General features: G+C 41.9%; 5 protein-coding genes across 5 annotated transcripts; all 5 read right to left on the minus strand.

Moving 5' to 3' along the window:
- Window positions 1–1,061: 1,061 nt before the first annotated feature.
- On the minus strand, window positions 1,062–4,804 carry isg20 (interferon stimulated exonuclease gene). Its single transcript, XM_070907724.1, has 4 exons — window positions 4,780–4,804; window positions 3,035–3,721; window positions 2,291–2,491; window positions 1,062–2,016 (listed from the first exon to the last, which is right to left on the minus strand). Exons 2-4 carry the CDS (start codon window positions 3,686–3,688, stop codon window positions 1,816–1,818), a joined length of 1,056 nt encoding a protein of 351 aa, XP_070763825.1. The 5' UTR covers window positions 3,689–3,721; window positions 4,780–4,804; the 3' UTR covers window positions 1,062–1,815.
- Window positions 4,805–5,466: 662 nt separating this feature from the next.
- pdia3 (protein disulfide isomerase family A, member 3) lies at window positions 5,467–12,389 on the minus strand. Its single transcript, XM_070906843.1, has 13 exons — window positions 12,108–12,389; window positions 10,868–10,946; window positions 10,635–10,752; window positions 10,363–10,470; window positions 9,984–10,113; window positions 9,777–9,893; window positions 8,414–8,539; window positions 8,024–8,206; window positions 7,344–7,452; window positions 6,886–7,014; window positions 6,593–6,672; window positions 6,195–6,252; window positions 5,467–6,108 (listed from the first exon to the last, which is right to left on the minus strand). Exons 1-13 carry the CDS (start codon window positions 12,239–12,241, stop codon window positions 5,980–5,982), a joined length of 1,500 nt encoding a protein of 499 aa, XP_070762944.1. The 5' UTR covers window positions 12,242–12,389; the 3' UTR covers window positions 5,467–5,979.
- Window positions 12,390–17,816: 5,427 nt separating this feature from the next.
- Window positions 17,817–30,140, minus strand: ckmt1 (creatine kinase, mitochondrial 1). The gene is made up of 9 exons (XM_070907954.1): window positions 29,925–30,140; window positions 27,886–28,084; window positions 27,152–27,247; window positions 24,880–25,101; window positions 24,417–24,502; window positions 21,303–21,426; window positions 20,390–20,524; window positions 19,640–19,765; window positions 17,817–17,985 (listed from the first exon to the last, which is right to left on the minus strand). Exons 1-9 carry the CDS (start codon window positions 30,068–30,070, stop codon window positions 17,872–17,874), a joined length of 1,248 nt encoding a protein of 415 aa, XP_070764055.1. The 5' UTR covers window positions 30,071–30,140; the 3' UTR covers window positions 17,817–17,871.
- Window positions 30,141–33,263: 3,123 nt separating this feature from the next.
- ticrr (TopBP1-interacting, checkpoint, and replication regulator) lies at window positions 33,264–45,728 on the minus strand. The gene is made up of 22 exons (XM_070906940.1): window positions 45,048–45,728; window positions 44,218–44,455; window positions 43,680–43,912; window positions 42,803–43,030; window positions 42,359–42,492; window positions 42,081–42,208; window positions 41,682–41,885; window positions 41,402–41,547; window positions 40,958–41,058; window positions 40,664–40,757; window positions 40,278–40,360; window positions 39,638–39,868; window positions 39,322–39,409; window positions 38,957–39,029; window positions 38,471–38,602; window positions 38,193–38,283; window positions 37,995–38,053; window positions 37,496–37,773; window positions 36,237–36,797; window positions 34,613–35,768; window positions 34,210–34,338; window positions 33,264–33,382 (listed from the first exon to the last, which is right to left on the minus strand). Exons 1-22 carry the CDS (start codon window positions 45,726–45,728, stop codon window positions 33,264–33,266), a joined length of 5,187 nt encoding a protein of 1,728 aa, XP_070763041.1.
- Window positions 45,729–52,080: 6,352 nt separating this feature from the next.
- On the minus strand, window positions 52,081–53,565 carry c6h11orf96 (chromosome 6 C11orf96 homolog). Its single transcript, XM_070907672.1, has one exon. The coding sequence runs from the start codon at window positions 53,225–53,227 to the stop codon at window positions 52,847–52,849; it is 381 nt and encodes a 126-aa protein (XP_070763773.1). The 5' UTR covers window positions 53,228–53,565; the 3' UTR covers window positions 52,081–52,846.
- Between the last annotated feature and the right edge of the window lie 10,279 nt (window positions 53,566–63,844).

Genomic DNA, 63,844 nt, shown 5'->3' on the forward strand with positions numbered 1-63,844 from the left:
AGCACCACAGCACAGCTCCACCTGCAGCTCGCTCTGTTTAGTTAATGTTAGTGAAATGATAGAATGCAATGCAGCATAATCTGCTGTCACGCTCACATGCAAACTACCGGAAAACAACCACATAAAGCTGTGCAGCATTTCAGCTCAGTGACTCACATGATGTATTTCAGTCACTGGGATTTAACTGGGAATGCTGGGAGAGAAGAAAAACAACCGTAACTGTTTAAAGTGAACGAGGTGCTTTTAAAACAAAAGTTTAATAATGATTACGTTCAGAAATATATTGAAGTTAGAGGAAAAACAGAAGCACTCTGCACAGAAATCTGGATCTCAACACCCTCCTATAAAAGGTTAGCTAGATTTTCAGAAGACAATAATTAGAACATATAGAGAACTGAAGTTTGCTGCCCATGGCGGTTTCTTTGCGTTGCCTAATAATACACTAATAATTGGAGTTGGACGTTATTCCTCTGCAATTAGCTCGACCCTCAACGTAATGATCCAGTCCAAAAAGATACATAAGAAAACATATCTGATAAAATAGCAGCTGACATTATATAAGAAGCTTCCCAGTTTATTGTGTTCTGTCTAAAAGACACTGAAACATAAACTGTATTAGTCATTTAAATGCAAATTTACATGATCAATTCAATGGAGTTCATCACTACAAGCAACATCTTTCACTTCTAAATAGTAATTACAGCCTTTGTTATTATAAAAGATATAGCTGCTTTAAACATAAACCAACATATAATGATTCCAGCGGCACACAGGGACACAAACACTCTTCAGTCTCAGTAACATCAAGTCGGATGTCTAAAAGCCTCCGTTATCATTTTCATGAGGGAGGAAATCAACTTCATTACTACAAAGTTTGAGATCTTCTGTACAAAAGAATGAAGCTCCGAGCCGAGTGGAAGATTTACAGCCCTGATCTCATCGTACGAGCCTCTCGGCGGCGTTACACCACAAACTGTCAGACCGCAGCACAAGACTGAAGGAAAACTTCTCTTAGTGTCGTCAGATTCTCTCACTGAAAGCAAACAAAGGGAGCGTTTCACTTTAACATGATGCCTTTTTAATGGGACATTTTCAGAGCAGCTTACAATGAGAGGTAATGAGACACCACAACACAATGCTCCAATATAAAACACTTAAGGCCACATGAACAGCTGCAGTTTAAATATGAAAACACATCAGTTCAAACTGGTTTTTATCTTGTAAACAGTGAAAAACATTTGAAAAAGCTGCAACTGGTGCCGCTTTTCAGAATCCTCATAACAGCCACTTGTGCATTTTCATGTTTTCATTTTAAAAAACAGCCACATGATAAGTCTTATGTCCTATTAAAATCTCAAGGTTACCTTTCAAGTAAGAGCAGAAACAGTTAGAGAACTCCAAACTCTGCATGTCACAAGTTAATAACCCCAAACGTTCAGAGCACCAACACTTGTCACACTATAAACATCATCAAGTCTGTGACAACCAACAACTCAGCGGGTAAATATCTGATAGCACAGCAACAAACACGCTGTTAGGAACTCCAAACATGTTTAACATGTCTGAAAGTAATAAGTTAAGTGTTTTCATTCAAGCAATAAAGTCATTTTCCCCAAAGTGATACAGAACATCTTCTCTGAGGGGAAAACGCAGATAATACGATCAGAAATGTCCCATTTTATATTTACTTCTTAAATTACTTTTCATCTAGACGTCATGTACTGTCGACATGTTTTTCATTCACATTATTCATAATGATCTGATCTGTTGAGGTATTTCCAACTCAGAGTGTCACATGTCATGAATACTCTTCTCTCATTGGCTGTCAGCTATGACATCATCTGGCCAGTACTCGTCCTGCATGTAGTGGTTTGAGGAGGAAGAGCTTTGCTGGTCTGGAGGTTTGTTGTCCCTCGGCTTGTTCTGCAGGTCCTGCTCCCACTCGCCCTCCACCAGCTTGTAGAGGTCGAGGGCGGCCTGAGAGTCCTCCACCGAGCAGTGACCCCTCCGCCCCACCTGGACAGGTGAGAACCAATATCTCTTAGTTAGAAATATTTCCTTTACAACTTGGATCATAATGTTCAAGAAGGCAAGCAAAGAAATCTTAATGCACATTTGAGATAACTGAACAGTTTTAATGAGAACCTTATTTATGATTAAGTATTTAATATGTGAGATAATATGGGGATATGCAACTTTAACAGGACAGACAAATTATAAAAAACTATTTTTGCATCTCTTGTAGAAATAAATCTCACACGTTGTTCATGTATGAAGTCTGAAGTCTCACCTGTATCCTCCTGTTCAGCAGCTTACAGGCCAAGATTTTGAGGGAGAAGCAGCGTTTGCGGGGGAAACCGGCCAACCGTCTGAGCAGACGCGTCGAGCAGGTGTCCCTGACCATGTGACCGGGGTGGAGCATATTCAACGCCTCAAAGTCGTTGTAGACGGCGTGGCCGACGACCACTTTGCCCTCAAGTATACTGAGGATCTACAGGAGAGTACATGTACCCGTTTTACTGATCATGGAGGATTTGGAGCGTCAGCTGGGTTAAACGGCACAGTTCAATCCACCTCGACCTGCATGTAACAGAGCCTCGTGTATGATGTGAAATGTAGAGACAGCACAGAAGGTGCAGGAGGAGCTGGATTTGTGCTTTGATGTGCCAACACATTTCTACACCCTTATTTCCCCCGAGGGAATGTGTGCCGCTTGAAACTCAACATGGAGCCAAGTGACAACTCCTGCTCGGGAATCAGAGAAATACATGTACATACTGTAGCTTTACTTTTTTTTAGCTACTAATTTTAAAATAACTCTTTAGTGAAAGGTTAGATTTGTTTTTAACACAAGCCGATCGAACACACAGGAGGTGACGTCTCATGTTGCGTTTTATCAGAGGTTAAAATGAAATTATTTCTAGTGATGCAGGCGTTTTTATGTTAACAAAAAGCTGAAAAGGGCTCATAGGTTTTGTGAAGAATACAACTTCTGGTTAACAACGAATAAAAACAAGATTTAGAGAGGCCTCACCTCCTCCCTGGCCTGAGCGAAGGGGGTGGCACTGTGCAGGTGATGCCTCCGGATGCCACTCCAGCGAGTCCTGTAGTCTGTGACGGGCTGACACGGTTGGACATATTTATCATACAATACGTTGCCATGATAGTCCAGGATGCTGCAGCGTGCCAGCTCGCTGCAGCGCCCGCCAGGCCCCGTCCCCACCATCTCACAGTCCAACGCCACCACTGAGGACGGGCACGAGCTGAGGCACGGCGAACTCCGACCACTGGCCGGAGGACTGGCCTCAGAGGAGAAACCACTGTCCACCTCCCAGCTGTCTCTGAGGGCTGCGACTAAACTGTGGGGGTCAGAGGGTTTAGGCTCAGACACAGAGAGTCCAGGTTTGGATACATCAGAGCTCATGTTTTCAGAGTTCAGAGTGCTTTGACCCCCCTGGTCTGCATCGCTCCATTTAGCTCTTTTGACCAGTTTATTTGTATCCAGTGGTTCGCGGTGGTTGTCCGTTCTTTTCCTCTTCATGTCGGCGAAGTTTATCTTCTGCTGGAGTTTCTTCCTGGCTCTTATGTTCTCCATGGTGCGAAGCATTGTGGCTTTTTTGCACAAATACCGGTAGTTGTTGAGAAGCCCCCACGAGGAGGCTTTATTCCTTTTTGATGGCTGTACCATCAGCAATCAACGAAACCGGCCTTGCAGTCATTTCTGAGGACATAAAGCACAAAATCACCCTGATTATAATTAGAAAACAAATTCAGCAGGTGATCTCTACTATTCAATTGCTATTATTTTTACATCCACACATTTGCTCTGGTAGCATTGTACCTTTTGTCACTATGGCTGTTGCATAACCTCGGTTCTTATCTCACTGTGTGTTCATGCATCGTGAAGGTAACATACCAAAAAACATTTGGCAAATAAAACAGACTGACTCTGACTTTAGGTGCAATCTAAAGAGGTGCTTTCATTTTATAAACTTATTTATTTCAGATTTCACGAACGTGGCCATGCAGAAACATCACATCACATCATGATTGACAGCAACACGCCAGTTCTGTGGCAACAAACAGACTGTGACGTTTACGTGATTCATACAGTCTATTGAGCTAATGACTAGTTATTAAATACAATTAATCCGTTAAGACCGGGAAATGTCAGAGGAACATGATTCCAAGATATTCCGCGTACGATATGGATTACAAACGCCGGGTTGTCCACCAAACTCCCTTCAAAATCTCGGCACTTTAATGTTAAAGCCTGCCTGAAAATGTATTTGATTTGATCATTGCTAGAATTCAGTGGTAATCCCAGCATACTATAAATCTAAGTTAGCATAGCTGTACGTCCGATCACAGCAAACGTGGTGCCTGCCTCGCCAAGCAGGCCGTGACGTGTGACCTAACTAACCGTTATGAAAAGCTTACACTCATTTACAAAGACGTGACTGACGAGTTGTACTCAAGCCGCGTTGAACACTGGCCCTTAAGAGTTCAGAAAAGCGGGGACACGTGCTTTATGTAGTGTTTAATTTGGCCAGAAGCAAAGTCCAACTGTAACAGCAAGATATTTCAATGGAGTTTGGCGTTCCGTTCCGTCCCACTAACATTTAGCTAGCTAGCTGAAGAAAGCCACGTCAATTAAGACACAGAAGATCATTCCTCGAAGAAGAATATTCCGCGGGACTAATGCGAAGATACAAACTTGTTGACAAAACACAAGAAAGCAGCTCAACTATAAAGAAGATTCAACCATTTCTACATTACCTCCTGCTGCACGTGTACAGGCTGAACACGCCCGGACAAGTCCCCTCAGCTCTACATCTGATTGGCTCTTTCACTTCTTCGTGTGTTGCTTGACAGGAAGCGTTCATCCGCCAAATAATTGCGGAGTCGCCGCCTACTGGTTTAATGCGCTATTGCCCAAAATAATTATGTTTGACAAGTGCAACATTTCAGTTTAACCAATTCAGATGGAGGCCACGGACACGAACAAGTAAACACACATTGTTTGTGTAATTATTTAGAACAATTATGACAGGTGAATGTGCTGAAAGTGCTAAAACAATTAATTGATTTGACTGACAAAAACATTAATTATTATTATTATTATTAATTATAATTTAAGGGAGGAAAAGCTTCTAAAACTTGAGGATTTTCTTTCCACCTTTCTGTTCTGTATGATTTTAAGTTGAATATCTTTAGGTTTTGGACGGTTGGTAGAACAGAGCAAGATGTTTGAAGACCTTGGACATTTTTTACCATTCTGACATCATATAGACCCAACTATTAAAAATAATTAACCATGATAGAAAATATTAATTAGTTGCGTCCCTATACATTTCTCAATCAGTAAATGACTTAATACAATATTGGGAATTACAAGAAAGGTTTCAACAAAGGCTAAAATGTTTCCTGCCAAGCCAGTGTGATAAAACATTTACATACATGAGATCAGTTCGTTTTGGTTTTGTGGGCCTTTTTATTTCACAATCCTTCCAAATGTACAAAAACAAAGACGTGTTACAAAAACAAAACAAAAAAAAAAGAAAAGAAAATGAAAAAGGAATTCACCATTACCATTATCCCCTGTGACGACGACAACAACAAAAACCAAAGCGACAGATGACTGGAGTCAAACCAAAGTGCATCAGCCTGAGGTGTGGTACACAGACCAGGGGAAATAAAAATTTTCAAAAGCTGTCCCCTCTTCCCTAAAAATTTGTTTTTGTTTTTAAACATCGGGCAGACCCTGGCCACCACCTCTCCACCTTCCACAGTTTCCCCAGCAGCGGAGGACCTAAAGGGGGGCGCCGCGTCTTTTCGACTTGGCTTCAGAGCATTCGGTAGTTCACTAAGAGAGTGGAATATAATTTAGTTCTTTCTTTGCATGGATTTCCCCAATCCTCCTCTTCCTCCTGTTGATGGGCGGGGGGGTGGGGGTTGTTGAGTTTCTGTTAGGAGCTTTTATAGCTCTATCTTGTCGTCGTCGTCGTCCTTCTTCTTCTTCTTCTTCTTGGACTCCTCCTGCATCACCAGGGGGTTGGTGGCCTCCCTCTTCAGGTAGGAGATGAAGTCGCTCACCTCGCGGCCCCCCTGCAACATGAGAGGCCATAATTAGCAGAGTGGAGACAAACGTGAATTCACTTTGTTTTAAAACGACCACTCAAGACGACGCTCACCTCGTATTTCTTTGGGCTCATCTTGCGTCCAGCGGGGGCAAAGTACATCGTGGGGAAACTGGAAAAGGCAAAAGGTTGAGGAGATAAGAATTATTAACACGTCACAGTGTAGCATCAGATAGCGTCGCTCTTCAGACCCTTTTATTCAACATCTGTAATCACAGAGACCAAAAGTCTTATCCGGAGTTCCCACAGGCTCAAAACACGACACGTCCGACGGATATTTGAGGCAGACACCGATAAATATTTGAGATCTTAGATCAGCTTACAGAAACTCAACTATGTCAGTGCACCAACTATGTGATGGTGTCACTGTTTCTAAATGACTTCAAACCTAGTCTGGCATGTCTGAACAGCCGACATAAACACAGATACCAGTGAAGTGACTCATAACTCACCCGCTGACTTCATATGGAGACGGCACATCGTTGGCGGTGGCATCCATCTTGGCGATGACAACGTTGGGATCATCAGCGAGCTTCAAGAGCAGAGGAGAGAAACTGTTTAAAACTGACTCAATGCTCGTACCACAGCACTAGCATAAAGTGGTTTATGCTAACTATTGTTTATATTCTTTTACATACAATACAGAACTGAACGTGCCCTCCAGCATTCCACCTCAAACTGCGTCTTTCTTTTGTTTAATCTGGTCTCTTATAGCACGTTTGTGTTTGGGAGTCCGTCCCCTCACCTTCTCTCCCAGCTCGTTGAATTTGGGCTCCAGGTTCTTGCAGTGTCCGCACCACGGAGCGTAGAACTCGATCAGCACGTCTTTGCTGTCGTCGTTGACGATGGAGTCGAAGTTCTCAGCCACCACGACCTGAACACAAACAGGCGTCACAGGTTTACTCACTGTGGATTGATGAGAAGCTTCTTCTTAACTTTGAGTATTTTAGGTGGTGACTGCTGACTGTAGAGTCGTATTTTGCTAAATGTTCAATCACATCTATTGTGAAGCACAATGTTCGTAGACTCAATGAGCCTGAATATTAAAATGTTAAATGCTTGAATGTATAGATGATAGTTGCTACACCAACCAGTTAATATACACACGGCTTTAGACAGCCTGATTTTTCCCTTAAAACTATTAAGTCTCATCAGTTTTACACAGCAGGAGGAAACGTAACACATGAAGTAGGAACATCTCACCTTGACAGGCCCGTCGTTGTTCTCTGGGATGGGCTCTGATTTGAGGTAACGCTTCAACTTGCCGTCAAAGAAGTCCTGCAGGAAACGTTCCAGTGCTTTTCCATCGCGACTGTTAGAACAAAAATAGACCTGGTTTAAGTAAATCAGCGGGAGTGTTTGGGGAGAAACACAGGCAGAATCAATACATCAACACCAGGTTTTCACTTGGATTGGAAGCCATTAATCAGCCTCTAATGTACAATTTCTAATGACTCAGCTCCTACAGGCAAATGACCTGTCCTGTATTTCTGTTCACCTGTTTATTTACAGCTCATTACTTCTACCATCAGTCTGGTACCACATGACTATTGTGCAATGCAGCATCGAAGACTATTCATAAAACTTCCTTAACTACATCAGAATGTGGCCCACATTATAGCCCATTTAAACATTCGTCTGGACGGTGGGTCGATTGTGCTGTAATAATCGTGACAATAACAGGAGCTGTATCTCACACCTCTAAATGTGACCCTCACACTGTCGTTCAGACAATCTCATGACATAAGACAAGCACTGAGGTACAAAGCGGCACTTCATTAGTGTTATTAAACTAGTCAACTAGCTAGCCAAAGGGAGGGTGTGTGTTTAATTGATGTTAGAAATTCACTTGTGGCAAACAAGAAAAACAACATTCGACTTACGAGAACTCCTCGGTCATGGCGTATTTGTCTCCCTTGGCGGTACGGAGGGCCACCACGGGAAGTTCTCCTGAGCTGCCATCCAGACCGAACTCGGACACGTCGTGGCTGAACACGTTCTTGCTGGCCACGGCGAAGTTCAGCTTCTTGCCCTGATCCAGGAAGCCCTTGGCCACCTTCATCACCCTGTAAAAAGTTTGGTCTGTGGTTAAAAGCCATGCTTTGAAAAAGACAAAATCAAAGTATTTAAGGAGTGAAAAGTTGACCTAATTCCAACTGTGGACAAATATGAGACAAAAGGAGCTCAGCTATGCATTTGTAGTTTAAAAAGTGAACACATTTTGAGTTGGTGGCAGAAAAGACTCGGCATCATCCCTGTTCAGAGACACATACCTGTTCCTCCAGTAGTTGGAGCCCTTGGGGTTTTTGTCATAATCAACATCATAATAAGCCACCAGCAGGTCTTTCCCTCTCAGCTGGTCTTTGTTGTCGTCTGTCATGTGGGGGCAGATTCCAAAGCTGAGTTGCAGAGAGAAAGTAAGAATGGATCAGTTTACAAAGAAAGTGAAACCAACGACAACCAGAGTGATACAGATGGTTTACTGCAGTGAAACAAGTGCAAACATTTAGTTTGTTTAAAGGGTTTAGATCTGATCACGTCTTTCAGAAAGTCTCCACAAAAACATATTGATGTTGTTCAGACTTCAATGTCATGCAGTGCGGCTGGAGCAAAGTGAAAGCAAACCGGGTTATCTTTATCTCATGACTGTTAGACACGAGTACGACTGCTGTCATCTTTTGTTTCAGTTTCAATTTGTGTGCTTGAAAGTACAAATACAGTAAAAAGCTAAATATGTGCGATATCTGGCTTTAAATGAACAAAATGTAAAAGTAAAAAGTCACTTATCACATATACAAATACTAAAATGCACTGATATGGAAAAGCTTGATCACCACATCACTTTTTAGAGCAGTCCGATGGGGCGAACAGCAAAACACAAAAATAACACAGGAAACAGCTCATGGTTTCGTACTTCCAGGGACTCATTTGTGTTTTTAAGCGCAACATCTAAACAAACAAAAAAAAAACCTATTCAACAGTCTGTCCACATCAACTTATAGATGGCACAAGCCAACTGAAATCATGATCAGGCATTACTGGGAGAGTTAATCCATGTGTAACCACATGTCCAATCATAATCATTATACCGAGTTTAAAGATCGTGATCCTCTCTTTCAGTTGTAATGCCTCAAACAAACACTGAGGCATCACTCTGATCCTCTAGTTTCATCTGCAGTTTCAGTTTGCACCTCAGATAACGGTTCAGCCACGATGATCGGCTAAGTCTGCAGATAACACTCATTTGTTATTTTTCTATTCAGAACGAGTCACTCAGTTATCTCATTAACCTGCAAAATGTCACAACACCAGAAGTCCAGTATTTGATCATCTCAAGTACCAAACACCGTTCAACCTACAGTGGATGCATGTTTTATTTAGCCACAACTCTCGGAGCTGAGAGAGCCGACTGTGCTTGCACAGTGGACACGTCACCTACTACACAAGGTCCTGTTGGCACTTGGCCACATATGTAAATATGTGCAAGACGACTGTACGTTTTACCACTGCCAACAAGACCAACTGCTGTAAATGTATTGTGCTTTGCAAATAAAAAAGGAACCATCATCTCTGCTGCCTAACTGGAGCACGAGTACATGGATGTTAGATGACGGGGCGTGGTGAGATAACACTCACATGTTGTCCTGGATGAACCTCTTGATTTTGTTGCTTGTGTATTTGTCCTCGCTGTATTTGACGGAGCTGTCTTCAAACTTGTTGTTGAGTCGTGGGGGGCGGAACAGGACGACTCCCCTGTAAAGCAAAAAGGAAATGTCACTGTAGTCGTGCTGCATGTGTAAGATAGCAAGTTATTTTGATTTTGTTGCAAATAAATCTACTTACTCTCCGTCAATGCCGTGGCTCTGGAGGAGAGCCTCAGAGTTGGTGTGGCCAAAGCGGTAGTTGTCTCTCAAGGCGCTAGCTGCCTTCAGGAACTCAATCTGTGCAGTGCTCTTGTCATCAGCAAAGAACCCTGGGAAGGAAAAATGAATCATGTTCAGATCAGGATGCAGTCCCATTCTTTCCAAATTTCCCCAACTTTGCCAGCAAAACACTATATTGCGATGATGTTGTCTGAAGGACGGTTGATTATGTGTGGCAGTGGCTTGTCACTGCAGTCAGTTTCTCCAAACTGGGCTCAAGTTAACAACCCATGCTTATTCATGTTACTGCTGAGGGACTTAGTAAACAGGCAGTGGTTGAAATTCAAACAGTAACTCACCAACAACACTTGCGTCTTGGTCTGAAATGAACTTCTGCAAGTCTGCGTCAGCCTTGAGCTCCACAGAAGCTGGGCCAGCCTGCTTCTTCAGGAAACTGACAATCCCATCTACAGAGAGTGAGAGGAGAGTAGAAGAACCACAGAGAAGAAAAGACGGAGAGAGAGAGAGAAAAGAAAATGACCATGTGACAGAGAGGTGATATATATAGAGGAAAAAAAGGAGTATTTGTGTGAGTGTTTAAACATAAATAAACCACATCCGCGGCAAATACCTGCAGTTCTGGGACCATCATAAGGACCAGTTTCCTCTCCATCCCTGAAGATCTTCAGGGTCGGGTAGCCACTGACACCATATTTGCTGCATGTGTTGCTGTTGGATGTGCAGTCAACCTGAAGGGAAAGAAAATCATTCACTTTCTGAAGGAGGTACAGAGAATACTGCAGTGTAGAGTGCAGAAAGCCACTCTAAAGTGCACAAAGTTCAATGAACTGCATTATGCAATACCTTGACCAGAGAGACGGTGCCTTTCAGACGTGTGGCCGCTGCCTCGTACTCAGGTGCTAGCCGTTTACAATGGCCACACCTGATGGACAGAGGATATGGATCAGTCAAACAAGTTACACTTCAGCTGTATTCAGGTCTCAGCTTGGCGAAGATCCTGAGAGACATCTAGTGACTTCACATTGAGGAATTTGATCCCTCTGAAGTAACTCAATAGGGTTAGTAGAATACAAAAGGTTTAACTGTTCTGGGGGAAAAAAGGTGGTTGATAAGATTCAAAATCATTTAACTTTCACTAAATAATAAACAGATTTAGGGGTGCAACTAACAATTATTTCAATTATTAAGTACATTCTCCGATTAATCATTTGGTCCATAAAATGTCAGCAAATAATAAAAAATGTTCATCGCAATTTCCCAAAGTCAGAGACGGCATATGCGCAATAGTTTAAAAACAATATATATTTGGTTTATCATAAACAACTATAGAAACCAGTAAATATTCACATCCAATAAACTGGAATGAGTTCTTTTTTGGCATTTTTTCTTAGAAAATTACATTTGCGCTTGAGATAAAACTAAAAGTTCAATAAACTGTTTAACTTAAACGTTTTAATGGATACTATCTTGATTAACTTCTATCTTATTCAAGTTTGGCACAGGGGTACGTACGTGCTACGTCACAGTTCCTCTGGACCAATCAGAGGTGGCCACCAAAACTTCCCTGGCCAATCACAACGTTACAACAGTGAAAGGACACTCCTCTAACTTCCTCATAGCCTCATTCGCACGTAGTTTCCATTGAAAATGACTGAGAGCACTGATAAATACAGTATGTAAGTAATTGTATTTAATTTTTACAGTTTAATGTTTCGTGTACTGTCAAACCGTGGTAGTGTTTGAATCACTGGTCCACGTAAAAAAACACTTCAGCTAGATGGCTTACGCCTTTCCGCTTCTAGCTAACATGCTAACGTTTGGTCACTGGCCAATAAACCAAACACAATTTGACACTAACGACTCTGTTAATGTTAGACATAGATACAGTTTGCAATTTATACAACGAATTATAAATGTTCAACCCCCCACCCCGCCCGAGATAAAATGGTAGAATTGTATAAGTTTTGCAAGTTAACGTCAGTTAGCTTAACACCACGAAGCAAGCGAGCTAGCGTTAGCTTATTTAAAGACTATAAACAGTTCAACTGCTCAGACACTGTGCACACAACGTGAAAAGACTCACCAAGGGGCAAAGAATTCCACAAGAGCGAGTCCATGGTCTCCAATTTTGCTTTCGAAATCATCATCCGTGTAGTCAAGCACATCACTGGCCCGGGAGAACCCAGCGAGAGCGGCTAAAAAGATCAGCCTCAACATCGCACAGCGCACTAGCTTAAGTCTACTTCACTTTTTGTTTGACAAAAACAAAGTTTGAATTGCAAATTGCGTCCGTGGCAGCCCCCTCTTTATCTCTTCAGCGACGTGAAAGCCCCTGCAAGCTCCTCGGACAGGGCCAGACGCAAAATAGTCGATAGAGAAAGAGAAAGGGATGGATGGGGGCGGTGAAGATGTTCATGCAGGCAGCGGGACCTCTCCTAGCCACAGTGTGGCAGCCTCCCATTGGTCTATCCACCGCGTCACTCTGCTTTGATCAGCCAATGAGATGCAGGCAAACGAGACTTCATTCTGTCAGAACCAATCACAACTCGACAAAATCAAAACTCCTCTCTCACGCGTAGAAGTGGTTATGTTATAGTTCACTGTTTAAAATCACGTCTTTTTAATGAACTGCAAACAAATGTGTCGATCACAGAAAGTTATGTCATTTAATATGAAAATGAACAGCGTATGGGTTTATAAGACAGCAAAAATACAGTTGTCTAATGTAACGTTAGAGTGGAGGAGAGGAAAGTTTTAATGTCCCCTAGGAGCACTTCGGCTTACAGACATTCGTCAACAATGATACATACAGAAAAGTACAGCCAAAAAAATCCCAGTAAAAAACATGTACAAAGGTTAACACCGCCTTCACTGTTTTCACTGTAAGAACCTAGTCCATGTTAAACATATGAAGGATTACACATTTAAGTCCAAGACCTGTTTCCATTGTGGTCCTTGATGCAAAGAGAGTTAAGATGCAGGAGTCCAGGTGACCAAGCAACGTCCGACAAACCAACACTATAAATACTTCTTCATATTTCAAATAACTTCAAGTCAAACAAAAACACACAAAATAAAGTTACATACAAATTATAACTAGGATTATAATCACTCTCAAGTTTAATTAAATTCCTGGCACCGCAGAACATCGAGGAACAAGTACCCAGGTTGATATTAGGGTGCAGCCAACGATCATTAGTCTGCTGATCATTTTACAGATTCATAGATTAATCGTTTGGTCTATATAACATCAGTGAACAGTGAAAACAGAAACACAAGGTTGGAGGCCAAGGTGATTTCTTGTTTTGTCCAACCAACAGCAACGAAGCACAAATATTCAGTTTACTATAATGTTAAGAGGAGGAAAAGCTGCTCTCACAATTGAGAGACATTGAGTTTGGCATTTTTGCTTGAAAAATTCCGATGATGAATGTTTTGTCAAGTCATTAATAGACTAATCGTTGCAGCTCTTATTGGTATCAGCAAGCACAAGCAGTCGGCACCACTGACTCTAGTCTGGTAGTTGTGAGCTCCCCCAACATCAGTCTTCAAAGCCTGCATTGGTCAAATTTAGCTTCATTCAAACTGATTATATTTCTGTATCGATCTTCCTTCAGGCAGACTGGCAGAAATACTGGTGACCACTTTTATCAGCTCATAAATTCAGATGTACACATCCTTAGTGTTCTCAAACTAAGTACAACCTTGACTCAGATGTCAGAGGAAAGGTCAAACACTCCGATCACCGTGCTGATCTGCAGGTTTCTACACGGATCTGTTGTGGAAAAACTAAGCCCCCAGGATTTAGTGCGCTAGAGCCATCACTGATACGACAAATGTTTCTTAGAAATTAATTCCCATTACCTGAAGTTTGTTTTCTATTGGTTCTCTGTTCATCTTCCTTGATCCACTGACCTCCTGAGGAGGACTCTGTGTCAAATGTGTGTTGCTGCTTTGCCGCTGCAACAGGAGATTATTGTGGAGGTCAAGCACTTACTAAACAACTTGTATACTGCCCTCATTACAGCAACAATGGATACATGCGCTTTAAGATGATGGCAAACACAATCTGTATCCATTATGATTAAGATTTTCACCAAATCTAGTTGTAATACCATTATAATTTTAGTTTATATTGTGCTCTCATGGTGCATATTCCTAGATAAAGTTGTAATTAATCAGAATTACCAAAAAGTAACTGATACACGGAAGCTTTGGGGTCAGGTCGTATTCCACCAGAGGACTGCTGAAGCTGCCATTTGAAGTCAGCAGTGACTTGAGTCAATGGAAACCTGGAGGCAACAGGGTGCACACTCAATGCACAGACTGTGGGAGGGCAGGGGAGACAAGTGTTTTTGCCCCCGGGGTCTGTGATTATGAGACAACTATGTCGCCGACCTTTCGTTAAAATTTCATTAAATGTTCTTAAAGCTTTTACTTTTTTTTGTTATTTTCTGTCTTGGCATGAAAAACAGGTGAAGATGCACCTTCAGGATAAAATGTGATGGGAATATACAATTCAAAATGTGTTCAATAGGTTGATAATAAGTTGAGATAATGTTAAATGAATATAATACTGGTCATCCAAAAGTATCTAATGTTTTTATTAATTATTTGTGGATTGTGGTCATCTGGCTTTATTTGTGTTGTTTTGCATGCTGGTTGTGAGGTTGTCTGACCATGAATATTTCTTGCTCCCAGGTCTTGACAAAGAGATCTTAATCTCAACGAGACGACTTCATTAAATACAAGTTGTACTATTGCTCAGGTGGATGGACATTAGTCTGACTTTCATTAGAAATCCCCTCAAGCAGATGTCATTCTTATTTCTTCTTATTAAAGACACACAGGCTTCATATTCATTAACACAGTCACACCCAGTATGTGCTAAACATTTTCCTTCTTTATAAAGCTACAGTTATATTATCATGCCAGCAGAGGGAGCTCTCTGACAGCGTAGCGTGCTCCTCAGCCACTGATATTATACAGACAATATTCTGTCCAAGGTAAAATAAGGTAAGTTATTTAAAAATATATATTTCATCACTGTTATATGAATGCACACAAGAGTCATACAACACCTCAGTAGGTAAGTAAGTAACCTAAGTAAGTTTTACTTTGAAGGTATTCCTCATAGACTTTGCAATTCAAAGTAATCCTCTACTAAGTATTTGTACTGTATTTGTATGTTTTTCTTTATAAGACATACTCAATTACTATTTTTCTCTTCTTCTAACTGCAGTTGTCGTTGTTGCAGTAAAACTCTGCCAGGTACCCATATGACCTCAAATTAGTTTGCCATATTTGTAGAGGACAGTGAAACTCTTGAAAATCTCAAGAGATGTAAAAAGTAATTTAATTAGGAGGACTAAAGTCGGGAGATCTTTCAGATTTACGTTACACTGATGGGCTTTCATGGCTTTCAATCCAAATAAAGCTCCACTATAAACATCTAAAGTAACCTGCCTGTCAGTGGGGAAAGTATTCTTTGGCCTAAACAGACCATTTCTTTGAGCACACCTCAGTCCGCTGATCTCTGTGGCTCGGACTTACAGATCCAGTCAGCTAACCGAGCTAATCCTTTAAAGCAGAGCTGCCTTTCTTCCAGGTCAGCCACCGTTTACTGTAAACATACAGCTGAGAAGGGAACGGCGGAATTAGATGGAAATAATAACAGGGACCAAATGAGGTTAGAAGATCCACTTGAGTTATAATTTCATCTGGAGAGGACGGGCTGACTGACGGTGGAGCTGTGTGTACAGAAACAGTATTGCACTGCACAGCACTTTGTAAAATCTGTACTGTTTCAAGGTCACCCACTGGCATCTCAGCGCATCGCCTGTACACATTACACTACATACTGAAGGCTAAAACATTTTCATCATCACTCTCTTACAGTTCTGTCGTCACTGTTCCACCACCATTTTATCATGTGTGTGTGTGTGGCTGTGCGCTCTGCAGCTCTCTCCTGCACTGTGGAGATTTGTTTTCTGTTACCCACAAAGCCCCTTCACTCCCAAATCACAGCCCCCATTGCCTCTGTGAAGTGGTTGCCACGGCAACTGCTCCTCAGCCATATCTGGAACAAGGAGGAGGAGAGAAGAGGGAGAGGAGAGGTCTGCAGCAATATGCCTGTGACGTGCTCTGAGAGCTGCGAGACATAGAGAGGGAGGGAGGAAGAGGATGTGTGTGTGTATTCAGGGCATCAGAAGCTTCCTTCGAATCCTTCCAGAGAGGGAGAAACAGATTCCTGATGCCTCCAACACCAACACTTGACGTCTCAGCTGCGTCTCGTCACAACACTGAACGCCTTGTTGTCCGGTCAGCGTACGGACCGAAACACTGGAAAAATTGTTGCCCGTTTCATCAGCGGAGACAATAAAAGTCTATTCATTAACAATGGGACAAAGCACTTGATACACACTTCCTGCACCGCAGAGAAAACACTGGCGTCTTCGCATTCGCTTCCAAATAAAAAACGGACACATAGTCAGGTTCATATTCACTCTCAAGTGCAGAGGAGACGGCACACAATTCATTTAGCATGTTTTTCTGCTGTGGGTGTGTACTGCACCACAGTACGTGTTCACAGTAAAGTCTGGCAATATTCTATATTTTTGTTATTGCCAAAACATCCCATGAAAAGACCAAAACTAACTCTGTTTTAGACCGTCTCTCAATACTTTCCAACTTCCTTTTGTTAAAGGCAAAATGTATTTATTGACGACATGAAAAATATAGAATATCACCAGATTCATCCTTTGAAACAAGAACCCTGTGTACCAGCCTTCCAAGCATAATACAGATTTGTCATGCCTCTGACTAAACGTTGTCACATGACACTATGCAACCACGCTGATCGCAATCACGCTCCTCAAGCTTGGTTACCATGGTTACATAATGCTGGGGCTTCATGCTTTCGCAAAATCCTCTTGGATACCAAAGAATTAAATCCAGTTCATGTAGAAACTAAAAAAAAGCAACGCTCTATCAACAAATGAGAGACAGACAGAGCAGGAACAGGTACTGTTAAATAGATGATTTCTTTAATAAAAGACAGTGAGGCATTCAGTGATGAGCTGGAATGATATTGCTTCAGTAGCTTACAGTACAGAACCCAGCCCGGCCAGTGTGTGTTATAACGTTACACTTTGACACCAGTGTGTCATCAAACATACAAATCCTCTGGAGAACATGAGTCTCTTCAGTCTTACGCTGTTATTCTACATTCAAATCCACTCAAAACGGTGAAAACAAAACGTGTACACACAATCCACAATGGAAAGTATAGCACAAATGGATGGACCATACAAGCACCAGATAGAAGGAATGACCAATCAACACGCAGGAATGAGGGGAAGAGACAGACAGAGTATAGGACATGCGTTAGGAAGGAACAGAGGCAGGGGAGAGCCAGGTTTGGTGGGCTGAGGAGTGCTTTGGGAGCAGAGCCATAGATACTGATTGGCCATGCAGAGACGGGCAAAATGGCGGCCATCTTTTCTTCATAACAACAACCTACAGTTTGTGCTTCCTTCATTGATCTTTGCTGCCATTTTAGAGCTAGCTCTGTTTTTGAGTTTAAAGATGAAAACCCTTCAAATGCATCTGAAAACACACTTAAGCCCAATGCAATATTCTGGGACTCTGGTTTGGTTTAGCCAGATGGCTGCGTATAATATATGTAGATTATATTATAGTGAGGTATAGTGGGAGGGGTGATTAGATAAGTACTGGTAATAAATGAAGCAATGACATAGATATTTATAATATCTATGGGCACAGAGCGGGTGTTTGTGCATGTGTGTGTGCCCAGAGGTTTGTGGGGGGAGGTCAGGGATCAGTGTCTACTTGAACTGCTTAAGGGGTGGGGGCACCTTGATGTCCTGGCCTTTCTCCAGTCTCTTCTCACACTCGATTAGGTAGTTGACGCCATCAACCACGGTCTGCACCAGCTGGACCTGAGGGAGGGACGCATCAACATTTTAGAGCTTTTGTCCATTTCTGCATAAGAAAAATGATCCTCAGAACATAAAAACCCCTTGAGTCCACTCAAAAATATGTTTTGCTTATTGTTACTTCACTTGGATGTTTGACCTTCAGTGTGCAGAACGATGTATGAGCAGAGTTTGACACTACAAGAATAAATTCATCTGCTGAAGGGGGGAAAGTCTGTGTGTACTCAACTTTAAATCTCAGTTTAAGATGTGCGCATATCTGCGAACTAAAACTAGTTTGAAAGTCAATCATGATCCAACATGCAGTGAAGTAGGAGACATCGTGTGTCAGTTAAACATAGTATTCTTATGTATTAAAACTGTCTGGATCTTTCATATTTTATATTTGGTTTCCAACAGCATGAAAAGAATACTATACCTTAGAAACACGTGGCCTGAGATAGACGGTACATTTCATTAAGTCATTTAATTTAAGATGAATACTGAGTTAAATTATCATGAAAGACTCTTTTTCTTAATTTTCTCAGAAATAAAGATTTTTGTTTTGCACATCAGGGACAGTGCATCTGCCCATCTATTAACTTGTGGACTCCACCCTCAGAGTTCTCATCAGTCTGGGTGACGGAGGACCAAACAGCACTGAGCAGCCTCTCGAAATACAGCAGTGGATGTAGAAGTCAGACGGCTGCAATGCTCCACTTACCCTCCAATACTTCAATTTACACATGGATTTACTTTTGCACAGAAGCAATGAGCAGTCTCTGGTCTCCCAATCACAAAAAGTCCCTTCATCAAGTTATGTAACAGTACACCTTGTACACTGCACCCCGCCCAGAAACAGTGAAGAGCCATCTCCCCTCTCTTCATCTAATCAGCATAAAATAAGCACCCACACACTCACAACAATAGAGAACAGCTCCATTGTACTGTATGACTCTGTCACACAGGCATGACAGCATGACCAAGGACATAACAAAGACACACGACATGTACAGCCTGGACAGGAGCGCTCCTCTCTTCTTCTTCTCCTCTCACAATTGTGAAAAACAGCTTTGGCTCCATTTGGTCCGAAAAAAACGACCCTCAACAATGTTTTGTGCCATAACTGAATTGTTATCAGTGTAATCTCTACAAACAGATATCTGCATATGAATCTGCATGAATGAATGATTTTAGTATCGGAGGCATTCTGGTTTGAAGTAGTATTGACCCACTGATACACTGACTGTTAGAGCAGGCTTTGGTTACATGCAGGGAAACTTCAGTGTTTCAATGTGGATGTTGTATTTTACTGCCGTAGATGTTTCAGGTTGAGCTCAGTTGAACTACTTTATATACTGTTGGGTTGTTTAATCTGCAGCGATGCATCATATTCTATAAGATCATCATGTGTTTGTACCATCGCTGTCCTGTGAGAACCACGTATGACGGTGCATTGTCCAGCTGAGGGTTTAAATAGTTTATTTAGCTGAAGAACACATAAAGGAACACTTCATCATTCAGTTTATCAGAAAAAAAATTTGTATTAAAAATCACCAAATTTGGAGATACATGGTTTTGACTGGCTTTGCTCTGTTGACGACAGGTAGAGAATTATTCACACCATGTGTCTTCACTCCGCCCTCATCTCTGTGCATTTCTACATAGGTTTCCCTACCTCAGACTGTCCCAGGCGGTCCAGGTTGGAGATGTCGAACACACCGCCCACAGCAGCGGTGTCCACACCACCCGTCCCTCGCTTCTGCAGACGCAGGTTGCTCAGGATCTTACTGAAGCGGGGATCCTGGGGGTTAGAGGAGAGGAGTTACTCCATACAGCTTCAAAGCACTTTAATCATCATATTACTCAATGTGCATTTTTTTTCTTCCATGTATCTGCAGGTATCATTCAGACATTGCGATTTCACAACCTCTTTTACCACCAACATTCAATAAATAAACATCTTATTTCCAGGTGAACATGACCAATAAAAGTTCGGAAAATGATTTGTCAGTATGAATTGTTGCACAACATAATTTCTAACTGCGTAAAACTCAGGCAATGAAAACTCTGGCATTTAGTGATACGTGATATGTGCCATACACAGAACACATTTTGTAGTTGACATGCATGTGGGTCCAATATGTGTAAATAATGTACTAAAACTTGAGAAAATAGAACTAACTCTGGTGCTCGTCCCATTCTCATCTTTTCAGGAGAAAATACTAAATAGCACAGACTGAGAAGACAAGATCATTTTGGCCTTAACTTTATAATTTAAAACTTTGATGTTTTTGAGGCCATGCAGACGTTCTGTTTGTGGTTTATCAATGTGTGACAAGAATAGAATAGTAACACAAAAGATGCCCCATTACTCATTAAGTATAAATATCGAATTATTTTCTTTGTATTACATCTAATGAGTTACCTTGCTCAACAGGGGCAGCTTGACGTGGACCCCGGCCCTGAGCCCTGTGCCCAGGTTAGAGGGGCAGGTGAGGACGTAACCGAGCCTCTCGTTCCACATGAACTCCCAGCCTCGCTCCTGGATCAGACGCTCCACCTTAGAGAGAGAGAATCAGTCACAACACAGTGAGTGTTTCATTCATAAAATCTCTCACCTTTGGTACGTTTGATGGATGTGTACACACTGTTCATACACAGCAAACTGCTTGTAGCTGTTGATTTTTCATTTTTCAGAGCGGACAAGTAAAGAATGGAGAGTTGTTGACTTGTAGGACTGTTAAATGAACTCTGGTGGGAGTGGACTGAAGCAAACACTGGCTTAGTGTTGGAGTTAAATTGATGCTAATGTAACACTGAGGTATTTTGTTACACCCTCAGTGTGCAACAGTGCAGCAGCAGATGTTGCATTGCTTGTTCTGTGCTCTTTTTCTAATGGGGAACTTGGACTGCTTGGATAAATAGTTTATGTTTGCACGACCATGTTTGGACAATGTGTTTTTGTGCATCTGTCGTCAGGCTTTATTTTCGTGGCAGTGCAAAGACAGATAGTACAGTATAAGCAGTTCTGTGCTGTTGCAAGCGTACTGTATATGCTGTACACTGTATTAATGCCCTCCACTTTGACTGATTAAATCCCTGCAGTCGTGTCTGTTACAGCTGCTACCTTAAAGATGCTATGATCCAATAACAAACACCAGACTGCTGCAAAATAACCACAGTGTACAGTATGTGCTTCAACGTGTGACATGCTGAGATGCTTTGGAAACATGGTGCATACAGTTCAGAGTGAAACATAGTTCAGACTCCTCTCTCTCAATCCCAGCCATGGTCTCTCTCATCGCAACACCTTAAACAATATACAAACACAGCCGTACCTCCTTGAGGCCTCTACAGAACCTCTCAAAGACTCTCTTCATGTTCCCTCCCTTCTCCATGGAGATGACCCTGGTGTGATCTTCCTCATTGACCCAAATGAGGAAAGTCTTCTCGTTGTTGTGCCTGCACAGAGAGAAGTTATTGAGTTATACAGTAATGATCCCTGTGGGTTATTTGTCCTCTGCATTTGCCCCAAGGAGCAGTGGACAGACACAGTGCAGCACACAGGGAGGGGTCATTTATTCTGATGCAGTAACCAGAAACACAGAGCTGAGTTTTTTTTTTAACGTTCTTAATATTCTTAATATGAATATTTGGTAAATACATAAATTAATATTTGGATCTTTTTCCAGAATCAATACAGAAGAGGTATTTTGGAAAGTGTGCAGGATAAGTTAATAAGTAGAGTCAATTGGTTTTGAGTTTTCTCTATTAATGTCTCCCTTAATGATATTGGGGAGTAGAGAGGAGGCCATGAAGCATCAGTGACTGAGGATAATGCTTGTTTCTGCCGCAGGTCATTGACTGTTGTGAGTGGTCTGCAAGGCTGCACTGTGCTTACAAGACCTTGTAATATGGTATTGATTTATGACATACTTTAAAGAACCTAGACACCTCATGAAACATAATGCAAAGTAACATCTGTTGGATGGAAACCTCACAACTCATAAAGATCAGTTTGACAGTAATAGAGAAAAGCGTACAGTTCTTGGAAACTATGTGAGTAAGAAAGAAAAGAACAAGAAAGGCGTGTTTTTATTTCTAAAAATAATTTAAACAAGTCAATAGACAAAGTATGCAGTAAGTGTTCCTATCTTTAGCCACACTAGCGATGGGGCTCTGTGCATGGTGATCCATCAGTAGGTTTGTCTGTCCATTGGTCCTATAAGTGTCCAGATTGAAAGATCTCAGCTATTAGACAGATTAAATGGTGCATTGGACATTGATGGTCTTCAGAGTACAAATCCTAGTCCCCTTCGCTATTAAAAAATATCACTTGTCGCACACTTTAGCTCATATAACCTTTAATCTGGTAAGTCCCATTGAGATTTGGGGAGACCTGAGATACAGATAGCATGATACTGCAAAAATGAATCACCAAAGTCCAATGAATTTAGCTGTAAATATTCATGGAAATCAGTAGATTAATCATTTTGGTCACCCTCTGTCCCTCCCTCAAGTGCCACAGTAGGGCCGAATTTATTAAAAATCTGAAAAGCAGAGTGACATTTGCTGAACACGTTCCTGCTCCCCAGAGGAAGCATCCATTGGATTTTGACTCCTATTAGCACCAATCTCAGGGCAAAATGTCAACCTCTTCCACATGCTATTAGCCACTGTCAGCCACTACAGAGGCTTTTTGTCCATACTGACCTCTTTAATTTTCTTAGAGATATAATAATGTAATGGATAGGTTATGGAGACAGCAGGTTTGGGAGAGTAAGAGGGAGAGAGAGAGGAGTTAGAAGGAAATACAGTAGTGCAGGATACTTGAAAGACAGAGAGGGAGGTGTGAAACAAAAAAGGAGTATTAGAAGGGTGGGGGAGGATACGCAAAAATTAAGAGAAAGTAGAGCGGAACATATGGGCGGTGGAACAATGATAGAAAAGAGGGGGGAGAATGAGCCAGAGAGGGAAAGAGAAAGCTACCAGTGGACCTGAAAGAAGAGATGATGGAGGGATGAAGTGAAGGTGAATTATTAAAGAGAGGAGAGGAGAGGCTGGCAGAAGCAGAGAGGAGGGAGGCTGGTGATTGATTTTGGCTGGCTGACGCGTTGCATTGGTCTATTCCTGGGTACATGCCGAAACTCAATGCTAAGGGAGCATTGTCTGCATTGCTAATACACCTCCAGCACAGCTCAGCAACAGGGACATGGCATTGTTGGAGCAACCATGCCAGGGTAGAAAGGAATGGTGAAGTTCTTGTAAAATGGATGCCTGTAAAATTCATTTACTAAGCAATTAAGTGTTGAAAGATTGGCCTGATTTGGGACAGAGGGAAGATTACAGTTACATAATGTTTTGTATGACCTGCTGCCATTTCCAGCAATGGAGAAAAAAATCATACAAATCCTCTTGGCTTTAACTAAATGTTAATTTGTCAGAATGACAGAATTACCCCCGAAAATGCTCTTCCTGTCAAAACATAACAGCTATATAGACGACCAAAAGCACCTTGGAGAAACGGTGTTAAAAGGGAGGCTGCTACAGAGAATCTGATGGAGGGCTGAACAGAAATCGTGCAAAACCAACCTAGTTGGTTTAAGATATAAACACACTATAATTTTAACAAAGAAATGAAATCAGCAAGCGACAAACTGATTAATTCCATCAAATCAATCACGTTTTTTATATCTGAAATAGTATTGCAGTTTCTTATACCTCAGGCTTGTCCTCAACTTCACATCAATGCAATACAAGAGTTCGCTGTGTAATTTCTCATCTACAGTTTTAACTCCAGAGATCTGGAGGAAATGATAAAGTCTTCCACCTGCTCTGTTAAGTCCACTACAATGATTCATTCTGTCCTTCCTCCATAAAAACTGACAACCCCAAATGTCTTTAAGGAGGTAAGAAATGTCCCTGCCTCTCTTAAGCATGCTGTCATTTTTGATCCACAATGTATATAAGATCAATATTGATTCAAAAAGAATTCCCAATTGAGTTTCGTTTAACCTACTGCTACCTTTGACGCTGTTGATCGTGACATTTGCTTTACAGCAGAGGAGCTGCTTTGTTTCCATTAGAAGTTTTACAGCTGTTGAAACAAAATTGTTCTCAGGAGTTCCACAAGGGTCCAACCTGGGAGCTTTGCTTTTTAATTTGTATGCTTCTGCTTGGCAACATTATAAGGAGATTTTGTGTATTTTACCATTCATACACATAATGGCATACATACTGTATTTCCCTCTTCTATAGGTTGCAATAATGCTTGATTATCAATAGAAACGTTCTATATACGACTTAGTGTTGTATTCCTAACGCCTATTGTGTTTACTTGTAATGAAATTCACTAATATATACAAATGATATTACCCCACAATGTCTTGGCCTTGAATAAGGAAGTGTGTTCAATCAACAAGAACCTTGTATCATCAAGTCCTTCCACTTACCAGATGCCACGGGCATCGGGCCAGTCACGAGCCATGCCTGCACACGTCAGGAGGGGTGACACAGGTTTGTCAAACAGGAAGTGGTCCTATTGTAAATACAGAGAACAGACGTTTTACTCAAAGTGCCAACAATGGCTATGACTGAAGCAGTGAAAACTTAGATTGCGCAGTATTATCCCACCGAGACAGAAACAAGGGTGTGAGACTTGAGAATCTTTCTCATTGCGGGAGGGAGAAGAATGTCATGGGCCCACACCCATTTCAGCGTAGGTGTGTTGACAGCTCATTGTCGCCAGGGTTAGGGCTTGTACTGTGAAAAGATTCTACAAAAACACAAACCAAGCTCCAAAAAAATAAATAAAATACCCCTGTTTGAAACCCAATATAGCCATTATGGACATGATGCATTAGCCTGGATTTGTCTTGCATTCACACTTCATATGCATACAGCAGCATCACTCACATCAATGAGCTGCTGCTGCTCCTCTTCTGTCATCTGGGTGAGACTGTAGTACCTCCCAGTCAGGTCATTCTTCAGGCCGGCGAGGGCGTCCACCACCACCCTCTCCACTTCTCTGCGCTCTGCCCGGGTGCAGGCGGGGGGCAGGCTCAGCCCACGGATACTGCGGCCCGTTCTCACCCTGGACGACAGCACGTAACGCTCGTCAAAGTTGCCTGAGTGGATCTGAAGCAAAGACAGGTAGTGAAATATTTCTACATATATTTCACACATTATATCACCCAATACGTTCAATGTATAATTATATTACTGATATATATATATATATATATATATATATATATATATATATATATATATAGGGTTGAGCAGGTCTGCTAATATACATATACAGTGCATCCGGAAAGTATTCACAGCGCTTCACTTTTTCCACATTTTGTTATGTTGCAGCCTTATACCAAAATGGATTAAATTCATTTTTTTCCTCAAAATTCTACACACAACACCCCATAATGACAACGTGAAAAAAGTTTGAGATTTTTGCAAATTTATTAAAAATAAAAAACCTGAGAAATCACATGTACATAAGTATTCACAGCCTTTGCTCAATACTTTGTTGATGCACCTTTGGCAGCAATTACAGCCTCAAGTCTTTTTGAATATGATGCCACAAGCTTGGCACACCTATCTTTGGGCAGTTTCACCCATTCCTCTTTGCAGCACCTCTCAAGCTCCATCAGGTTGGATGGGAAGCGTCGGTGCACAGCCATTTTCAGATCTCTCCAGAGATGTTCAATCGGATTCAAGTCTGGGCTCTGGCTGGGCCACTCAAGGACATTCACAGAGTTGTCCTGAAGCCACTCCTTTGATATCTTGGCTGTGTGCTTAGGGTCGTTGTCCTGCTGAAAGATAAACCGTCGCCCCAGTCTGAGGTCAAGAGCGCTCTGGAGCAGGATTTCATCCAGGATGTCTCTGTACTTTGCTGCATTCATCTTTCCCTCTATCCTGACTAGTCTCCCAGTTCCTGCCGCTGAAAAACATCCCCACAGCATGATGCTGCCACCACCATGCTTCACTGTAGGGATGGTATTGGCCTGGTGATGAGCGGTGCCTGGTTTCCTCCAAACGTGACGCCTGGCATTCACACCAAAGAGTTCAATCTTTGTCTCATCAGACCAGAGAATTTTGTTTCTCATGGTCTGAGAGTCCTTCAGGTGCCTTTTGGCAAACTCCAGGCGGGCTGCTATGTGCCTTTTACTAAGGAGTGGCTTCCGTCTGGCCACTCTACCATACAGGCCTGATTGGTGGATTGCTGCAGAGATGGTTGTCCTTCTGGAAGGTTCTCCTCTCTCCACAGAGGAACTCTGGAGCTCTGACAGAGTGACCATCGGGTTCTTGGTCACCTCCCTGACTAAGGCCCTTCTCCCCCGATTACTCAGTTTAGATGGCCGGCCAGCTCTAGGAAGAGTCCTGGTGGTTCCGAACTTCTTCCACTTACGGATGATGGAGGCCACTGTGCTCATTGGGACCTTCAAAGCAGCAGAAATTTTTCTGTAACCTTCCCCAGATTTGTGCCTCGAGACAATCCTGTCTCGGAGGTCTACAGACAATTCCTTTGACTTCATGTTTGGTTTGTGCTCTGACATGCACTGTCAACTGTGGGACCTTATATAGACAGGTGTGTGCCTTTCCAAATCATGTCCAATCAACTGAATTTACCACAGGTGGACTCCAATTAAGCTGCAGAAACATCTCAAGGATGATCAGTGGAAACAGGATGCACCTGAGCTCAATTTTGAGCTTCATGGCAAAGGCTGTGAATACTTATGTACATGTGATTTCTTAGTTTTTTATTTTTAATAAATTTGCAAAAATTTCAAAAAAACTTTTTTCACATTGTCATTATGGGGTGTTGTGTGTAGAATTTTGAGGAAAAAAATTAATTTAATCCATTTTGGAATAAGGGTGTAACATAACAAAATGTGGAAAAAGTGAAGCGCCGTGAATACTTTCCGGATGCACTGTATATATATATATATATATATATATATATATATATATATCACAGCTGTTGGCTGTTTTTGCAATGAGAAAATGTGGTATTTGTTCAACTCAGATCAACATTGTAAGAAAGCACAACACAATAAACATTGTTTGCTTGTTTTTTCATTGTTAAGTATAACACTTCTTAAATAATTGCAGCAAGTCACCAGCATGCAGAATGAAACAATCTCTCTGACAAGAAGAAGCTCTGTGTTGTTAGTGAGAGTATTACCTTGCTGGCATCCAGGTCGGTGGGGTGCTTCATGGCCAGGGGGTCATAGCCGTTGTGCCTCTCTTTGATTATAGGGTTGAGCAGGTCTGCAAATACCTGAAACAGAAACCCAAATACAAAATAAATGATCAGCCAAATCACAACTACCAAAAAAGGAAACTGTAAAGAATTCTTCACATGGTCACAAACTTTTATTTAATCAAAAATGTCTTGTAATGCACTTGGATGCATTTAAGCATTTAGGATGCAACCTAGAGTCTTTGACAACTACACATCCTTTACCTGCCTTGACCTGCACCTGCAAGCGCTCCCACTGATCAGATATACTGAAAATATACTGACTACTGTAAGAAGTCCACATTTTTGTGGCCTCTAAAGGAAGTGCGCGATTAAAATGGAAATATAGTTGGACCCTCACTATAGATAGACATGGAGACATCCCAAAAGAGGTGTCCTAGCCTAAAACTCTCCCTCTCCTGTGTTGTAATACTCCTTGCACAGAGACAGGGCAGGGGAAGATGGATGACTGCATTATCTGTGGTTGTGGTACTTCACTATGTCATTTTCTGCTGTTTGGACTTTGTCAATGTTGCCCATGTCACTATAAACTCCAACTGGCGGCCTGGGGAGGCTGCGGTCGGCCATGACACTTGTATGATGCACAAGGCCCTTGTCTTCACCCAACAGTGAGGAGCATGCATGTGTGTGTTTGAAAAGGTGCAATGATGTCTGACCTCGTAGGACTCCTCGTCTCCTGCCACCATGCCAACAGTCTTGATGAAGGGGTGCCCAGGGTTGTCCACGCCCGTCTGGATGGCCGCGTCCAGCGTGTAACCGTTGGGAGTGGCCTTATCGCACAACTTGGCATAGATGGCAGGTGTCAGGTTACTTGCCATGCAGTTGTTGTGTTTGCGCAGGTCAGGGTACTCCGCACTGCACAAATACAAATGCAAGATAACATATTGCTGCATTGATCTTTGAGAAAGAAAAAAAATCTTTTTAGCATTGTGGGCACAGGCTAATCATGGAGCTGTGCCCTTGGACCAGGTGTGGAGTGAGTGACTCATTCAAGGACACTTCCACATGGCACGTACACAGGGGACTGGTTTAAACCTAGTCCTTCTGGCTATGGGACACCCTGCTGTGAAAGAAGCCTACTAGTTTAGCTTCGGCTAGAAGCTGAGAAATGGCCCAGGAAGTTGACAGGCAGAACAGTTCAGCTCTGTTCAGAGCCAACAGGCTCAGTATAGTCAATGTTTAAATCTTCATGAGATGTTAAAAGTGCCATTATTTTAATGCAGATGAAGAAAGCCTTTAGATTTATCTTTATACAGTAAAATAATGCTGCTGAATTAACAAAAACAGACTGATGATTAATGCACCTCTATCTTCAAATGGATTATTTAGGCTCTCGGAAAGGACCTGCTGTCAAAGACTGGCAAACAAAATACTTTCTTCAGGCCAAAGATGGAATGAGAGGTTCTAGGTTTGGCATGACTAAAACTGCAGCAGCAGCACAGACTAAGGAGTTTGCCAGTTTCTGTTTCCTGCTGTCTGCCAAGATAAGGAAGGCTGAGATACTTACATTTAAAATGATATACACTAACTGTATGTTATAATTGTTCCCTATGACTATATTTCTGACATGAAGAAACTTGACTCAGGCCTTATTCCTACCTTCAGACATCAGTTTTTATTATTACTATTATTATACGTATGCCTTTCTTAGATAGCACCAGTAGAGATGTGACAGGAAATGAGGGAGAGAGATGCAATAAAGGCTGCAGCCTGTGGTTGGCGTCCCGACCCCCCCCCCAGCCACGGGGACCCCATTGCGGCGCCTTCACAGCCAGGAAAGCACAGGTGGCCACACACACAAGATGCTCTCTAAGTGCGCCAGTCAGATCACACTGAAGGTGCTGCAATAACATGCGCCTATTGTGCAACATGCATGTTGTCATCGCAGGATTTAATAATAATAATAATAATAATAATAATAATAATAATAATAAGGCCTCGCCTGAGCCCACAGACTTCCATCTCCAAACCAGAATGCCAACGCCTTTCTAGTTGGAGACATTTGGCGACTAGTAGATTCCTGGTGGTGTAAAGACTCTCTGCTCCCTCTGAGTGACCGCTGTGAGACCGTTATGCAACACAGTCTGGGCCGGGTTTTATATCTAAGCAGCAGATAACGTTTAACTAATCTGTAACGTTATATAGGCTCTGTTTAATAATGCGGCGCGTCGTGGGACACGTACGCATCAACTCTCCCCCCGCAGCCTCTCTGTCTGTCATTCACACCCGTTTATATGCCATCATATACTCAGCAGCAGCTCTGGGATCAGGTGCAGGAGACAGATATATAATACTATATATAATACATCTTAATACTGAACGAGAGACGTGGAGCTATAACGTTAATGTGTCAGTAACGGTGCGTTTAAAGTGACTTCGCTTCGTGTCCCATGGCAGCTAATATTAATATATTACTATATTAATATATTACCATTGCTGTGATATGATAGCCTATTCATTTTTGTATTTAGTCTGATTAATTAATTGTGAGTTGTTTTAAAGATAGTTGTAAAGCTAGCAAGGTTCCTCTGCTGCTACACATCCCGCCTTTTTCATTCAATCACACACGAACGCAGGTTTTTAATACTGAATAACATATTTACGCCTAATTTGTGTCGACGACGTGACATTTCAGGGACCGGGACTTCTTAATCAACGAACACACTGAGGCCGTGTACAGGCGGGGCAACGTTACCTGGCGGGGTAACTCCTCCGTACTTGGGCTCCGGCGCTGACATGTTCCCGGTGGATCAGGAACCCAGCCGTTACCGAGCCTCCCACCAACGACAGGATCCCGATGTGCCGTTTGGAGGTCAGGATTCTCGAGAAGCTGCTCGCCATTTTTGTTTTCTTTTAGCGGCGTTTAAAAACGTATAATATCCAGGGAGGGAGGGACAGGTGGACGGGAGCGGCGGGGATGAGGAGCGTCTGATGGAATGATACAGAGGAGAGAGACTCAACCGGAGCGACGTCAAGATGGACGGAGACACGCAGGACGACACCGGACATTCTGCTCTGCCTTCAAAATAAAAGCACAAGCTTTCTGTGTGTTTATCTTGGAAACATGTCCATCAGTGGTGGAATGGAACTAAGTACATTTATTCAAGCACTGCACAGTACAAATTTCATGTACTTGTGCTTTACTTGAGTATGTCCATTTCCCTTCGTTTTCTACTTTATTACATTTCAGAGGGAAATTCTTTACTGCACTACATTTATTTGCCAGCTATCGTTACTGGTTAACTTACAGATTCATATTTTACTCACAAAACACATAAACAGTTAGTATTAAATATGATACATTGCTGTAGATTAAATTTTCTCCACCTTGAGCAGCTGCAACATTAAAATAATTTAAATATGAAATTATGTTTATATTTGAATGCATCAGCAATAATAACCCACTAATTTAATATATAATAGTAATAATATATATATCTTTATATATGCATATTATGGTCTTAACACTTATTTGAATCTTGTCTAAGTGCATAGCTAAACAATTGTCTTACTGATTCTAACCACAATCCTGACTGTGCACTCATGGTAGGAATGTGTCTATATATGTACTTTAACCTCCCATGTATACTCACAATGACTACAGGCAGGCTCTATTTAACACCCACATCCAAAACCTGGTAATGCAAGGACAGGCAGATCAGCAGCAGCAGCAGATAAAGTTGATTTCAACCTCAAAACACAGTATGCCTAATATTTTTACCTCTATTTACTGAGGCACTGCTCAATTAAGAGTGGGCACACATTTTGTAAATCCCTTTTTCAAGTGTTTTACAAAATGATGGAGTTCATTGTAAAAAAGTAAAATATTCTTTATCTAGATAAACTTATACACTCCAAACTCCACTAAATGGTGATCACTACGGGTTTTATTGTGAAATTTGCCTTGTAAAGGAAGTCACATAGGTTGTTGTGGCCAGCCTGACAGTGGTGGAGAAGTGCGTGGTGTGAATGCTGAAGGACATCAGCGGCTGCAGCACTGAGGTCAACAACACTGAGTAACTCCACAAAACACCTCATTCTTCCCTGTTTGACACAGACTGCATTCTGCATTAAAACCCATCACAAGGTCAACCCACTTAACCAAAAAACTGCTGCAAATTCCTCATATCGTCACGGCTGGTTGGACTTTACAAAGGCACTCCTGCCCCTTTGTCCACAGACACAAATGTGTATCACTAAAGGAAACACAAGTATGTAAACTACGACCTCCAAGCAACCTTTAGCAATAAGTATTCTGACCTCTGGAGTTTAATTAGATTTACATGTGTGGGAAAAGGTGGGTCTGCACTGACCTCACATTTGATATGATCCTTTCTAATAAAAAATAATTCAAAGAAGAATCAAGCTGTACCCAGCAGTACCTCGAGGAAATCTTAACACATTGAACTCAAAGTTTGGCACCACAGACCTCCGATCAGTTTACCTCTTCTAGACTGTGACCTCCTCTGACCCCAACAACTTTTAATTTGTATTATTTTGTCCACGGTCAGTAATCAGAGCTGTGCACTGTGTCCCCTTCAGTCACTGGTTTCCAGACAGAGGCCATACTGTCTTACATTCAGGGCCTGAGCTCCTTTTGGAGGATAATTCAGTAATCTGTGGATTATAGAGGAAATAGTGGGCATACAATACTTGGATCGAAGTTCACACTGTATTTTTGCAGGACATGGAATTAGTTTACAACACACAGGATGTATCCTAACCATAATCGTAACCCTCACCTGGACAATGGGAAGAAAATCATGGCTGTGACTCAAGAAGGGCACTAGTGAGGGATCTGTAAAATCTGATTGGACTTGGACTCCGTTTTGTCAACAGGGCTTTTTCACAGCAGACAATTTGTCTGGTTATAGTTTGAAAAGTCGTGACAGCGTTACAGAGAGCCAACGTGCACAATACCAGGGACCTGAAACCTAACCTTTTTTTAATTCTTACTGTGACATCAACATGTTTCTTTTCTTTAAAAATACTTCAGCAGCACTGTACGTGCCAAAATGAAAAACTCACCTTAGAGGTGTATCACCTTTTCTGACTTCACAGAAAACAAGTGATGCTTGCTGTCAAGCTAATCTCATGAGTAATAAGTTCTGATGAAACTAATAAAATCAAATTTCTGATTGGATCATAAAATTTGGGGGTTATCGGCAGCTATTAAAATGTAATTTCCTGTGTTTTATACTTCACATGGAGAGCACTGACCTTTGAACAGGTAGGTGATTACAGGACGAGTATCAGGTTTCCTTTTGTTTACTGGCAGCTGATAAACTTGAATTATAACAAGTCACACTCAAAGAGCAGAGAGTCCGTACAGTGAACAGCTTTACTTTGTTTTACTGTACGGGTTTCTTCCTGTTTTTCTTTCTTTCCCTGTTTGGACAAATGTGTAAAAACAAGTGTGAATCCTGACAACAGGGCGAGCACAGGATAAAAAAAAACATTTTCAATAACTTAATTCAGAAAACTGATATTTATTTACATAAGACTTTGATATTTACAATATGACTCAATCATTAGGCCTTCCCTTTTACTTAAAAGCAAGTTTATGACAAGAACAAACAAACTAATAAATAAACATTCATAGTATTTATATCAACAAATGTAAGCTTCAGACTTGATTGTAAAATGGATGATTACAATTTTGAAAAACAATGACATAAAATCACCATTTTAGCTTCAGAAAGACTTTCTGGTATAAATTCTTGATAGGAACAGTGACGGACAATTTTAAAACATCTCGGCAGTCAACTCAGTGCTAAACCTACCTGTAATCTTAAAATGTCCCGATAAAACTAAAGCCACTGGTTAGAACAGAACATGTGAGGGTCAAAAGTGTTGGTGGAGGCGACTGAAAGGGACATTCATTCATCTGCAAAGGCTTTCAAGTGGTGCTTGAAAGGCATCTTTCAGATCTGCCATCAAAAGCACTCCTGACAAAACATGGCTAAGAAAGGCTCACAACTTCACAGTAAAACACAGAACGGACAGTCTCTTTGCTACCAGATGATTTCGTGGTTCAGTGAAGCAGTCTCTTCCTGCTGTAGGTCTTCCCCGTGTTTGAGCGTGTGATTGGCTGGCTAAAGGGAGAGAGCTCCACGGCATCGACTTCCATCCTCCTCCCTGACGCAGCCTCATCTACACGGTTTAGGAAATAATGAGGATTGTTAGTTAACTTCCAGTACAGGGGAATGTCAAGTTCATTGTATTCATCAGGTTGTTTGTTCACTTTTGGCAATTAGGCCAGTGACGTAATGCCAGAGCTCTGAGCTACTGGCTCACCTGGACAAGTGGAAAATACACTACATGGCCCCCCCGAGTCAAATATTACACCAGTATGAGACCAGGGCCACAACTAACCATTATTTTATCAATGAATCTCTCTATTATTTTCTCCATTAATCGTTCTGTCTATAAAATGTCAGAAAACAGTGAAAAATGATGGCAATCATTTTACACAACCCAGTGTAGCTTGTTTTATTCCACCAACCGGCGATGTTGGATGAGATTGAGATCAGGGTTTTGTGCAGGCCAGTAAAGTTCTTCCACATCAAACTGGGAAAACCATTTATGGACTTGGTTTTATGCATGGGGACATGAGAGCAGTACTCAATAGTATTGTGTCCACATACTATTGGCCATAAACTCTGGCAGGTTGGCCAGTCACCAGTCAGGCATCAGTTTCCTGCCCTGGAAATATAAAGGCTAGGGCCAAATAAATATTTGACTTTATATATTAGATGTCTGTTCACACAGTACAGAACAGAGGTTGACATCTAGATTAAATCACTAACCAATAACCATTATGTAGTTGTTGTTCAATAACACCCCACTTACAAAAAGATATGTAAATCAATTTGGGAGGCTCAACGCCTGTGTTTTATATTGTAGATTGTTATATTGTATGTTTGATAGATAGTGCCTTTAATTAAATGGCAAAAATAAGCACAGTATATATATCTTACCTTTAAAATTTGGCGTTCTCTTACTAGCAGAGCCCGTTCTGCCCTTGAACAACAATGGAGAGTGAGTGAGGGCCATAATCCCACTCGCCGTCACCGGTTTCCTCATCTTTGAGCTGGGAGGAGTCGCCACTGTCAAAATGTAGGAAACAAGTTAAACTTTGTATTTATCATTTAATATCTCAAAAACAATCATTGAACTGTTGTATAACAAAACCTTTTTTTAAATGACAAGACACAATATCCATTTAGTCAATAATAAAGCAAAACTACAAAACATATACTGGTCGTAAATATTTGGTCAGAACACATAATCAATCTTAAATCGACCATGAAAGTATGTTAATTTTGAAACACGGTTTCAAAAGGACACGTTTTGTTACTGAATATGTCAACCATAGCTTACATGACTTAACATCTGCATTTCCAGCGGCCCAGATGTTTTCTTCTTCTGCTGCTTTCTGAGGATCGGCACAGTCAGCCTGCTGAACCAGCTTCTCCATCCAGTACAAGTCTTCCGTTGGGGAAGGCGGAGATGCATCTGCTCCAACTGAGGGTGACTGTTTGGAAGTCACGGTCAATATTGCAGCTTTGTTGTTTGAGGGCTCATCAGTGTCCTCGGTGTCCTGCAATCTGCTAACTCCAAGCTCAGCTTCCTCCAGCAACTCCACCAGCAGAGGCTCCCCCTTCAGGCAACGATCCTTGCCTCCAAACACTCCAATCTGAGCTCTCTTCCTGCGAGGCCAGCTGTTGAGGTTGTCTGGGGTCACCTTCCCTACGCTCTGAGGTGAAGGAGTCAAGGGAATGATGTCTGCAGCTGCCACTGGAGACATTGTTCCTGCGGGATGGCGTGTAGGGGTGTAGGACTGGCAGATGTACGTCTGGACGCTTCCACCTTTTCCAGGTGTGCTCTTTGCCGGTGTGACGTGAGTACAGATAGATGGTGATACACATCCAGGATCTCTGTGCTTAGAGATGAAAGCCAAAGGGTTTTCCAGCTGAGAGGGTTTCACACCAACTAAAGGGCTCTGAGCTCCTGAGGTCAAATCGCCCGCATTCATGGAATCTGTGCGTTTGATTTTGAGCTTGGGAAGTCCTGACGTCTGCATTTCCAGTTCTACTTGGTAAGTCAGGGGGTTCGGAGTACCTATGCCCTTTTGTCGACTCGGTCTTGCTGGGCCTCTAGGGGTTGAGAATCGAGGGGAATCGTTTCCGTACCCCAAACGAGCAGCAGCCTCCCTCTGCTGGCGGTCAGGAGTCTGCCTGAAACCGTAGCTCCTACCAGGTGTGCCTTGAAGTGGCATACGTGGTTTAGGAGAGCCTGCGCTCAAAAGAAAGTCTTCACTGGACTTTGAAGGCTTCCGTGAAAAGCTAATGTTCATCTTGAGACCTCCACTAAACTGTGTCTTTACAACTGCTGCATCTACAATGTCCATACTTTCATCTTCTGTGGATGCAGAGTGGAAATGTGAAGAGTCAAATTGCTGTGAATCTGTATGGGAGCTAGAGTCAGTTTCAGAGGTTTGGGAGGGTTCAGCCTGAACCTCTTCTTTTGTATCTGACTGCATGTTCTTTTCCACAAGGTCACAGTTCTCAGCAGATTCTGTGTTTAGTTTGGAGGGAACATTCTCACTAGACTGGGATCTTAAGTTATGTCTGGTGGCTCTAGCACCTAGACCAGACTTCATTCTTGCCGGAGACTTTACTGAAGTACCTGATCCTTCTGAAACGGTTAACACTGGCTTACATGGGGATGCAATGTTTGAACTTTTGCATGGAGTTCTTCCAGAACGAGTCATCATTTGGTGAGTAGGACTAGGGGTCCTGGTTTGAGTTGTAGTGTTGGGTTTAGGTGAGAGGCGGTGGTCTAGAGGTGGTGTGGATTGTGGAGGAGGCGATTCCAGTAGACTAACGGTGTCACTTTTTCCGGGTGTTTTCATCCTGTTGTGAAGTTTTTCAGAGGACCTTTGATTTCTTTCCTGTGTCAAAATAATGTTATTTGCATTTTCAGAAACCCTTACCAGGCTTACTTGACAAGTCTTTTCTGGAGTCTTGAAAATGTCTCTTTTAGTGTTTGTGCTTTTCACAGGACTGCTGAACATGCTGGGTGTTTGCACCAGTCTTGGAGAAGTGCGGGATGCAATACGAGGCGACTCTGGCACCTTGAACGTAACGCTGTTCTCTGCCACTCTACATTTTCGAGGAGATGGAGACCATGTGACGCTCTTCTTGGGAGTCCTGGACATTGGACTATTGAGCAGATGTAATCCAGAAGAGGAGCGGCATTCGATCAAGGCCTTGACCGGAGTCCTGAGAATACCCTTCAGTGGGCTTCTCCCAGGGCTTTGCTTAGCTGGTGTCTCTACCACGAGAGTCTTTCTGGCTGGAGATCTGAAAGGACTGCCTCTCAGAACCATACCAAGCTCACGAGAGCTGCCTGCTACAGGGCTCTCTGCAACTGAGAAAACATGCATCCTGGATGGAGGTGGGGTTTTGGGGCTCCCTGGGGTTCTAGGGGTCTTGGGTGTCCTGATACCATGGTTGGCCCTCCCACAGTTCCCAGGTGACTTCGTTGGCGTTTTATTTGGACTCTAAAACAAACACACAAACAAAAAAGTCATGAAACCTGCAACAACTAATTTTCGTTGTGAAGACAAGATTTATATATCATCACCTTTTAAGTTGATATGGAGAACTTGTTAGAAAACTAATTTACACATCCAGCAGTTGCAGAGCAACATTATCAATCATTTGGAGTCGTGTTTCTGCCACTTGGGGAATGTAAGTCCAATATCCACTCTCCTGTAAGCTTTGCTTTTGGTCTCTACCAACTCCTGAGGGAAGTATGGCTCTTTAGATGCTAACTGCTCCACTATGTCCACCATTAAATCAGACTCTAGTCTGACGTAAACACACAATTTTACAATTTACCCTCATACCCCTTCGACATTTATTGTAGTTTTTATAGTACTTATGATGGAAAGATGGATACTGTAATTAAATGGATGTCTTCATGGATATTTATTGTACAAGCTGTGCTGTACAACCTTTACATGAAATTTCATTTATAAGACACGTGTTGGAAAACTATGATGTGAACAATGAAAAGATGCTTTAGTCATTTGCCATTTTGCAAGATTGAAGAAAAACGTAAGAATCTTATCAAGAATCTCTCAGGAAGTTAAGAAAGGACATCAGTGTGCTCTTTATTCCATTGTGTCCAGTAATTGTTCAGCTTCTAATGAATGAGATCTGTTGGGTGAACCATATTATTAAAAAGAGAACTCACCTCAAAGACACTAGAGTCCGTGGACAGCCGTGACCTGGTGGTCCTGGTTGCGTAAAGCTGGTCAGAAGAACGACTGGGAGAAACAGCAGCCCCGAAAAGAAGACGCATGGGAGAGCGAACTGTTTTTACGTTAACCCCACTGACTTTGCCTTCGCCGAGTGTAAGCTGGGATGCAGAGAGAGCCCTGTCCAGGTTGCGGGAGCGAGCTTGAGAACTTGAGTAGAAGGTGTTTGAGTGTCTTCTAGCAAACTTCTTTATCCTTGGGCTCCTTCTTAGGTCTGACAGAAAACCAAAGCACAAAAAAGATTAAGTTATGGGTAGTGCCCCCAAATAAGAGTTTGCGTTTAGTGTTTATATCAGATTTTTTTCTTCATTTCAAAAGACCACACATACTTTTGTTGCGTACTTTAACACAAGAAAAATACAATTATAATTGTTACATCTATGTAAATATAGTAGGTGTGGAAAAACAACAAAAACTGTGGTATCAGTAAAATACCTTCTGCAGGTTTTACTGGAGACTCTTCCACAATGCACTCCTCAGTTGGGACAGATCTCCTGAAAACAACACAACAGAAAACATTTTTAGTTTACAATAATTAGCAAATGCAGATGATTGTGGGTCATACAATAAATGAAATTATTGAAGAATTGATGATAATAAATCTCTATAAGGCTGTTGATCAATAAAACATACCTTCCCATTTTCTGCCGGTATAGGAGGCGACTGGACACTTGCTTGTGATGGGGTGTTTCACACACTTTCTTTGTAAGAAGTTTGTGCCTCTCTGAAAAGCAATAATTTAATTTGAGACAAACTGCTAAAAATGCCCAGTTAATCAAAATGGATGCACAGTGGGACAAACTCCCATCACTGAAAAAACACACAAAATGTTCAGTGAATATCTGAATATCAAGATTACATGGCTGACAAGTTTTTCTTTCAATTCATTTGCAATAATGAAATCAGTTTACCTTCAGCTTCAGGAGATCGCTTGCGTTTCAATCCTTCAACAGCAGACACAGACTGGCTCCTCGGCAGCTTGGCTTTCTTTGAGGGGGAAACAATCTCTTGGTTGAACAGGTTTCTTCTCACCTTCGTCACCTCTGTGGACAATCAGAACACGGTCTGTATTTAGGACTCTTCATGGAGACGCCTACTGCTAAATGTCAAAGGTGATACTGCTTCCAAAATCCATCTTTAGAATATGAAACAATCTCCCCATGTCAGCTTGAAACTTGTAAGAGTTTGTAGTTTGCTTCTCTGTGAAAAAACAGAGGCTGGGGTCAGCTTGAGGATGTTTTTCACACAATTTGAACCAAATTGATTCAAGCTGTCCACAGTCACTATTCTTCATTAAGAGCAAACCTTTTACAGGCACAATTCAAACCTACAAAAGGTTCACTTTCGAGGTTGGGAAGACAAGTGTCACTTGATGTGAGATGTAAAACAGAGCATACCTTGTGTTTCTTGTTTCTGAGGTTGTGGTTCTGCAACAGGTTTCTCCAAAGCAACACACACCTTTGATTTGGACTGATGAAAACACAATAAAGCAGGTAAAATAATCTGGATTAGACAGCTAAAATAACAATGAAACATATGTGCAAATGTCATCTCAGGTCTCTTAGCTGTGTGATCGTCTTCACACAGGAAAACACAGTAAGCATTTGAGAAATTAGACCGATTAACACATTTAAAAGTTGATATGCCTTTGGATGACTCTAAATCCAAAAATTAGAGATATTATGAAAATACTAGTTGATCAAAGTTTCCTTATAATCCATTCGAGACATCAACAACGATTCATTATCTAAGGTCATCTTACAGCTCTTGTAGTCTTTTTGGGCATCTCTATTTGGCGAAGACTCTGTGATGATTCCGTCATACTGCGATGACGAGTCAGCATCCCACTCCTAAAAAAAGACGGAACAAAAAGGGGATTAAAAACAACTTAAATTAATCATACAACTAAAAATTCTACTAAACACTGAATATTAAATGATTGTGATTTAATTCCTGTGAGCAAATCATCATCTTCACTCATACGTTTCGTCTTTGTTTTAGTATCAAAGATTTTTTCCACTTTCTGATTTTCCATAACCAAAATGTGTCGTTCCAGAAAACATAAAGCCTCCCCTCACCTCCTATTGTTGGTTGAGCGTTTTCGCAAGTCCTGCAGGCGATCTCTGCCATCCGAAACCAGGCTGTGTGTGGAGAGGGGAGGTGAGGAGGCTGAAGGAGAAACACTGTCCTTGGCAACTGACTCGTCGCTGAAGAAGTCAGCAGGTAGAACAGCCACCAAAGCCTCAGGGAGCTGGGTGCCCAGACTGTGGTAGATGTCTGCAAGCACTCTGGGGACGGCGGTCAGGAACCTTCCATGACACAGAAAGACTATTGTTAGATTCTAACAACTATAAATGAGAAATATTCGGCTCATTTAAAATCAGTGTTTCACATCACAATTCAACATGGATACTGTGACGCACCACGTTGGAATCCAAACATGCCATTTTACATCAGTTTTGTTTTTAAAAACTAAATATTTATGCAAAAACATGTTAGTGAAATAAGAAACTCTAAATCATGAATTTGTAACTAAATATATGGTAACTGTTTGTAGCCTTACAATTGACTCCTACAAATGTCATCAATACCATAACAATATCAATATTGCTTGCATATTGTCTTTTACGTTTTACAATCTTTGTTTTTTTAGCAAGAAAATGATCAAGAATAGTCAGCTTTTAGTATTCTTGATATAAAAAAATCCCACACACTTACCGTGGGAGGACCTCGTCTTGAAGGAACCTTGCTAGACAAACTGGGTCTCTTGTTAGGGAAATTATCCTGAGCATTTCAGCCACCTGAGGAACAGAAGAGGTTAGAATTTACTTGTTCGTGTTTGCTCTTTTGTACAATTAGTAGAGTTCAATACATAAACTTTGCTGGTCAAAATGGTTTCAAACAGTTAATATAAATAAATAATATTGGAATATTTCAATTCAATCTGAAATCGAATTATTTTGTGGTGATTAACGTAAGCAATCGATTAAATATGGCCTGAAGTATGGCTTGTAAAAGAATGACAATACTACCCACAGTTACTCTTCTGCTCTTTGCCATTACATAAAAAAGGCATTAAACTGACTCGATAGTGAGCATCTTACCTCCTCTGCCATCTGATCAACATCCAGTGAGTCAGAATGCTCCGAGGAGAAAAGTCTGCACAGCTCCAGCCTCAGCAGCGCCTGAAGCTGGCACCTAGAGGAGACAACCTGTGTTACTGACACCTAAATATAACCGATTGACTTTATTAACCTTTATTTATCAAGGAGGATGGACACACATGTATATCAGCAATGACCAGCCACAAACAAGTCAGTATATCGATATAGAGCTGACTTTTACATGTTCAACTGACTCTAAAAACAAGAGAATACATGAAGGTAGAAAGAACTCACTCTCTGACTTTGCTATCTACATCAGCAGCCGAGCCATAGAGCTGCCTGATTGATTTGCTGGTCTTGAGGAGGTGCTGCTGGACAAACACGGAGGTCTTTTCCTGAAAAGAGTATTTTAGATATGCAAATTAATCACAATCCAGTTGGACTTTAATGTACTTTATGTGATTCACTGAAAGCTTTCATTATCATCTCAAAAAGGAAACTTTTCTGCATCTTATATCATCTTGTTAAATGTTTCCCTACAGTGGGCATGTAAATGTAAATAAAATTTTAATCGTGCATTAAACCTAAATTTACCAATTAACAAAATGTATTGACAACTGAAATCACAATGTATGATTATCCACAATGCATCCACCATCAAATAACCAGTCGGTAGCTTTAAATGTATTTCAAGATTCTGACCTGACCCACTTTCATCTTTTCAAGTATGTGTCTCACCTTCAGGTCTGATTCTGCCAAGAGGAAGGTTTTCACAGAAGACAGGAGCTGCTGGACTCCAGTGAGGAGGGACGAGTCTCTCTCTACCATGGTCTTCTCGTAACTGGACTTCAGATAGGAAAGCAGCTCTGCCTCACAAGTGAAACCTTAACAAAAAGGCGAAGATAAGTTACTTAAAATTTTTTTTTTTTTTTTAAAGCTCTAGATTTGAAATATGCATACTCGCTTTCTTGCAGAGAAAGACCGTTGAGTGTTGTAAAGCTTTAATGGGGACACTCACTGGTGGTGTTCGCTCCTTCAGATTTGTTCCTGTCACTTGACCGTCTCTTCCCCTGTCTGTCTGGGCCCCTACCCTCGGCCCCCAGCTGCTCAACCTCGGCTTGGCTCTTTTGGGCTTTGACATTTAGCCGCGCCACATTCAGCATCTGCAGGGAGCGACTCATGGTCTTCATCTTCTGCTTCACTGGTGTGCGCTGGGCGCCACCTGTAGATCAAAGATGGGAAATGATGGAGAAATATTACGTGCTGCTTTCCCTCTGGTTAAAATCTTTATTATGTTTAAAAGGATAATTGATGATTCTCAATATCCTAAATTTAACTTCTTTACTTTTATAGACTTCACAACCTTCATCGAAACCCTGGGATATGCATAAAAAGGGGGAAAAAGAGGTTTTCTTACGTTTCTTGCCCCTCTTGGCATCTGCGCCGCGGGATGTTTGATACAATTCAGCCAGACCACTGATCAGCTCCTGCTGTAGGACAGACAACTCCTCCTCTTCTCTCTGCTCTGGCACTGCATGCAGCAATCTGTTCAACAAAGTAAGCAAAACATCAGGACCACATGTCACTTTTTGTTTAAGGTTTGATTCTTGTTGTGTTTAAAGCGTTCTATAATTCTCGCTTCAAAAGCACTACATATAAATTATAAAAGAGATCTTGAAATCATTATCTCCTTACCTCATTGACTCCATTAAATGGGGACTCACTCCTGACTGGTCTGACTGAGGGAACCAACTCTCCAACACACCCGTTGTCAGCAGGCAATGGCTGACTTCCTGCTGAGCCCACTCAGGAACCTGATGATCCTTTGGCTGGTCTGAGGAATAAAAACAAAAATCAGCAAATATTCAATGACGCATACACATTAGGAACATGCAAAAAATGGCAGGCAAAAAGCATTACCATTATATATGCAAGAAGAAACATTATACCATCCTGTTCAAGTATATTAAATGTAACCGTGTACTTTTAACAGCTACAAGTCGACCTAAAACATTTTGGTAACATACACCTGTATTTTGTGTGTTTGACAGAATTACTGATAAATTCAGGAAGAATTTGTTCTCAAGATTTTATGTTTTGAACCCTGAATATTATTATTATTCCATCCTCACCATCGACACTCTCACCATCCTCTTCAATGAGGTCATACACTACTCCCAGCACACTGCTCACAACATCTGGTAGTTCAGCTGAGGTTTCTGCTGTGGCGGGGGCAATGGTTTCGGTAGTCAGGAACTGGTCGTGCTGACTGATTCCATATTGGAGAATGGTGAGCAGAGCTGTAGAGTGTGACAAGGGGGAGAGGACAGCCGAGCACACCAGACCACGGTCATTCACCTCAGAAAGCTGGAGGAACAAGCAAAAGACGGGAAAAGCAGGAGACGTGAATTAGTAAATGTTTACATGCTGTTTAAAGTGAGCAGATAATTAGCTGTCTAGCCTGCAAACTGACGTGAGCAGTGAACTTTTCCCCAGAGAATGTTTGTTTGGTTGCTAGTTCAAGTAGCTACGGTGCAGGACAAGACAAGGGTGCTCATGTTTTTAAGAAGGACGTTTTAGCAGGAAAGCTAATGTGGGAAAGCTGCTGTCTATGATAGAACGCTGACATTAGTGCTTTACGCAAGATTTGAATGGCTGTACGGTATCCATCTACGTAGATGGATACTAGAACAGTATTCCGTCGAATTAATGCTGAATCAGAATCAGAAATACTTTATTGAGCATATAATGCAAAACTATGGGCGCCATAGTGAAACAAAAGCATAAAACATAAATGTCTCCCTTATGGTACCTGATTTGTCTCTCACAAAGGAGAATTCAGGACAAGTAAGTTACAAAGCAGACATGTAAGCTGTAGCAGACCAAAAAAAAAGCTATTTAATTTCAGCCAGACTTTGAGGAGTTTACATTGCAGAAGAGCCTCTGGACCAGCTGTACAATTTGTGCATGAGCCTGACCTTGTGTAAAACAGCACTGTAGTGTTTGGATGTCTCACCATGTTCAGAGCATGAGCAGACAACTCCATCAGGAGATGCTGGAAGGCAGCAGCTTCCTGGTCACTACTGCTGGAGCACTGAAGGACCCATGAGTCTGTGGAGGTCTGCATCAGTGAAGAGGCATCCCAGCCCTGCAGCACTCCTTTCAGACACACTTCCACCGACTCTGGCAGAAGCCTCTGTCTGCGGGACACAGGCTCAACCGAGATGCCACAGCTCTGTGTCACATCACCTGGTTTGGGTGAATAATAACACAACACACATGAATAATGGCACTTCATTCTCAACTTAATTAATTAATTTAATTTGTTTTATTTACTTTGCCTGTCATTTATGCATCTCATATCATTTCCACGGTTGTGTTTCGTTCACGTTCATGATTAGCAAGACAATGACTATGTACAGTATCACTATTATTCAGTATCTGTATTTAAACTATGGATCACATAAATAGTTTTAATAGCTGCAGTATTTCAGACATGTTTGAGTCATAACAGATGAGGATAAGAGTTCCTTTCCATGTTACTAAGTACCAACCTTGCTCCCACTGCAGAACACCACCTATGACAGGAAAAGCCAGGCGGTAGAGCTTTTCAGTAGACAGCAGGTATCCAATGCTGGACTTGAATGCAAAGGCCTCTCTCCTGAAGCCTGAGTCTGGCTTTTGCGTGCAGCAGAGGTTCAGCAGTGCAACCATAGGGATCACTCTGCCACCCACCTGAGCTAAGACCTCAGACAGCTTATCAAAGCCGAGGTGATCCTCACACCTCATGACCTACAATAAGACAAAAGATCAAAGTTGCTTATGGAAGTGAAAAAGGGAATTTGTTTTAAATGCCACTTCAGCAGCAACATCTGTAACTAATGAAAGGATGTGTTTTAGCCATTCAAAATTCCATGCTGACTGGTCAAGCAGTAAAGAGTCAGGGATTGGTTTGGGTGAATGCCTTGACCATGCAGGTTTTAAAACATCAACAAATGTTTTATCCCAAAAGATTCTGGTTGCGTTTTTCATTAAATTGTCACCCATCTATATCTCAATAGGCAAAAAGTGTGACACACAGCAGTTAAAAGGTTGTCATTCCTGGTTCTGAAGGCTGCTTTACAGTTAAGTGATATAGTTATATGAAAAAAGTGAGGGACACTAACATGCTTAACCTATCATATTCATGATACTAATGATTTTGTTCTCAAATACCACTCACCCACCACAGGTTACACAAAATAGTAAAGGAAAGCAACAAGCTTTATATCCAAATCATTTGTAATTAACTTACTGATTTATAAATATTGTGGTTTTTGTCCAGCTCTTGTTGGTGCCTAATATTAATATTCTCTATAGCTACAGTACTCTGAGCTGTACTCACCTGGACATGCGATCTACTGTCAATCCAGTGCAGCACAACCTGTCGCTGGACCAGCATGTCGTGAAGGCCCCTGGGTATAATGTGCTCTGTCACATCTGTAGTCAGGTCATGGTTTCCCAAAGAAAGATAGTCCACAAGTTGTGTCCTGGTACGTGGACACGTTGAGACAATAAACACCACATTCCTCCCGTTGCTTGAAATATCATCCTCCTGTGAAACACTGGGCTTTCCAGCTCGGCTCGACTTCCTGGGCCTCAGGGACAGTTTAGTGGGAGAGGTGATGTCTGGTCTGTCCCATTGGAAGTCCAGCAAGGTTTCTTTGAGTGCGTTTTGAAGTGAAGCGGATTGATTGGGTTGCTGCTTCTGCTGAGAAGGGCACGGTTTTTCCTTCACGTCAAACTTGGCTTCAAACTCCATTTCGAAGTCCTCAAAAGTTTTGTGGCGAAGCTCCTTGAAGTCTGATCCCCTTGATATGAGGCCGGCATTACGGCCAGTCTTTGATTGAAAGAATTTATAACCCCAGCGCACTTTGTCAAAGCCATACTTGCAGCTGAAATGCAGAAGAATTTGTAATATTCCTCGTTTCACGAGATGATTCCTGACATCTAGCTGATCGCCTGAATCGTGCTCTCCATAATCCACATCGATAACAAAAACCAAGTTGTGTAACGTTAAAGCCATACCGTCAACTGCAGCGTCCCCAAAGGCAGTGAGTGGCTCCACAGCCCTTAACTCAACGATAAGCCATGAAAACAGGTCAGCCTTGATCAAATGTATTCAAGTCCGCGGTCACTAGTTTAACACATTTGGTCCAACAGGCTGTTCACTGTGTGTGGGCGCAGGGACGCCATTTATAGCTGCCAACATTAGGGCACTTCATGTATCTACGCTATCCTGCTAGCTAGCTATCGTAGCCACCAAGACTCGATTTAACGTCATTACAAATTAGCTTCGGTTAATGTGACACGGGTTTAGCGCTTGCCGATGTTTGAAATAAGTTGGCTCCCACGGTAGAAAAAGTTTTAGACTGCTTAAAGTTTCCATATAACGTTATTCGCATACCTAAACTCTGCCATATTCGCCATTTTCTCGTAGCCGTCTGCCCTTAACCGTTCGCGCTCCTTGAACGAGATCCCACCCCTTCGCTGTGATTAGTTACATCCTGTAACAACAACAATCTAATTGGTCGAAAATAAGGCGAACGCTGGTCGGCGATTCGCCACAAGCATTTTGTTAACTTTTCATTGGGCAAATGCACCATCAATTAAATCTAGACCGATTTGTAGTACATGATACGTAACGCAAGAGCAGGCAGGGATCAATGATTGGCAGGTGCCACTTGTATTTAACGTTTAAAAGCTACTTGTTTGTAATGCATTATGTATATCAAGATGTAACGGGTAACTTGAAAATCAAACAAGTACGTCGGCCCGTTAGTCTCTGAGTTTGCAATAGTGTCATTTTGTGAAAGTTAACCTGACTCAACTTCATAACAGTTCGTTTTTTAATGCTAGAAAACAAACAAACAAAGCAACATGGACAAATTACAGAAACAGCTTAAAATGAAGGCTCGACTTGAAATGTATTGGAAAATGTTGCACTTCCAGAAAGACGCTGGGGCAAACAATGATTACAGATGACCAGATTACCATTTCAGGACCAGGAAAATCAAGGCAAACTGAGCTCGATGTGAGACATAGCCTCCTAATGTTACAGAAGTCTATCAACTGCCTGCTCTGTGTGTTTGTAAGAAAGAGAACAAATAAAAAATGGGCAAAGAACTATCTACTTGTGCTGCTGTGCCAAGTAAAGCAGTGAGAATGAGAGCTTGGCATCCTCAGCCATTCTGTCTCTCACTGCCTAAAATGGAAAAACTCTCATTCAGGGCAACGTTTGGCTTTAATCTGGAGGTCTGGGTCTTCTCACTGATTATTCAGTGTTCCCTGCAGTTTTAAGCAAAGTAGGATTCACTGAGTGTGTCTGCAGAACATGCATCTAATGGCGTCCTCAGCGTGTCCTACAGTTGGATGTCCATGTTGATCGATATCAAGTCAGTGACGACACATATAAGTAAGTACACATTGTTTGTCAGCATTGGTATACAATGCATAATATTAAACGCTGTATGATGAAATAAAGGACTTTATTCAGAAACATTTATTTTGTTCATAAATGTCACAACATTGTACAGTCTTTGATCATATATACATTTCACATAATTACCTAATAACAGGTATTACTGTAGCTGTCTTCATTAAAACCTTAGAAACAGCCAGGACCAAAATCTTTGAAACAGGCATTATCATCTTTAAGTACATGGACCCATCTTATATGTTTCTCAGATAATTTGTCAGAGCACATGGACGAGCTAAGTGTAGCACCTTTCTCCTTCTCCCCAGGGCTGAAGGGCAAACCAGAAAAAGAAAAATTTAAGGAAATAGAACACTGGGAGAGGAGGTATGTGGGTCACCTTCTGTTTTGCATCGTAATCACCTCTTTTCTGCAGCACCAGGGGGAGATGCAGAGCTTAGAAAAGCTTTGAAATAGAGAGAGATGAAAGAAGCATGCTGAAGGTTCTAGACTGGCTTTCTGTGTCCCACCAGACACCCCTTAAGTGATGAGACCAGGATGTAGGTCAGGGATGCTTTCAAGAGCATGCGGCTGCTATGACAACATACACATGGATGCACACATACACACACACGTAAAAGTCTACAACACACACACGTAACAGTGTACATGCATGCACTCCTAACGCTGTTGGTTATCTCTGGGTCTCTTTGTCAGGGGTCAAAGGTCATGTGTAAGATAACTGGAGTTAGAGATGGTCTTAGTAAATATGGCCTGGGGAGTAAAACAAAAACAAGAGGGTTATCGTACAGTAATTACAATACTGTGGTCCAGAGTGAAATGTCTCAACAACTGTTGGATAGTTTGGCATGAAATTTAGTACCTTTATTGTTCCCCAGAGGGTGAAACCTGATGACCTTGGTGAAGTCCAACACTTCAGGTTATAACAGATACCCCTAAAACTAATGACCAATTGTCTATCATAACATTAGCATGTTAATAACTTTAGTGCAAAAATCACACCATTATTTCATGACCCTAAAATGACCTACACTGCTAATCATTCAACCATTGCTCAATGTTAGTTAACTAATTATTCAGTGGGTAAATTACACTTACCATTAATAACACTAGCAATGGCCATTTTGAGTTGTCTGATGGTGTAAACACTTGGAATCAGTTGGGAATCTGACACTGTGGACAGCGCCTGACGAGTCTGATGTATCCTAAAACGGCCACTGTACAGATGATGAACTCTTTTGTTTTAACAAGTTGTCTCTTGATTTTTCATCCAACCTACATTTTGTGTTGGCCTTCAGACTTTTAGTTTGGTTTTATTTTTTAAATGTTAGAGGGTTCAAAAGGTTCAGCAGTTGGACGCCAATCAGGCAAGTGGTCATCACACGTCCATTGCTATAAATGTCAATAGAGTCATCAAAATGCAATTAGGGCGAGTGTGTGGATTTGAGTTCTGAGACAGAAACAGTACAAACACACAATAGAACCAACAGGCTGCTTACCATAATGTTCTGCAGGCTGTGGGTGGAATCACTGAGCAGATGCTTTCTACTTGGCAGAGAGGACGCTCGTTCCAAAGCAAATATTGTACCAGATAATATTCATTATTCATGCTGACCTGTGTAAGAGTGCACCTCACTAGAACAGCCTTGCCAAGATGTAGATGAAGTCCTCTTTACGTCACTGAAACGGGACAGACTTCATTCGGTGCTATCTAGAAAACCTTTTCTGATCCTGCTGACCCTAAAAAGAAATCCCTCTGTCAGACAGTCCGGTCTCCTGGCTTGAGTTTGTATTACAAACAAGGAAGAGAACTGGCTGGCTTTGGAGACATTTTCTACTTGTTTTTGGGACAGTTTGTAATAATGTGGCACTGGTGCTTTCCAAATCAATTACATGTGGTACACTTGTGTATGCTGAACACAGAATAAAAAAGAGAACATAAAAAGTACATTTTACAATACAAAAGCCTTAAGATTGTGAAAACGTGTGAGCAGACATAAGCAAGTTTCTTTTTGTTACTTGACAGACAAATTAGATCAAATAAATCAGTAAGTTGATAACAAATTGCTTTTGGAAGACCAGGATATCCTTTTCACATAAAAGTGAGCAACGAATACAGTGTTTGTTTTGTGCAATGGCGACATTTCGTTCATGCGTCAGCTGTCTCCATCTTGAAACTTGTTTAGTGGTCTGTGATTCATAATAGAAGACAATTCTGCACACAGTTTTAACTTTAAACAAAGTGTGGGATGGTAATCCATCTTGGTGAGGGATTATAGAGTTTACATAACGTCTGTTGTTATGTTACAAAGCTGTAAGTTCCTCTTTCACATGTTAACTGCCTGACTCATCCTCAGACTCAGTCGTCCTCATGAAGCTGAACTGTTCTTAATGTAATCCCTTTGGATACTTTAAAGACCTTACTGTTTTTGGAAAATGGATGTTCTTAGTCTGTCTTGTGTGTCCATGTTTAAACATTTTATGATGTCTTATTTTGTTTACTGATTATGCACAGCTCATGTTTGGTTGGAGTTCCCTATATGCAGTAAATAATAATGTAGATAAAAACAAACAAAAAGAAAGTGATTAAAAGCTGAAATCAGACACAAATTAAACAGATTGAAAGAAGAAGCAGGCAGGTGTTTCACTTAAAGGACGGAACAATGCAGCATCATTCCAATGTAATTTACTTTTCACCAAAGCCGTCGATCTTATGCATAAGATAATAAGAAATGTGTACACTTGCATCTGGATGAATCAAAGTGTCAGAAAACCTGTACAGTAGAAGATGGTGCATTTGTGTCTGTTTTCTGTCGGATCCGTCTCATCCAGTCTGGCTAACACGCTTTCATTACAGTGGTGCACTTAAAGCAGCGATGCTGCCGTTCAACCATCTTGGCATCCCACCTACAATAAGGAAATAAATATTGGCGTGCCCTCAGTCATTTTGATGCTTTGAGGTTATGTTGCTTGTTTGCTGGCCAAACATAGTGTCTGTACAGTTTGTTTCATGTGCTGCATGTTCTATTTAACAGATGAGTGCCCTTTCATGCTATTTTGTCTGCTGCCAGGTTGTTCATACAGACACTATGCACATCACAGCCTTTGTACCATGTATTTCCAGCTTTAGGAAGCTAAGCATTTGTCATGCAGTTAGAATCAGACAGTGAATTAGGAAGCAAGTGTCCTCACACATCAGATTTGGTGGGGAAAAAATAATGTTATATTCATTTCAGTGATGCTCTTGCACACTCCTTAATCTCCTCTGCAACATAAAAACTAGGTTGCTGGAGAAAGTAGGTGGAAAGTGGAGGCATGAACTGGATCACGGTTCACGGTCCCACACTCCTTTAGCAAAATCTCAGTGACGCGAATGCTTCCAGAGTTGTCGCACTTAAAAACAGCTGCTGATAATTCTGCTCTGGATGTGGTTAAGTATGACAGCTCTACAAGCACTAGACAAACAATGACTAACGTGTGTGTTTGTGTGGTATGGAGACCTTTCCTGTCCTCCCAGCTGGTCTTTGTCCATCCTCCCTATTGGTTGGGAGACAGGAAGTGGCTGGCAAGATTGTCACAGCTTGTACGTTCATGATGATTTGCTTTGCTTGTTGTAGCAAATGCTGTTCCCATTTCTCTTGCGTGCACTAAAAGATGAGAGTGCATCTGTTATCGCTGTTGTACTGGATGACATGTTCCGTCATTACAGTGAACATGGGCACTGTGTCATGAATACTCACTACAGCACCAAATGTGTACTAATCCCTGGTTGAAAACAGTCTCCAACAAATGTTACTTACTCCTGTTTGAGTAACACTTGTTAAAAAACTACAGTGCCCAGCTGTTTTATGAAATTACTTTTACTTACCTTTTAAAATGATTAAACTATATATTTGCGGCTCGTTTTTTTAAAGATTTACAGTTTGTCGTCAGTGGGAACCAGCGGGCTTTGGCCTGAGAGCCACAGACATTCATTATGTTGCCAATAAGAATAATATAGAATAACACCAGCCTGATCTTTAACTGTGAATGGTCACCCCCACCGCTATCCCTGTCTGTCTCACAAACGCTGACCTCCGATCTGTGTCCCTCTGTGATTTCATTTCCTCACAGCACACGCATCACAGTCCGACACTTAAGCCATCATACCTCTGGGGAGAACATCTCTCTCATCTTGTAGATTTACTTAATCAGAGTCTATTTTTAGTCGAGCCACATGCAGCCCGAGCAGGTTCTCAACTAAAGCCCCTGCAGCATTGTCTCCGTCTGCAACACGCCGCAGACTCGCGCTCGGATGGAAGTGGATTAGGAGAGTAGGGTTATTAGCAACAGGAGGGATGGCTGCAGCGGCTCTCTGGGAGGCTCCAGAGGGCACTTCTCTCAGCAGGCTGCTAGTTGTTGTGGCTGAGTTCACTGATGAAAACCTGACATTACTGAAAGTGCGTCACCAGCCAAGCAAGCACACAGTAGACGCAGCTCAAGTACGTAGAGTGTTTATACATGGGTCAGACATCTTAACAATAGCACTGGAGATGGACAGCCAGTAAAGGCTACGTATCACTTCCCGCTGTCTTGTAACTTCCTCCTTAATGTGTTCCTTTGGTCATAAACCTTTCTGATGGCATTTTATCTCTTCATCTCTTCATAATGTCTCTTTTAGAGTCAGTAATGTTTTCTCAGATAAATTGTCCTGGTGTTGAGACTTGTTGGCCTTTGCACATCTTGTCATTTGTTTACTTGTCTTAGTTTTGATCTGTTTCACGGAGTGTAAATCAGGTTGAATTACAGTGTCAGCTCACGTCATGAAAAACACACTCATAGCCAACTAATAGCATTTTGTTTCAACAATTGCACTTCCTAAATAGACATTAAAAAATAAATGAAAATGCAAAATGACTCAAAATACTTGAAAATATTTATTAAAGTACATATAACATTGTAATATATGTGTACAAAGTAAAACAAATATACAGTATAAAGGTTATGATTCTCTTTGAAAGTCAAGGTGACTTTAGAAGTCAGAAAGAGCGATAAAATATCACATCTACAACTCCACTTGGTTATGAACAAAATGAGAGAATAAATAGACATTTAGAAAGGCATTTTTGCTCAGGAACTGAAGCAAGAGCAGAGATTTCATTCACTGTGAAGCTGGAAAACAAGAGCTTGAACTCTTGACAAAGCTTTGTGATGGTACTCTCAGGTCGCTTTCGATGCTCAGTACTTTGCTTAGTCAACGCATGTCACAATACTAACAATTTCCAATAGTCCTTTCTATGGTGACTGGTCAAGTAGAAAAATCTGGATTGAAAAAAAAAAATACCTATAAACTTTAAAATGGAAAAATATCAACCATCTTTGCTCATTCAAGTTTTCCTCATAGACATCTACAGTAGAAAAGGAATACATCTGAAGAGTGGTGTGTTCAACACTGTCATCGGCTACTTTTACACTCGTCATGTCTATACAGCAGTACAACCAGCCTGTGGCACTGGTAGAGATCTTTACAGATATGCGTCAAGTGCATCTTCGGGCTATATACTGTATGTTGATATGTTAGTATATATTAAATGCAGACTTTTGTATGACAGCAGCAGCTTATACACACAGGCAGGCCGGCAGACAGGCCAGTTTGGTTCAGTTCAGTTGGCCTCCAGTTGAAGCGGCGTCAAGGTGAAGCGGGGAACATGGGTGCCTGCAGGGTGCCCTCACTGGGTCGAGTCGGAGTCACTGGAGTCCAGGCTGGCCTGTGTGGGTGTGGGGGTGCAGCTGTGATGGGCAGCGGGCGGGCAGTGGAGGGTCTGTGTGCTCCGCCGCAGGTTCTCCAGGGACTGCAGGAAGGAACGACGTGCCCTCTCCTCCTCCAGGGGTGAGGAGCCCTCTTCTTCTACCTCTGCGATCTCAGCAAAGGTGACAGGCTGTGTTTTGAAGCGAGCCTCGCGAGATCGGCGGGAGCGGCTCTTGCCCCTTGCTGGGCCCTTGGGGACAGGCAGCTGCTGGGGGAACTCCTCCATGGCTGAGGCCATAAGGTGGGCAGGCAGGACGTGGAAGCCAGAGGCCTCCATAACCATCTGACGCACAGCAGCCATTGTAGAACAGAAGCCCAAATGGGTACGAAATGAAATCTTGTTTAAATCAAATGGTTTTTCTGGTCTTTCCGGTGCCTTGTCCTATTTGAAGAGAAGTCTCTGCCTGAGGAGCAACAAAGCAAGAGTTCGTCCAAAGTCAAGCCAAACAGACACTCCTCAGACCTCCACGTCCCGGCACGCTGAAGATTACCAGAGTTAAAGAGACAACTGCTCTCTGGTCAGCCTCTCTGGTCAGCCTCTGCTCTTCACTCCTCGGTGTGAGTGCTTCTGTTTCAACTCTGCTGAAGCCTGATGTCTCTTTTCTCTCTGGCTGTTTCTCGTTTTGTGTGTGACTCTCAGTCTGCTGAGGCTAATACCACCAACAGCTCCTGAACTGTCTTTTATAGCAGCTCACTACCCACTCAGCGTCTCACTCTCTCTCTCTCTCTCGACTCCCCGTGTCAGCCAGGTCCCTCCCACTCCCCCCCCCTCCCCTCTCCGTCATGGTTCCGGCCTTCAGAGCAGTCAGTCAGTCAGTCACCCCACCAAAATAAACACATGAGGAGAGAATATTTGTGTGTGAGTGTGTGCTTGGGTGTGGGGGCTTTGAGGGATTTGAAGGGGGGGTAGATAGATTTAGAGACAGAGGGAGAGAAAGAAAGTCGAGACAGAAATGGAGAAGCAAAATGGAGTGACACATTCAGTAAGTCGGGCAGAACGGAGACGACAGAAGAGAATTAGAGCAGGAAGAAAAGTGGATCAAACCAAAGTCAAGGTCGAGAGACTCCAATGCTGTTACACGTTTTATCACAAAATGCAGGACAGAGTCCTTGGGGGTTAGACACCTTTGTTAAATTTATAATATGAGACAATTACCTCCTGGTTTTTCTATTACATAGCATTACATTGGAAGATGTTAACTTTATTGTCTGACTTATGTATTGCCACAAGTATTACTCCAGATTCAGGAACAGTTTGCCTGAAGCGAGACACAGCAGAATGAAGGTAAGGCTTTTCAATATGCAACTGTGGGTGTAGTTACCATTCTATGGAGCATTATGCACTCTAATGTGTGTCTGGAGGGAAACGTGGCAGACAGCTCTGCTGTATATATGTAAACATGACTGCAGAAGAGATGCCAGGTTATTACAGACCCTGTATTGGTACAACCACCTCACCTCTTACCTTGTGGGTGTGCAGTGTGGCAGCCACACATACGTACTTGCACACACAGACCAACAATAAGCCGAAAGTACAATGACAAGTAGACAAATCCACCTGGATTGGATGTCTTTGGACTGTGGAAAGAAACTGGAGCGCCTCGAGGAAACCCAGATAAACACAGAGAGAACATGCAACAAAAGGTCCAGGTGCTTTAAGGACTGTCATCATCAGTTAACATCAATTAATTATTGCCACTTTAATTAGTATAATTAATGTACACAAAGACTATCACCAAGACTTTACCAGCCTTTGGCACTGTGAGCTACCGGGTCAGATGTAGCTGAAAATCTGGATTTCTTTATGGGTCAAAATAAAAAGAGGATGTTGTTCTTCCAGCATGACTGAATCTAAAGCTTTCAGAGTTTTCTGGCTCTGCAGCTGGTGTTAGACAACATTCCCATGAGACATTTGGCATCCGTCTCATTCACGGACAACCACAAACCACCTCGGCTGCAATGTTGTGGAACTTTTGTTTCTCAAATGCATAATGTAGATATGGGGAAATGAACTTTTTAAATGTCTGCAGATGAGAGAACATTATGACAGATAGCTCATAGACAGTCACACATGATGCTCAGCCTTATATGAAGTCAAAGTCACAGTAGGCAAGGAAACAGATACACAAACACCAGAGACTCATCAGCAGTCCCAGCATCATCCAAGTCATGTCAAGCGTAATGACTACATTTGTCCTTGTCACTGCTGATGGCAGCATGTCAGGGTTGGTGTAGATTGGCTGCGTCGGTTACATTCACACTGCGGCTGACAGTGTCCCAATGCAGATTTCTTCTCTCACATGTTCTCTGATCAGTGACATAAATCTGTCACACAGAGACACATTTTCTCAATTCTAATCTGAAACATTGATTTTTGATACAAAACCACTTGTGACCCACTTGTGACTTCAATTTGAATGCTCAAGACAGGAATCTTCACTGCTGCCACGAAGATAAGGACCCTCGGCTCGGTCAAAACATACCCTACCATAAAGCGAGGGAAACATGAGACAAACAGATGTGCAGACTTTTGTTTTTATTAACAAGTTTAATGTATGCTCAGTCGCGGTCGAGGTCGCTATCACCGTCACATACTGTGACGTCATGGGCGACATCAAGGACTGACGTGCAGAGTGACAGAGAGTTCATTGATGCTGCAATACTCACCGCTTCCACAAACATCTGGCAGAAGAACTAAGAAAATATTGTGACTTACAGTGTATGATGACTGTGCTGTCAACTTACTGTTTTATTAAGTCAGGAGAAGCTACTGAAGCATACATTAGAGTCTGATAACATTATAAACCTTTGTGCAGTGTTTGGGTGTCTGATAAGGCTTCACACTCATGGATCTATTAATCAATACATAAAACAACATGCCCCCCACCGACACGGCCTCTTGTGTGTGTTTTTTCAATGATTGCAGGATTGTTTATGGTTCGAATGGTTTACTCAACGACCACAAGCCTGCACACGCTTTATTTCTATAGTGTGAACAAAGCAAAGGTTCAGCTCAGGAGACAAATTAAATGTAGAAAATGGACAAAGATGCATTTACAGTACTACTTGAAGTTTAGATTGAGGGGGATATAATCATGTGTACATCAGGGCAACAAACATTGTGTTTTTCTCATTATGCATACCGTATGTAGCTTCATGAAATGGACTTTTCAAATAAGTCAGTGACACACACCTACAAATCGTATCACAATCCATTATTGCAGTCAATGTCACAGTGGGCAAGGCAACATGTACACAAACACCAGAAACTCAGGGGCAAACCCAAATGTCATCCATAGTTACTAATATTAACTTGTAGTATCACCAACAGCAGCAAGTACATCACACAGAGTACGATCAGTCGCACTGAGGTGACAACTTCTTCGCATTTCACGGGTTGACCTCATGGGCTTTCCTGAGTTTTTAGGAGTGACGTTAGGACCTAAAACAGCTCCTGCGTTTCGTCATGCATTCCTTGGATGACACCTCAGGAGGGTTAGACGGAGACCAGGTCCTGTTTCTTGTCTCTCACACACACACATTCAGCAGGGTTGTAAGCCATGGATGTGAACTTGTAAATACCCCTTTGCTCTATTTTGAGTAGATCTAAGGTCATCCATGATCAAGCCAGCAGCTGCCAGTCAAGTGACATCACATGACATCTTATAGTCTCTTCTAACCTGTTGTGTGTGTGTGTGTGTGTGTGTGTGTGTGCGCTTGATTTTTATATTTCTATATCATCATCCATTTGATTTGGCGTACGTGTTTTGTGACATGCTCGCAGGGAATGAGAAGTGTGTTGAGCAGGAACTTAGTAGGCCAAGAGCTGTGTGTGTCCTTGGGGATGCCTTGTTTTCCTAGAAGACTCTGCATGAGGCGCACACAAGGACACCGTTTGGCAAAAACAATGCCCAGAAATCAAAAACAACAATAAACTGATGTGCTCAACAGAAGAATAATTCTTCAGCCGTCATGATTATTTCATGCCACAACTACGTCATGACTTCTTCCTCTTTTAGGAAATTAAAACGACACTGTTACGCAGAGCATCCTGGGGCTGTGCGCCTCCATCCCATCCTGTATCCTGTATTCAACAGCTGATGGCATTTCGAGGAGAACACTTCCAGCAGGGAGCATGGGCAGAAATAATCCCCTCCAATCCTCTGCTTGATCACTTACACCACCCTCGTCCCACCCTAAACACACACACACACACACACACACACACACCTATTAAAGATGGTTTGAAATAGACTGTCATTGACTGTATATGGCTATTAAGTGGAACACTTGAAACATGTCTTTGTACATTTCTTACAACAATGAATAATTAAATTACTACTAATGATAATTAAATTTGTTTATTTGGGAATTTTGAAACTATCAACTTCAGATGAATCTTCAGATGAAACTTCAGGTGCCCCTCTCTCTATAGGTGGATGGTTGCTTACCCCCGCAGCTGTTTACCCTTTGAAAAGATCAAATATAATGTAGGAGTTTATTTGTCTGGTCTATTTTGTTCAAACTTGAAAGCTTGAATATTAAAAAGGACATACTAAAGCACAGTTTCTTATGGTATTGATTAAATATACAATAATTCACAGTATTTACTACCTGCAGCCTGTGCTAAGTGCAAACATACAATAAAAACTAACTAATTTAGAGACATTTCATGTGTAGTATGCAGATAATTGACACAAAATGTAAGGATGTCCAAAAGAATGACTTCCACTGAGTGTGAGACTGAGAGAATGAAAGAAAACAAGAAAGAGGGAGAGAAACAGAGGCAAAGAAAATCCATTATCCAGGTCCACCTCCTGGTCAGGAGGTGAGGTACACGCCACAGGCCACATTCCCGGACCGGCAAATCACCCTGTACCCGCTGCGGTGGGACGCCCCTGTTACCATAACAACCTAAATGTCAGGGGACTGCAGAGAGGAGGGGAACCAAGGTTGGGAAGACACACAACAGCTCAGGTACTGTATGTCTTCTCTCCCTCCTGAAGAAGTGAGTGAGCACACGTACACACTGTACAATACTGTACAATACCATACGACAACAGCTGGACACCAAGTCTTTCTGTCACAGTGAGGTTGCCAGGTTTGATGCCACTGTGCCTGTATCTGGCAACCTACACACAAGCACAGGATGGAAACTGTTCTTCCTTGTTTTGAATTGTGCCAATTCACTGTAATTATCGTTATTGCATTAAGTTATATTATAAGATGAATCTAATGCTTTTGATTGTAAAACACCTCTGAAAATGTATTGACAAAAATGTAATATTTTATGCTTAGTTAAGGTTTTATTTGTCGCAGTGCTATTCGTTGGATTAATTAAGTATTGTGGCACGTACAGGTAACGTTATCCAAAGTAACATGATAGCAAAAGCAGTACAATGCGCCTGTCAACGGCTAATTACCGTCAGCTGGTTAACTTGGTTAGCATTAGCTTAAAAAACAAAATTTCCTGCACATTTCAGTAAATACAGTGTTTACAATAGTTTACATTTATGCCGCTATGTTGACTGCAGTAAACAGTAACTTTAGTTCTGTTTGAAAACACGTGAGACGGCAGCAGAAGCAATGTTGGTGTAAATCAATAAGCACGTCATCTTCTGGGGGTTGGCCTGGTTCCCCCACCGCCCCCCTCCCTCGAGACTGAATTAGTAAGACACCATCGGGACAACATGGTTATTTATAGACTGAGACTTGGAGACTGGGAAGTATTCCCATCCACAAACACTGTGTCTGTTTATGCTGCACGGCCACGTGCATCCAGAGACGTTGTAAGTCTCACAGACAGAAAATAATAATCACTTTTTGTTAGTAATTTTAATTCAGGAAGAATCTAGATGTGTCTGAGATCACATTCACTACATTCAAGTCAATGAACAACACCTGAAGACGTGTTTTGACTATTGATTTGAATTGTTTGATTCCTGGGAGCTGTATCTCTGTCTTTTCCAGGCATTCAGAATCAGATCAGAATCAGAAATACTTTTTTGATCCCCAGGGGGAAATTACACAACGAACGATCTCAGCACTGGAGACAAACAAAAACTATGAGCCTTGTTCGCAGGTGGGAAGCTGATTAGAGTTCCTGTTCTTGTCTCTGCGATACCGATATAATTGTTCGTAAGAGAAACACCATTGTTAAATGTCTTCATAAGACTTGCTGCTGTTAAAAGACCCACAGTTGTGACTCTTGAAATGCTCACCCTGTATAGAGCAATCATAGCACTATTAAAATGTATTCCTCCTGAATCTGTGTTACCACATTGGTGGTGCATCACAATCAGCTGTTATGTCCTCAAGATGCTACTGATGACGTGTCTGTTAACAGGAGACCAGTGCCAGCTGCTAAAACTCACACAGGAAAGACATGACTTCACAGGGCAGGAGGCGGAGACCGAAAACAGTGGGAGAGATGCATTAAGATCAGCTGAGGTCATGTTTTCCATTATTCCAAAAATAGAATAAGGCACTAAAATGAAAACATGAAAGATTGACACATGAAATGCTACTGCCAAAAAAAGGAAAGGGCTTTTACTCTTGAAGATTATTGTAAAGCTTTTTAGTTCCTGTAATAATGTAGGTTATATAAAACCTTTTTGTCTGACAGTCCATTAAAACATGCAAACTTCCAGCTTGTACGAAAGAATAGAAAAGGACTGTGATGGAGGAGGAGTGAAGGATGGAGGAAAGGAGGAAGATGTACTCATATAATCCACAACATACAGTCAAAAAGATCTTCTCAAATGTTATGTGACTAAGCCGGAGAGCAGAAAAGGTGATAGACGACAGGGATGGAGAGGTGAAGATGAAAAGGGTTAATAGGGGAAGGAGGGGGGAGGAGGGTGGAGGAGAGGAACAGAGGGATAAGGAGGAGGAGGAGGAGGAGGAGGAGGAGGCACAGTAGGCTGGGAGGGTGAAGTGAATCGGTCAGCTCGTTCCCAGAGCAGCTTCCCAGCAAATCACAGCATGACTTCAGACCGTACTTACCACTGTATAACACACACACACACACACACACACACACACACACAGGGATGTACAACAAACTATATTCTTACAGTGTACAGTTGGGTGTGTACATGTGGAGACATGCATACAGACACTACATGGGAGACGCAGGTCAGTTTAGGTTTCCCAGCATGCAGCAGTGGTGACACAGTCTGAGATGTTACTGACCTGCAAACATCCGGCCTGCACACGCAGAAGCTCACGGACTGTTTTCTTCTAAATGGACTCTGCAAATGTTGTTGATAATGTGTATAAGTTTAGAGAAAGAAGCTTTCCCATAATGCTAACATGGCCGCTTGGTCAAGGACCTCACAGTACAGTTGTAGACGTTTCTCTTATTGAGCTGTGATATGTGGTGTCACCCACAATTTCAGCAAAACAAACTAACAAATTTTTACTTAGGGTAGCAAATCCACTAATTGTGACAATTCAATCTTCACATCTAGGTTGTGACCTCTGATAGATGTAACTTCTGCTCTGTCCTGCAGTATCTTCCAATCTCTGTCCACTGTAACAGGCTATTACCAAGAGAAAGTTAACTGAGATTAAAACTCTATGTGATCATTTGGCACAAAGGTGGCACCCTGGACAACAAGTCAAAATTCACAACACCAACATGTTGCACTTTTGACATCAAAGGTCACGGTGCATCGAGAAATCCACGGCGAATGCGAATAATGTTGATTTTATGATTGGAGTTCATAGTCTACAGCTACACAAGCAGCTCCGTGAGGATGTACTGAGACACAGTGGTGCTTGGAGCTACATGCTAACACAGTTACAGTTAGTGTTGACAAGCTCTAGCACTAAACACAGTGCAGCTAACACTGATGGGAATGTCATTAGTTTTGCAGGCATTTAATCATTAACCAAAACATTGGACAAATATAAATTACGGCCTGGTGATGGCGCTAGATGAAACATTAAGAAATCATCAAAGTTATTACAAATCATCCTGCAGGGGACATGAATGTCTGTACCAAATTTCATAGCAATCCTTTAATTAGTTGTTGTTTCACTAAAAACCAAAAGGTCAATCTCATGGTGGCGCTAGAGGAACCTCAGGAGCTCGTTAAAGTCATTAGGAAACATCCTCTGGGAATCACGAATGTCTGTACAAAATTTCATGGCAATTCAGCAAATAAATGTTCAAATATTTCTCTCTGGACCAAAGTGGTGGACCGGCCAACAGACCAGCATAGCTAATCCCTAGAGCGACGCTAGTGTGGCTAATAAAAATGCATCAGTTCCTATGCGACACTACAGTTTAAGTTAAAGTGCCATATTTTACCAGTTCAACAGTTCCGGCTGATTAATCTACAGTATATTCAACATATGGTGCCATATTCAAAAATAGACTTATGTTCAAACAGCTGGCACATTAACTAAGATTATGCAAGTCAGTTTGTTGCTTAATGATAACATTATGTAACTCTGTTGCATCTGTCCTTAATATACATTGTTATATACTCCCCACTGGATTAATTTTAATATCCTTGTGGATCAGAACCACGCAACCTTATCTGAAGCTCTGTCATCAAACATGGTCTGGTAGTTTATGGCTCATTGTCAGCTAATGTGAGCCTACAGAGACTGGTGGCTGGAAGTCAGGTGGCCACAGTAAACAGCGTGGACAGGAACGTCGCTGGACTGAGGCCTAATTGGGTGTGATCCATACAGTGGCTCCAGTGGCTAAAGAGAGAGCTAAAAGGAGTTAGCAGCGACCACAGCTCTGATGCTGCTCCCGTAAACCCAACCGTTTCCAGCTCTGCACAACAGGTGGCGGGATCTGGAGCAAGCTAACAGCGGCTAACACAGGAATGCCGGGCAGCTTGCCTGTTAGCTCTCATGTCACATGCCAAGTTCCTTTCCAGGCAGAGTGGAAAACGTCAACAACAAGACAGAGCTGGGAAAGACACTGTCTAATTCTGAATGCGTAGTGGGAATTTAGATGGTCAGAAGTCAGACATAATTTATGTAAACAGTTTGCAGCTGTAACTCTAAATTAAACTTAATATGTGGATATGAAGACTACAGGTGTACGGTTTAAGGACCTGTAGCTTTTTTTTCTTCCTATTTTGACAATGATTATGAATCTCAACAGCTGCCAGAACAACCAGTAATCAGTGAGCACTGTGAGATTTTTTGCTACATGACATTTCCAAAACACAAACACACTCACCTGATGTTTTGAACATAAGGCACTGTCCTAAAACTAAATCAAATGTTCAGCCCAGACCTGTTCAGTGGTGCGATGTTCAGGTACAAAATGTCCCAATCTGTGCCTCTGGAGGCCCAACATCAAGGAGCCAGTAAAAGTCGGGCACAGCATGCGGCGCATTTCTCACCTGCACTGCACCAACAAAAGGCCTAGGACCTATTATACAACCTGCTGCAGTCACTGTGGGTCTTCCTCATTAACTCCCTCCCTTCACACACACACACACACACACAGACAGAGGGTCTTGCAAGGAGAAAGGGTGTCTGCTGAACCCATTACACAGTAGAGTCCACAAATCCCCTTGTATATACAGAAAAATACATCCTGCAGTCTATCCTGTCACGTGTGGCCAAAGCTGAAATGAAGAAATGAAGGAGTGAGTGAGGAGAAAAGAAAACAGTTGCCAGATTTATGATTCTTATTTTTAGGCATTTGCCGGTAAGGATTATGGCTGGCATGTAAGACTTCACATCAGCAGACCAAAGTTAGGCAAGCGTCAGATGGGGTAGCCAAAAAGGTTGTCATGGTTACAGTGACTGCCATACTGATGGAAAATTGAGTGTGGTGAGTTTACAGTGTCCTGTCAGTGTCTAGTAGTGTTTAGTTTGAACAGCACAACTCGGTGGCCTTAAGCTACAGAGTAACTTAACACTAAATCCACTTTATATATATATATATTATACTATCAAGACCAAGACGCTTCATCAGTTCAACTGGCTGGTAGGGGAGTGATACTCTGTGTGTGGCAAGCTGATTATATCAACATGATCTTTAATCCATTTGACTTTATTTGCCGTGCCAGGCTTTTGTAAAGCATTTTGCTCCAGTGCTGGCTGTTAAAACTCCCTTGAACACCATGTTTACTGGAGTTACAGGACAGTTTGTTCTAGCCAGCTCTTCTCTTCTGAGGGACAGTACTACTTATCTGTTACATTGGACCAATCCATACGACACAAACAACTATTAATAAACTGCATAGAGAGTGAGAGAGTATGATTGGACTTGCATCGGACAGCAAGCTGATGTTACATGGCCAGTGACCTGATGTCTAAATGTAATAAAGATACAGCATATCACCAGGAATCACCCAGAGAAGTGGGCTCAGTGTCTTGACACTTGATTGAATGTGTGAGCCTCCATTTCCACAACAAAAAGTGAAACGTGAAGATCAACGCAAACAATGAAAACTGTCGAAAAAAAAGAAGAAAATCCACGTTGAGCCTGTATGTTTCAGTCATGTCTACTGGGACTGAAAGCCACAGCTGGACACTTTCTCACACTGCGCAATAAGCTTTACTGAATTTCAACCAGTGCTTCAAATGACGCATGGCTGTGTTGACATCATGCATGGGTCTTTTAAGAGTGTGTGTTTATGGTGAGGTTTAAATTTTTGAGTGTAAAAACTTCAAAAAACAACCTCACACACACAATGATTTTTTTTAAATGACACAATAACTACGAGGGTGAGGCCATTTTTATACATAATCCCCCAGTTTAGTGGTCAAAAACTAGTAAAGTCCTCATGTTGCAGTTCCTTTACAGGAAATGGATGTGAAAACCTTGAAGCTGAGTCAGCACTTACTGTTTCAATTGAAATCCAATGTGTTGGATTTTGGCCAAAATGATAAAAACTGATAACTGTCCTCATGCTTCCTGACAGCACTGTAGCAC

The sequence above is a fragment of the Enoplosus armatus genome, chromosome 6 (genome assembly GCF_043641665.1).
Source record: "Enoplosus armatus isolate fEnoArm2 chromosome 6, fEnoArm2.hap1, whole genome shotgun sequence".
Taxonomy (NCBI): Eukaryota; Metazoa; Chordata; class Actinopteri; order Centrarchiformes; family Enoplosidae; genus Enoplosus; species Enoplosus armatus.

Coding starts and splice junctions, on each gene's coding strand:
- pdia3 (XM_070906843.1), bottom strand. CDS start 12,241: ATGTTGAGGCTGATCTTTTTAGCCGCTCTCGCTGGGTTCTCCCGGGCC. Junction 10,753..10,867: donor GCACCGTCTCTCTGGTCAAG/GTATTGCATAAT, acceptor CTTTCCCTTCAG/GTTGACTGCACATCCAACAG. Junction 6,109..6,194: donor TGAGCCCAAAGAAATACGAG/GTGAGCGTCGTC, acceptor CTCATGTTGCAG/GGGGGCCGCGAGGTGAGCGA.
- isg20 (XM_070907724.1), bottom strand. CDS start 3,688: ATGGTACAGCCATCAAAAAGGAATAAAGCCTCCTCGTGGGGGCTTCTC. Junction 2,492..3,034: donor TCGCTCAGGCCAGGGAGGAG/GTGAGGCCTCTC, acceptor ACTCTCCTGTAG/ATCCTCAGTATACTTGAGGG. Junction 2,017..2,290: donor TGCTGAACAGGAGGATACAG/GTGAGACTTCAG, acceptor TCACCTGTCCAG/GTGGGGCGGAGGGGTCACTG.
- c6h11orf96 (XM_070907672.1), bottom strand. CDS start 53,227: ATGGCTGCTGTGCGTCAGATGGTTATGGAGGCCTCTGGCTTCCACGTC.
- ckmt1 (XM_070907954.1), bottom strand. CDS start 30,070: ATGGCGAGCAGCTTCTCGAGAATCCTGACCTCCAAACGGCACATCGGG. Junction 28,085..29,924: donor CGGAGGAGTTACCCCGCCAG/GTAACGTTGCCC, acceptor GTATTTGTGCAG/TGCGGAGTACCCTGACCTGC. Junction 21,427..24,416: donor CCCGATGCCCGTGGCATCTG/GTAAGTGGAAGG, acceptor CTCTCTGTGCAG/GCACAACAACGAGAAGACTT.
- ticrr (XM_070906940.1), bottom strand. CDS start 45,728: ATGGCTTTAACGTTACACAACTTGGTTTTTGTTATCGATGTGGATTAT. Junction 39,030..39,321: donor CCAAAAAGACTACAAGAGCT/GTAAGATGACCT, acceptor TGTTTTCATCAG/TCCAAATCAAAGGTGTGTGT. Junction 38,284..38,470: donor GCGATCTCCTGAAGCTGAAG/GTAAACTGATTT, acceptor ATTGCTTTTCAG/AGAGGCACAAACTTCTTACA.